Source organism: Onychostruthus taczanowskii, unplaced genomic scaffold (assembly GCF_017590055.1).
Source record: "Onychostruthus taczanowskii isolate IOZ18803 unplaced genomic scaffold, ASM1759005v1 scaffold1, whole genome shotgun sequence".
Lineage (NCBI taxonomy): Eukaryota > Metazoa > Chordata > Aves > Passeriformes > Passeridae > Onychostruthus > Onychostruthus taczanowskii.
In genome coordinates this window covers 30,980,079-31,041,026 of record NW_024496525.1, presented here as the reverse complement: position 1 = coordinate 31,041,026, position 60,948 = coordinate 30,980,079, and the positions used below count along the sequence as shown (strand labels likewise).

General features: G+C 46.2%; 2 protein-coding genes and 1 long non-coding RNA gene across 3 annotated transcripts in view; 2 read left to right on the top strand and 1 right to left on the bottom strand.

Annotated features, from left to right (window-relative positions):
* The first annotated feature begins 659 nt into the window (after positions 1-659).
* On the top strand, positions 660-28,086 carry LOC121334958. Its single transcript, XM_041402629.1, has 8 exons — positions 660-1,097; positions 1,387-2,603; positions 14,673-14,999; positions 16,335-16,929; positions 18,590-18,695; positions 22,245-22,319; positions 26,895-27,027; positions 27,974-28,086. The coding sequence occupies exons 3-7, from the start codon at positions 14,714-14,716 to the stop codon at positions 26,907-26,909; spliced, it is 1,077 nt and encodes a 358-aa protein (XP_041258563.1). The 5' UTR covers positions 660-1,097; positions 1,387-2,603; positions 14,673-14,713; the 3' UTR covers positions 26,910-27,027; positions 27,974-28,086.
* Positions 28,087-29,896: 1,810 nt separating this feature from the next.
* Positions 29,897-38,553, top strand: LOC121333437. The gene is made up of 4 exons (XR_005952289.1): positions 29,897-30,007; positions 32,982-33,103; positions 34,634-34,819; positions 36,598-38,553. It is a non-coding gene; the product is annotated as an uncharacterized LOC121333437 (long non-coding RNA).
* Positions 38,554-60,945: 22,392 nt separating this feature from the next.
* The window catches only part of TNFAIP2 (TNF alpha induced protein 2), a 17,758-nt gene continuing 17,755 nt past the window's right edge, over positions 60,946-60,948 (bottom strand). The window contains exon 12 of the mRNA XM_041402114.1: positions 60,946-60,948. This exon is cut by the window's right edge and continues 1,447 nt beyond it. The gene's annotated coding sequence lies outside the window, so the exon portion shown is untranslated.

The window sequence follows — 60,948 nt, the reverse complement described above, 5'->3', positions numbered from 1 at the left end:
AACTCCAGTTCACTAATTACTCACATGAATCAATCAGACTGATTTTTGCAGTGCCCTGTCACAGATTATCTCCTAGGTGCTAACAGAAAGCCCTGCTTTGAGCACCATATGATCCAAATGGATGCCAAGGAAAAACAGATGGAAAGAGATGGGTAAGAGAGCACAAAGATATAGTGAGATACCATTACTCAGCACATAGGCAACGGTGTCAGCACACCAGCTGCCTAATGCTTGGGACAGCTTTTGCAGGCTACGTGGTGTGTTCTTGTTTTAATGTTGGCTGGTTCATGTAAATGTCATCAGCTTTCAGCCATTGAAGAAAATGTGGGATGGGGTAACCTAAAAAAAACGTATCCTGGCCTGTACAGGCTGTATGGTATTTAGGGGATAAGAACTTATTCAGCTCTTCTACAGGTGAAAGGATTGTAGGAAACCTGGCAGTTTCTGTCCTGAGTGGGGACAGCTTTAACCTGCTGGGGTGAAAGTGGGGCACAGCTCGTGTTCCATGTGTGGTGCTGTAGCTGTGGTTGCTATGGGGAGGGAATGTCTTGTTAATCCTCAGCCCAGCTAATCTTCCATAGCTAATTGACAATTGAATACATTTCATTTATTGTAAAGTCTGGGCTTTCTGCACACTCATTACCAAGTATAACTCCACAGTCATCAACTGAGTTCTGCACTAGAAGCAAAATCATCTACTGCAGAATGAAGGGAAGACATGTCTGATCTGCTGCCTGTCTTGTTTTGCTGGTATATCTATGCCCCCAGCATTACTCTTGCCTGGGTTTGCTTATCTGTGACCTCCAGAGGCCTTGCAGCAGATAGGATGCTGTGCTAGACCTGCCAAACCTCTGCTCACATCTGTGTATTCCAAACAGCCTGCTTGGGGGGCATTTCAGTGGCACACATTGCAGACAGGAGCTGATGCAGCAGATCTGTCTCCTCCAAGGCATGCTTCAGGGCAGGCTGTGTTTCAGGGGTGATCAGCAGGGAGAAGGAATTGGCCTGTGAACAACAGACCCTGTCCCAGGACTCCTGGTGGGATGTACCACATCTTCTGGCTGAAGGATCAGAGTTCTGATGACTAATGAGAAGAAGTTTAAATATGTTGTGGGATGGAGCTTCTGTCATATAAAATTCATGGTGCTGGCAGGCCATTCTTAATAAATAATTACCCTCTCTGAGGAAGACACATCTTCATTTCATGCTTGTAAAAAAAACAGAAGGGAAAAAGGGATATTTAAAGAATAAGTCTGATGTGATTTTGAACTTGCTCTCCCAGCAGCTTTGTACTGGAATGACACATGAACATTCCCATGAGGAAAGGTAGAGTGAGGGGAATATTACTTTGGTGAGAGGAGGAGACAACTGGTGTTTTCTATTTAGCAGGACTAGAGGAGTTGCATTTCTCACCTCTGCAACACCTTCAGCTTCTGGGATGGCTCTGTGATCTTCAGAGACATGATCTGGGATGTGATCTTCAGAGACATCATGCACAGTGCTGGTGGGATACAGAGCAGGACTGCACAGCTCTCCTGTTACAGCACAGCTGACAACCCAGCTCCCACTGCACCTTTCCTTCTGCTTTTTGTTGGCCTGTGACTATTGTCCTGCACACATTAGTACTTCTTCTGTTACTAAGAACAGACTGTTTTCCTTTGGGCTACTCATAACTTCCATGGGTGTTGTGAATACTGAAATTTCTAAGATACTTGTGAAAGTGCTGTGTACCTTGAGCTAGTAAAACATGATTATGTAGCCCTTCCTTTGTAACATGAGTTCTTCCTCTTAAGGGAAGCCAGATAAATGAAGAAGAAGCTATTGTTTGTTGTTGTTACAAAGGGCTCTTGAGCTAAATGGGACTTTGGCACTAACCACCAACTGCGTAATTTCAGGAGTGTGACTGAAATGGCTGGAAATCTGTTTTTGCTGCTAATGAGTACAGTGAATAATTGTTGTTTTCAGTTCTTTTTCAAGGCAAGATAATAAGATAGAGAATGCATGTGTCAGTGACTGATTAAGTATTTGTGGATTAACTGATTCCCCCCAAAATACAGTTACAGAAAATTCAGTGCAACATCACATGTGAGCTATTGCAGGTTATGGGTAGCCGAAGTCATCTCTATGTGAGTATTACATGAGGGATGGAAAAAAAAATTGGAAGATTTGGGGTGTAAGAAGTTGTCTTCATAATGTTTGTCCCAAACCAGTGGTTTCCCTGGGAGCAATATTAGAAACATGTGGCATATCAACGTTAGCTGATGGGGTAGTGAAGCATGGCTAAGCCTCCAGCCAGCTTGTATCAACCAGGCCATTCCAGCTTTCAGAATATGCCCCACATTCTTAAAACACCCCTGAGCATCCCTGAGTGGCATTATTCCTTTCTGTGTCTTAGACTCAGAGTTGACTTCCCATGCTATGCTGTGTGTAACAGGGCCTGTCCTTTCCCTGTTCATTTGTGCTGCTTCTGTTTGCAGGAGAACCTGCTGTTACCTGCCATGCATGGAAGATGTAGTTTGTGTAACTCCATCTGCAGGCTGTACCTGATGCTCTGTGGCAGCATGGTCTTGCTGGAAAAAGAAATGTTATTTAGAGTTTAGAAGGTGAGATGGATTTGTTCCAGTTGTCTTTGCCTGTGTTGATTCTTTTGAAGTTCTTTTTTCCTTTTGTAGGTACCTGGATGGTACCAGCTGTTACCTGAGGGAGGCAGGATGCTTGGGATGGGAGCTTCAGGCTTGAGATCAATTTCGAAGGACAGATGAAAGTAACTTTAATGAATTTTAGTGTCTGCAATATGTTGGTGGATTGCCAAAGAGGCACTTGAGACCCCCTTATTCTGGGGTAGCAGGTCTTGGGGAAGAGACAGAGACAGAAAAGGTGTCAGCAAACACCAGACTCTCACAGCCAGCTCAACCTCTTCCCTTTTTCTGTGGCAGGAGAAGATTGTCCCCATGCTTTCTTCCTCTCAGCAGCACATTCTGGTGTTCCTTGTGCAGCTTTGAAACCAAGAAGCAGAGGTGTTTCCCAGCTGTGCAGAAGCTCTGGGCTGGTGGTGGTGTTCTGGGGAGGTTGGCAATGAGGATGCTATGTGGAACTTCCCTCCTGCTGAGGTGACTCACCCTAGCAAGCAACATTTGCTGGTTCCATTGCACAATCTGCAGCCCATCATGGCCGTGAGCCATCAGCCATACAGCTGACCCCATACCTCACAGATCACATACATCTGTTTTTTTCATGTGAGTGGAAAGTCAGAAAACCCTTGGGCCTGGAGATGGGTTCCTGACATTCTTTGTTGTGGTTAATTTTTGGAAATTCAGGCTGTGGTTCATCTGTTCTGACGTATGCGTGTCAGTGCCTGAGCTACTCATTCTGAATTCCTTCTGCTGCTGATGAAGAGAATGAGGCAGTGCTGGTGTGCTGCTTGACTGGCCTGTTTTAGATTTGAGAGGAAGGACACTGCCTATTCCTGTGTAATTTTTCTGCTTATAGAAGCAATTTGGATTATCCACAGAGATGTACATTTCTTCACACTGGCCATGCAGTTAGTGGAAGGACTCACCTCCTCAGAACTTGAATAGTCTGATGACTTATGCACTGGGCAAAAACTCTGGATTCCCCAGACAAGACAGGTGAAAGCCAGGCAAGTAAAGATCTGGACACAGAAGGTTCTGGCTGTAGGGGCCCTGTCCCCTAGCTTTTGTCTGATGGATATCTGTCAGGGTTGTGACCACTAACCTGCTAAATGAAAAGCTGGTGCAAGATTTTGGATTTGACTTGTTTTGTTTGTGCCCAGGAGGTAAGAAGAGCTCTCAAAAAATAAACTTGAATCTCTGGATTCAAGGTTTTTTTTTTCGCTGAACTGGGCTCACCTGCTGACTTTTATCTGTTTGCTGAGATCCTGGGTATATCCTTTCAAGAGTTATGAAGACATGCATTTCCTATTATCCATCCAACTCTGCCTGATTCCCCAACTCCCATAACCCTCAGCATTTTTTCTGCTTCATATCCTCATGCCTTGTTACCTGTGTCACTATCTTGCTTTTTCATATTCTGTCTGTGCTCTTGTCTGGTTTCATTTGCTCATTGCTGCCTGTGCTTTGTTTCACTGACCGCCAAGGCATGCAGCCTGCAAGGTCTTTCAGAAGTCTGAATTTGCTTTTTAAAAAGAGGCCCAAGATCTCAGCAGCCTACCCAAATTGCTAAAAAAAACAAACCACCCCAAACAAGACAGACAGGAAAATATACAGTGGATCTTTCTGTGTGCTCATAAATAAAAGTCAGACAATCACATGCTTTTCTAAAAATAACACTCTTAGCAAGTGTTTTGGTAGGAATAATACTGACCTAGTTTGCAGGTTGCCCACGTGCAAAAAAAAAAAAAAAAGTTGGTGAGGAAAACCCATTGCCTGACAGAGTATTTGCATTTGCTGAGCCAGATTTGAATTAAGAGGTGGTCAAACAGCTCTTGTAGTCTCTTCTCTGGGCAATACTCTCAGGCACAAGGTGTTACTCTTGAGGATTTCCTGTGCAGGGCCAGAAGCTGGACTCCTTGGAGTAAGATCCTTGTGGGTCCCTTCCAAAATTCCATGATTCTGTGACTCTTGGTGGCCTCTCTGGAGGTTTCAGTGGAGAGGGGCTCAGGAAATGCTCACTGGCAGCATGGCCCACAGCAGTCACTTGCCTTCTCTATGGGCTGGATGTGTAAGTTGCACCCATGTGGTACAGTCAGTGAGGGTCCCCATAAGCAGAAATCCTCTTCTGCAGCCTCAGTCTGCGATGTTCATGTCTGGAGAATGGGCAGGATATCTCTGTGATCTGTGGACCTGAATTTGTGTATGTGAGTTTAGCTTTCTGTCTTTGTCTGTGGCACGGATTGAAACATTTTGGTGTTGAAGGAAATGACCCTTGACTGCCCAACTCCTACCTGCCCCACAGACTCAGTCTGTGCCCCTGTCCTTGTCCCTGTTGCCTGGACTGCAGCATGGTCCTAGGGCAGGAGCTGTACCTTGGGGCATATGAGAGAGTCATCCCTGTCTGCCAGCTCCTTCTTGTCCCTTCTGAGTGGATATTGTTCAAGTCTTGGCTGGGAACTGTTCTCTGTGGGCAGCTCAGCATCAGTGACAGCAGTGACAGCTGCCATTAAGGGCTGGTATTAAGGTAGCATCCCTCACAGTGATGGACACTCTTGGATTTCCTGGAAATAACCCTAGGAGATCACTGGTTTTTTGAGTATTAATGGTTATTATGCAAGATTACTGAGATGGGCATGTGCAGGGGCCTGATAGGATCTCAGGGAGGTGAGGGCAAAGTGGATCAGCAGCAACGGCTGGATGAAAAGGTCCTTTCCTCAGGGCTGCCTGCTTCCTGCCCCCTGAGCCTACCATTATCTTTACATTATTGAATGCCACAGAACATGCTTCCCCTGTGTTGGAGAGCTGGCAGAAGGAGAAGTATCCTGCATGGCTCACCAGCAGGACATGGCATTGCCTTATTGAGACCTCCCTAGGTTCCCAGGGCTGATGGATGTGCTGAGCCTGCAGCTGGATCCCAGCACCTGGCAGTGCAGGCCCAGCAGCCCTCTCTGGCCCGTTGTGAACCAGCAGCCCCTGATGCCGGCAGGAGCTGCTCCGAGCTGCCAGGAGCAGCAAGCTGGCTGCCCTGCTGTGTGCTCCTGTCCTCCACAGCCTTGGCACATCACAGCCTCTCCACAGCCGTGGCTGCCTGGCCTGTCTCATGTTCTGCAAGGAGGGCTGTAGCCCTTTCCAGACTCTGAAATGAGAGCAGAAGTGTGTCAGGGAGTGTTCTGTGGGGATATTAATAAAGTTTTTATAGCAAACGGATGCCATTGCTTTCCCTTAAGATCATATCCTCTTCCTTATTTTTCCCATCTCTCATGATAAGTGGTACATGAATTTCTGACTCTGAGCAGCCCTGATGCTGGGAAATGCTCTCATTCAAGCAGAGAATCTAGGTCAGCTGCTCATAAGAATAGAGCAAGCCTTCATTGAATGCAGTGGACAGACCTTCAGTTGGACGGGTTTTTCCCTGGCTTGTTTTGTTCATAGTGAGCTCCAGAAGTTGACAGTCATTTTGTGGACAGCAGGCTCAATGCAAGCATTACTGAATCAGTGCGTCATAGGGAAAAATTAATACAATGAGGTATTAACTGTGATTTCAAAAATTTTTTTAACCTAAGATAGGGCCCTCAGTAATGAAGATCTGTATATATGGTCAAGAGGATCTGATTTGGAAGAACATATATAATAAAAATGGAGTTTGAACTTTTTCTCTGATTTTGCATCTATAAATAACTGCTCTTACATATGGCATCTAATTATTTAATTGTATATGCAGATTAGAAAGTCATTTACATGCTGTCATCAATGACAGCAACTAATAGCACTGGCAGTTATTTCCAGGAACACATGGTAATGCCAAAGGTTTTAAATATTAGTCGGTATCTGCCATATATCTCAATAACTCTCCCCATCTCCTCCTTTCAAAAATGTTAGAATAAATTAATAATCACAAGGTGCATCTGCTTCTTCTTGAAGCTAGTTGCAGAAGATCTGTTGTATTATATATTTTATTTAAAATTGTAGTCCATCTTGGAGTTCCTGATTTATCTGGCTGTGATGGCTCCTTGAGACTGGGAAGGAAGAGGAAAGAAAATGTTAATATGTCTTTTTCTCCATTTTATTTACATATGCAGAAGGTGAGGGAAGGCAGTTGCAGACATGAAAGACTCAGGTCCCACTAGTATGAAGTGTCATCCATAGACATTTTTATCCAGAAGATATTTAGCAGCTATTTAGCCTTGCTTTTGTATATACTAAATTGTTACCCATGGTAAGGTTAACAGGAACCAGGGACAGGGAGTGCCCAGTTCATCTTCTTGTTCTCATCAACAAAATCAGTGCAGTAATCTTTTTCCTGATGCAAAACAGGTTTTGAGCATGACAGCTTATATTTTTGCTGCCATTTTACATGTTTTGCCCACAGGTGTAAGGTATACTGAGCTATGAAGAGCGGGGTAGCAGCCAAGGAGACCTCAGTGAACATAAACCTTTATTGGCCTTGGATCTCCACATTAAAACCTTATGCAGAAAATACCATTATTGACCCATTTATTCAAACAGACAAACTCCAAGGCAGCTGCCTGAAAATCCAGTGATTTTGTGCTGTGTCAAGATCAGCTGTGTTCACTTAGTTTGCACTTGATGTGATTTTCGGAGGTTTTTGACTCCAAGGTATTTGTTGTCATGTAGTTATGGAGTGTACAAACACCACACTGCACCACTACTTCCTGCTCACTAAACAGATGTGTACAGCTAAGAGGCTGAATTTGAAACAAAAGGAATTTGTCAGTTACTTAAATTCTTTGTTGCAATGTGGCCTTAACGATCTTTTAACATTCATTTTCAAGAATGGCTCTTGGCTTTTGACAACCAGTAAATAACAGTGCAGGAGATCTAAGGTCCTAACAGTGCAGATAACGTGCTTGTCCATGATGGGGAAAAAATAGCCATTCCTCTTTAAATTTGCTCAATAATTCAGAAACGTCCTTCCAAGTCACCTAATTTTGGTTCCTCGAGGACCACATCTTCCTGCTTTGCAGGGAGAATCTTTCTGTGAGCGAAGAAGGCGGCAGAGTGGCTGTGACGGAGGCGGCAGGGGAGCAGTGCCAGAGTGCTGGCAGTTGGTGCTGTGCAGCTCTCGGGAGCTGGGGAGTGTCTCTGGATCTTTATATAGCACTGCCTCTACTCTGCTGAGATGTGGGAGGCATTGGAAAGATGAGATACATCCTGATACTGACAGCAGATGCATGCATTACAAATACTCTTCCCTTTCCTTTACCTTGCCTGTTTCCAGGTTTTGCCCACCTCTTGTTTTCTTGTGATTTCTTTCATTCCTGTAAGACAGGAACGGGTCTGAAAATGTTGAAGACCCTGAGGCAGCTTCCACATCATGAAACAGTGCTGAATTTTCTAGTGGCATTTCTCTTCTAAATGCTTTTCTGGTTTTGGAAGAAAACACAGTGATGTAGTGTAAATGTTTTATCACCATGTATTTGGGAAGCCTGCTTTATTCAGCCTGAACTGATGCTAATAAAAATTTAATGCTTCTCTTTGTGCTCATGAAGAGTTCCTCCCCAGGGTATTTTTCTGAAATAGTTTCAGAGGATGATTGGTTCTCTCCTAGGACCCTTTTGGGTGCCTCTTGCTGCAGCAAATCCCTCACTGTAGCTAGCAAGCTCCCATGCTAAGATTGCAAAAATCTTTCAAAACAGACCTTTTAACAGTGTGATTTGGCATCTTGGATTTGCTGAGCTTTACCAGGGTTAGTGGCTAAACTAGGTTACTGCTCACTGTGGGGTGGGAATGGAGTTTTTGCTCAGGTTGTCCAGAAGTGACAACAGGAGACACTTTGTGATGAACATTTCTGAAGATTAACTGTCTATACAAAAGCTGATCTCTTTTCTTCTAACTCCTCTTCTAAATAACCTGTTCAGCTATAAGGATAAGGGCCCTGAGTAGTGTTGTTAATATACACCACCCCATACTAATACATGTATTAATATATTGATATATTACTACATTACATATTTATATGTCAATGTAGTAATATAAAAATGCATATTTATTTAAATATATTGATATATCAATATGCACCACACAATAGCTCCTGTGTCAGTGCAAGTGCATGGGGCATTCCTGCCTTAGTTTGTAGCCAGACACACTTGCAGTGAATGTTGAGGGGAGAAACAGCTGAGTTTTGATATTTTGTCAACATTGAAATGTGCCTGGCTCCTGTCAGAGGTCTTGGGGTGTCCTGGCAGCTGATCTGTAGATGTGATTTTTAGCTTCCAGATGGTGTCTGGCAGATGTGCCTGTGGAGCCATGTCAGTGCACTGGGGGTGAAACACTGAAGACTGGAATTTACACAATCACTGGCCTCTTGTGGCAGCAGAAGAAGCATGTAAATGATGTAATGTAGATTTTCAGTCCCAAATCTCTGCATATGCTGCTCTGAGTAGGGCCGTGGGTACAGATGTGTGTAGGAAGTTTCCTCTGAAATTGAATGTAAAGTTTTTACTGCTGCAAAGAATTGATGTAAAAATGCACAGAGGAATCTTGTTGATCTAAGGCAAATGAAGAGACTCAGAATTTTAGGCTTCTCTGTCCAAATGTAGATGGAATATTTATAATACAAATTTTCCCAAAAAAAAAAACCGTCTGGAAAAAATCATGGATCATCTTGAAATGAGACATGGTAGTGGTTGAGGTAGTGTGTTCTTCACCCCACTAGCAAATAATATCCATGATTAATTTTTTTAAAAAGCTCTTTCCATTCCTAGGAGACCAAGGAGCATTTAAGTTGTAGATTTCCTCTGGCAAAGATGCCCTTGGAGCTTTCCTTGGATAACTTCAGATAACTCATAAGATTACAAACCAAGCTGTTGGGTGACAGCTCTTCAATGTGACCAGACTGGCAGCCTGCAGTGCTGTAGTGTTTTATGTGGCAGAAAACTGCTGAACACTAAGTTGCTACTCTGAATAGTACTGTTTCAGTCTTCTCTTGCTAAGTGGATCAGGTATTCTCAATGCAAGGAATTTTAGGGCCACATCACACTTCTATTGCCTGACTCTTTACAGCTATTTTTTGCAATTTTGGGGATTTTGTGTTTTATTTATTATTGCTGCTATTGCCATTTTTGTCGAAAGAGGAAGCATCTTCCTCAAAGTAATGCTTGTTTCATTCTGAAAAGTAAAAACATAATTAGGAAAAATCCCCAGGAATTAGCTAAAAATGTTCTAAAGGAACAGCAAAGTAGGCTACTAATTAAGTGAAAATTGAGGTCAGTTCGAAATGGGGTTCTTACAATCAGAGGAAAAACAGAGGCAGTGCAAAATTTTTATATCACATCCAATGAATGTTATGTTTCAGTGTTCAGGGCAGGGGAAGGAGCAGTATCCAATTCTTTGGGGAACTTATTCTTTGGGCTTTAGTGTGGTTGCTGAAAGTGCTGGGACCATGCAGCATCTCTGTCAATCCATCTTCCTGTCCTCTCTTCGTAAACCAAATTCCTCCAGTTTCAGATAAATCCAGAGAAGGACAGAAGTTTCAGATTAACTCTTCCAAAATGGGATAAAAATCAGTGCCAGAGCAGAGAAAGGCTATCAAGCAAACACATTCAGGAAGAGAAAGGAAGAAGCTTTCTTCTTTACCTTTTGCTCCAAAATCAGTGCCATGTTTGGGGTGGCACAGATCTCAGGCGGTGAGAGTTTGCAGCCTGGGGCTGGGAATCATTCTAGGGAAGCAACTCTGTTTCATCTGTTGCTATAGGAGAGGCTGCCTGTATTAAATATTTGTGCTGCTTTATTTGCACATGCACACAGGTTATCTGGAGAGTACAGGGGATTTGGTGAGCACCAGAGGCAAGAAAACCATGTTTGTGTACCTTCCGACTGCGCTGCCGGGTGGAGCCTCTGATATGAAATAAAGGCTGAGTTCATGCTGTGTTCTCTTCCTTAGCCAGGGCACCGAAGGTCTATCCTCTCATCAGATGTGGATGTTTATGAAGTGTGTAAGGATATACTATTTTGTGTGAGCCACCTTCTCTCAGTTTGGTTATAACTGGCTTTAAAACTGGTTAAAACTGACTTAAAATCCACTCTTGTGCATTAGGGCAGGGGATCACATGAATACACAGATACATGCAACCTCTGGCTGCATCGTCTTGTTTCATAAGGAAGTGGAGTTATCTTTAGGAAATAAGAATTAATGTATGCTTCTCACAGGACGATAAACATCTGACTGTGCACAGTAGGCAAAGTCACCTCTTGCATACAACCGTGATGGCAACACCAGCTGCAGTGTCAAATGTGAGGGGAAGGTACTTTTGTTTCTTTGTTGGTTTGCTTGTTTTGTATCTCTCCAAAACCCCCTACCTTGCTTGGAATAGAGACTTGCTCTTTGATTGCTGATAAAATTAAAGGAGCTGTGTGTGAGTGGAGGAACACATTGACTGCAATATAGCTTCACAGAGTGGTTTTACATCCTAGGAGTCCAACATCTTTCTGTGCCATATTCTGCACGTTTTATCATCATAATTAATATTCCTGTCTGCCATGTTTCATGCCTTTGGTTCAAAGTGGTGGAAAGTGCCAGCATGTTCTAGAAATAAAAGAGGGAGGTGAAAAACCTCTCCAGATACTGCAATCCACCTGCCTCTTAGAACCAAGTGTATTTCATATAACAGATGCTGCTGAACACAAAGTTTCCATTGTCTATGCCTGACTGTGTTCATGTGATATCTCTGCAAAGCAAGCAGGGGCATCACTGCTTTGCTGGAATTGGAATATTAATGTAATTGGACTCTTGCAAAGTCATTTAATTTGTTGTGCTAATAGTCTGACTTCATCCAATAACATGAAGACCAAACACCTATTGTTCAAGCCAGGCACACAATCCACTTGTTATGAAGAGATTTTATCTATATAGGCAGAAGAATTAGGAAATAGCAAGATAAAGGGTTAAGTCAACAGGGAAACAATATAAAAATTTCTCCAAGATATTCACTTGTTTAATGGAAAATCCCAAAGACAAAGGAGTTACAGTTTTTCTGAGATAGGAAGACAGAGTCTCAGTGATGTGGGGAGGCTGTGGACTTTTCTAGGAGCTCCAGGAAATGAGGGAAACTCCTGAATGCTGAGGATGTTCCTAGGAGACAAATTGCTTCTCTTTCACAGTAAGCATAGTAAGGGTCATGGCAGGGAAAATGACCCTGCTAGGAAAATCCCACTGTGGATAAATGAAGGCATTGAAACACCAGGAAGAAGGAGCGGGCTGGCTTCCAAGAAATGGCTTTGGAGGAAGAAGAAAGTCATTTTGTACACCTGACAAAGGAGTTTGTTCAGAAGCAGAACTGTCCTTGTTCTTGGTCCTGTGTCCTTCTGGTTTCCTATTGCCCTTCTTTCCTTGGAATGGCTCCCCTTGGGTGAGCAGCTCAGGAGCCCATGGAAGGAGCAGATAAAATGTGGCTGTGCACCAGTTCCTTTGCCCAAACCGATGGTTTTGGACAGCAAACAATCGCCTTTGCATTATGGAAACTCTTTGTGAAAAACCTCTGTTCTAGTTTGATCGTGACACTTTTATGTAAAGGTGTATCTTCCCTGTGAGCTTTGCCTGTCTTGCCATAACAGCACCCATGGGAGCCCTGTGCTGGATGATGTTCCTAGAGACTCAAATCATTCCCATGTTTTAACTGCAGAATCTCAGCATTAGAGACAGAGGGGAGAGGCCTGTAGCCCCTGTGTGTGCTGTTAAGGCACACATGCCCAGAAAAGCAGGCTGCTGCTGGCCTCTGGGCAGCTCCCTGGTGCCACGTCCCTTCCTGCAAGAGTGCATTCCCCCCGGAGAAAACATCCTTCAACCCAAAGCCACTGTGGGCAGGGGTGCAGAGTGGGTGACAAGGGATTGCTGGGGCATCACTCCCTGCTGCTGCTGGGCTCAGCACCTTGGTCAGACTGACCATCCCCGCCCTGCTGTCCCTTCACAGGGGGCTCCTGGCTGCCTGCTGCTGGAGGCATGGCTGCTCTGCCTCTGCTTGCCCTCTCATCTTGGGGAGTGCCTGACATTCCCTTGATCGATGGATCAAGTGGTCCATGGAATAAGAGTTGGTCCTAGCCTCAGGATGTCAGTCCATCTCTGCTGTCACTCCCTGCTTTCCACAGGCTTGTATTGTATTCCCTTGAAAGAGGCTTTCTGGGAAAACACTGCAATTCCCACACATCATGCTGCCACAGTTTAGGGCACGATCTGCAATTGTAAGTGTGTTCAAAATCTGTGTACTGCAGAGAGTCTTGCCTTCAGGACTGGCACTTTGACATCTAATTTCCTTCCAGAGAGAAGTCTAGGGAAATGGTTTTTGTTAGAGACAGGCTTCTTGGAAAAATGCTGATGAAGTGAAACATAAACATATTGTGTTAGAATTTTCATGGGAAAATATTGCTGAAGGGTTTCAGCATGTCTGGAATTTTCTCAGTACTGACCCTCTTACTCCATTTTGTATTCATATACTGTGCAGCTATAACATTCCAAATGAAACATTTTAACTTCAGCCGATTAAAAATTAAGGTCAAAATGGAATGTGTATAAAGCCTCTCCATTTTCAACTTTATTCACAAGCTGGGAAAACACTGTATTTTGCAACCTCAGTATTTCCTACTGGCAGCAGCTCAAATGTGTGACCACTGCTAGAATTTCTGTTTCTCTTTCCAAATGAAATGTATTTACTTCCTCCTCCCTATTGTTACTAATGAATCAAACAGCTTTGTGATAACATGCTGGTGGAATGAAGCACTGATAAAAGAGCCAGAACATAACATTTATGTGGTTTCCAAGAAGGAAACTAGTGGAATTTTACTATCATAAAAATGTAGAAAATCTTGGAAGAAACTGCAGGCACTAAACCCAGAAATATGAATTAACATACTTGAAACAGTCTAGATGATGCGTGGAAAAATCACCCCTTAAATTCATACCTCTAAAATCATTGTTGCATAGTGCATGGTTTTGAATCGATACAGCTTGTGATGATTAATAGAAACTGTCCTCAGCTGATTAAAATCCTCAAGTTTTTTGATTTAATCTTTATAATAACGGAATGGAGAATTAAACCCAGTTTGTAATTGTCTTGCAAGAGGGGCATGGTAAGAACAGCATTTCAACTCCTCTCCAAGTTCTCAAGCAATGTATGGACTTAAAAGAAATCTATTTTAAATGCAAGCCCCTGGATTGAAAGGATACTTTCTGTGGAGGAATTTTTTCTGTGGTTTATGGTCAGAATCTTTAGCAGCCCAATATGGATCTCGTGCTAAGCAGACACACACCTCCTTTTTCTTCACTTGTGGATATTGGCTGGTGAACTGATCCATATGTGTGCATACATGTATGGACACACACACACACATATGGTGGATTGCTGCAATATGATGCTGCTTATATCCATGTGTGTGTGTCTATAAATTTAAAATAATACATAATAGTGTACATAGTTGCTGGAGTATTGCACATTCCAGAAGGCTGAGATTGTTCTTATCTCCTCTGAAGGGTGTTATTAGAACTTGGAAACCAACACCCATTCTCTGGGCCTTTACATCCCTGGTGGCTGGCACTAGGCTTGCAGGGAGGTCAGGGAAAACTTGGCTCCAAACCCAGATGTGATCTCCGTGCCAAAGGAAAGCTCAGGTGCAGCCTGGGCATGCAGGGTGGGTGGAAAAGGATGTGTGCTTCGTAAAAGTTGTTACTAATCAACTCCCTTAAACAGATAGGATTGTCATCAAGATAACTGGCAGTGCAGGGATATTTTAATAGTTTACAAAATGCCAAAAATCCCCCTGGCTTTCCCCCAGTGGTTGTGGTTAGATTATGAGTGAGGTTTTTGACATTATTTACCCAGAAGAGGGAAAGATTACATAATAGGGCTGGCAAGCCTATAAAAGTGTCCTCACTTGGCACAGACAGGAACCAGGTTAGACTTTTTCAAAGGCAGTTGAAGCCTGTAGCTGCTCAGAAAAAAAATAAGTCAGAAGAAGAGAGACCTTCTCTAGGAGATAGACACTACTATTACTTTGCATAGAACTGTTTCTCATGTTTTCTTTTGATAGTATTCCCAGCTGGACAGAAAGCACTTGAATCTGCTTGGATCATGCAGAAGAGAAAGCATTCCTGGGCAGCCTTTGTGGGAGGAGGCAACAAGAAGGGGGAGAAAATGGCTGGGGAAAATGCAAGAATACTGCCCAAGGCCACACAGGAGGAGAGAAAGAAGCAGGAGGCAAAAAGGAAAGGGAAATTGAAAACCTTGGCAGGCAAATTGCTGAAGACTGTGGTTGGTGGGAAGGAAACAGTGGAGAAGGCTGGTGCTGAGGATGTGGCAGGGAATTTGCTGAAGAGGCCAAGCAGTAGGAAAGGAGTGGAGAGAGGGACGCCTGCAGGTAACCTTGAAGTTATCTCTGGGTCCAGGCCTGGATCTTCTTTGCCCCTCCCATCCTGCAGGCTCTTGTTTTTCATCAGCTTCTGGATTAGGTGCTTTCCACTCTCCTCCTCCCCATCCTTCACCTGAATTCTTGTCCCTTCTGAACTCTACACTTGCTACTCTGGGCAGTTTTGTATTTCACTTTTTATTTGTTTCACAAATGTTTCTCTTTACTGTTCTTATTTTTATCTCTGCAAAGACTCCTGATGTGTCTTGTGAGAATGATGATGTATGTGTGGCTGACACCCCAACCATGTGACTGTGCTGTTCCTCCACAGATGGGAGGGGAAGGTGGGTTGCACACAGCCTGGCTGTGCCAATTAAACGTTTCCCATGTGTTGCATGTATCAAGGCAGGATGGGTGCAGCTTGTAGGCCCCTCCTGAATAACTTGCCAATTGTTTTACTGAACATCCTTGCATCAACCCTTCTCCATTTCATGTCATGTTCCTCCCTCCAGTCCTGTTTGATTTAATTCTTACTTCACATATGGGATGCTTTCATAGAGGAAAGATAGGAAGGATATAGGCAAAACATAGTGGAAGCTCATAATCCTTTCATTCTTCACTCTACATCCAAAGTTGTATCCTGAATTATTTAAGTGCCGCTGCTTCTGGCTTTACTTAACTTTCCCTGAATTCTCATCAAGTTCGATTTGTCCTCTGGGCTCTGCTCCAGATACCTTTGGCAAACCTTAACCCTTCATTGCTCAACCTTGTAATCTATAAAACACATGGAAAAAACCCTTCAGCAATGTGCATCTGTTGTGAGAGTACATTTAACTCTTGCTGGTTGACTGCATGTGCTAGGTGAGATACATTGGAAACAAGCAGCACTGAAAATTTTCTTTCCAAGGGAGCTTGCAGCATTTTGGTCCTTCCAGGGTTTCTGTAGAGGAGGCAGAGAATTCCTTCCAGGCTTGGCTTTCTGTTGGCTTGTTCAGAAGATGCCCCTTTTCTTCTGGACAGAAGGTACACTTGTTAAGGAAGAGTGTAATTAATAGACCTTCACTGCTCACATGAGGAGGTCTCTGGCATGATGGCAGAAAGCTGCAGACTAATCTGCAGGCTTGGTTAACCTGGAGGAAAAAGGATGAAAGAAATTTAGAAACAAAAATGTGCTTGCCTTGAGGAAACTGAGAGGTGCTAGTGCTAGACATTAAGTGGGCTGATCTTGAGTAGATCCTGAGGAATTCTGGAATAGATATAAACTAGATACTTCATAACTTGGATATTAAAGTGATGGTCCTATAGACAAGTGAACAAACAGCAGGTTGTGTTCTTATTCTGTTGCAGAGGAAACTATCTGCAGATTTATTGAGCAAGGAAAATTTTTGGAAGCTTGTGAACAAATTCATAATCTGGAGCATTCTGGAAATGATGGTTTGAGAAAGTCTGAATCACTTTATGTGCTGCTGGCTGAACGAATGTGGACTGTAGTGGGAGAAGCACTCAGTGGAAGTGATAGGATGGTCCTGGAGCCATTACAGTCAATGGGGGAATCACTGAAGTGGGAGAAGCAGAAGGAAGCAGAGCGGCTTGGCAACGGCCTAGAGACAGATCCTGTTTCCACCTGGAGCCCAAACTTCTGGAGAAAAGATCTGGAGGAAAAGCTAATTCAGTACATGACAGCCCAGATTCCCCCGTTTGCTTCCTCTAGTGACACAGATGAGACTGCACTAAACCAGCACCTGAGTCAGCTGGAAAGGACGTTTCTCCCCAGCCTGGAGCACAGCAGTGATGCCTTCAGGGACGCAGGGCTGCTCCTCACCTACTCCCGCTGCTGTCACGCCTCTTTGTGTTCTCACCTTGCCACACTTACTGACAGCAACTGTTTCAGCTTCAGCCAAAGCCTTTTAATTTATGGATGGAGCATTAAAATGTACAAAAGGTATGTGTGAAGGGCTTTTTTTCCTACATTTTTCTATCTCTCTATTTTTTTTGTTTCTGAGAGCAGTCCCTGCTTCCTGATAACACAGTGATGATCAGGACTCTTGCTGAGTTTAGATTTGCCCACTGCCTCTTTTATCTTCTGTGCTCTCAGAACCAGAGCCTTTTTTAATTGCAGTATTGCCTCTTTCTAAATCCTTAATACCAGATTCATTGATTTACCTGAGGTGGGCAGATATTTTTCTGCTGGACTGCTGTTGGACATGCACAGTTTTCTGCTTTATTGAACAATTTCTTTCCTTGCATCAAGCCTTTTTTAACAAGGTCCATAATACTCCAATTACCCCAGAGTAATTTTCTCTGGCCTTTATGTCAGCATGGTGCTCTATGGATTTCTCTTGTTTTGCCCTTAGTTCTCCCACTGCTTTATCTGGCTTGTAGTTTTCCCAGCTGTTTCTGTATTTCCTTCATTAGTGTTCAGATCACAGGAAAAACAAGGAACAGATCATTAAATTCCTGCCCAAGTCTGGGGAAACAGATATGGCTTTCTCTCTGAAGGCACATCTGGGGCCCTTTGGCCCAATGTGAATTCAAAGCCTATGGGTATCATCAAAGCCTGAAACTTTCTTGTGATTCCTTTTTTTATGGTGGATGAGGCGTTTGATTCTCTGTGTCCGTGGTTTAATTGCTATTTGGCAGCTCCAATCTACTTATGCCTAATAGTTCTTAGCCTTTTTGGATTATTTGATTGCTTTCATCCAAGCCCGCAGCTTCTCTGTTCCTTGTATTAATTACACTTATAAACCCTTGATTAGCTCATTAGCAGCTCATCAGGTAGTCTCTTCACCCAGCCAGCTCCCGAAGGAGGGAAACAGTGTGGTGGATACACCCTGACCATCATCAGGCACATGGTAGATGTGGTCAGGAGGCATCCCTTTTACTGCTGCTTTTAAAATGGTAAAACTTCGGAGTAATTGATTTATTAAATATTGAAAACTTTAATAAAAGTGGAGGTGAAAAATAATGTAATTTAATTATATAAAGTAAAGTTAATATAGGGGGAAAATGTATTATATAAATGCAGAATCCCTTCAAGAAAAAAACCAAAACCCAAACAAGTAAGAGCAGTGACTGTATTAGTCAGATGGTAATGAAAAAAGTAGAAATGAGAAGAGCAGAGATGCCAAACTTCAGCATTTGATTTTTCCTCTCTAAATACAGTTACAACCTCTATGAAAGCTCATGCACAGATTCAGTTGTCTTGGTATGTAGCTGCTTCTTATTCCATTCAGAAAGAGTATGTGACACTTGCAAAATTGTGCACTCATGCAAGTGTGCTTGGGAGACTCTCCCCGAGCTTAAGAAGGAATTGAGCAGCAGCAGTGAGGGAAGGGGAGAGGGGAACAAGCAAAACCTTAACTTGGGCAGCAAATGTAGGAAGAAGGAGAAGAAACAGCACAAAAGAAAAACTGGCAAAAGGCCATTGTCAAGATCATCTACTGTGCTGTGGCTGCCCAGGCTTGGCAAGCACTGCTGGGTTCTTGCAGGGCGCTCTGTTTGCTTAGTGTGAGGCTGTGGTGCCAAGCAGGGGTGCCAGGCAGGCGATGCTGGGGACCCGCGGGAAGCTGCCCCTCTGGCTGAGCTCTTGTTTCTGCACACAGAGGCAGCCAGGCATGTGTGAGACCCGAGCACAGCCTCTCCCTTGGTGCACAGTGCCTCGTGTGGATTCTTTTGAAGACTGAGGAAAAGTTACTTGCAACTGCACGGGTAAGAACTCAGGAGTTTTACCCCAATCTGCTGATTTTATTCCCGTGGTTTTAAATTAAGGGGTGCCCTTGTTAAATAGCCAGCTCTGCTCAGGTATGTGTGAGTCCCAAGGTCTCCATCATGACCAAGTTTCATTGCAGAGCCCATGCGTGAAGATCTATGATTTGTTGCTGCCAAAGGGAGGCTGCCCTGTCCTTGCTCCTTAGCAAGGAAATGCTGGCACTTTTGCAAATCTCTCTTCATCCCACTGCTGTCTATTCAGAGAACTGCAATCTGCTCTGATCAGAAGCCCCTTTATCTGGAGGAAAGGGAGACTATGGGTGAAACCCACTTCCTTATTGAGGGCCGTTTCAAAATGTTATTCATCTTCTCTCCATCTGTTAATGATCCCATCATTAACAAAGTGTGCAAAGTTAGGTTTTCTTACAGCTCCTTTGCCTCAGTTGTGCAGGATATTGAGGCTGCTAAGTTTGCCTGTGTGTGGACCCCTCACAGCCTGTTGGACTGACACTGCTGATGTTAGAGCAAGATTATTTCCAGAGCTCAGCACAAGAAAATGTACAGCTGGTACTCACCCAGCAGCCCTCCACAGAGAATCCTGTCCTGTGATCCCACGGGTGACCCCAACGCTGTCAGCTGCAGCATCTCTTTCTTTTCTCAGCAAAGATCCCTCTTTGAAGAATTCTGTTGAGACATGTGGAATACAAATGAAGGAGGGAAGATGTGTTGTAGCAATGGGGAGTTCCAGAGGAAACCACATTATTTGGAAAACTCAGCGGGGCCCCTTTTATTCAGCTAAAGCTGAAATGCAACAGCAGGAGTTACCACACTCAGCTCCCTTGCTTTCCATTTCCACCAGCCCCTGGGGAGCAGAGGAGGGGAAATTCCATGGCAAACTGCTGAATCATCCCTGGGAAAGTACTCTAAATTGCAGAGATTTTCCTCAAGAATTATTCCCTGAAGAACATGAAAGTAGTCATAAACATGGGAGTGGAAGTACCAGCTGGTGACAATATGCTTAAAGCCTACTGATTTCAGGGTTTAAGTGTTTTTATGGGCTGTTTTTAATCATTACCCTGGGGAAGACCATGTGTCCTCAAGCTCTTTTTCTAGTATTTATTTCAAAGAAGGAAGTGACTTAACTCAGGGCAGTGCCACTGAGGTTATCCTAGAGCAAGTCACTGAGTCATTGACAAGCCCTCAAAGATGCTGACTAATGGTGATGGGAAATGTAACTTTTTTTTTTGTTGTCTCTAATGTAATAGCTGAAGAATGCTTTTGCTTAACCACGGGCTTTCTGTTTTCCTGATACACCATGTGCTGAGCAGGCTCACCTCAATCTGGTTATGAGCTTTTGTGCCATGCTGCCCTGAGTTTTCATGCCACCTTGGATCCTGAAGCATCACAGCTCTATGTGGTGCTGAGTTGTACAGAAAGAACAGAGCTGGAAGTGCTGGACAGTGTAGCACAGCACTGCCCCAGCTCGCTTCAAACCTGGCCAGCTTGGGAACAGCTCCAGATTCAAGCTAATGAGCTTAAGTGGACATAAGCTGACTCCATATGGAAAAATCATGGATGTCTCTTCAGCTCAGTGGCACAGCTTATAAAACCTGCTTTATCCCTCTATTTCTGCTTCTAGGGTAATTTAGCCCTGCATTAAGCTAATATACAGGAAGTTGTTATTGAGCAAATATCCTGCTGTTATCTCTTAACAATTGTCATATATTATTGTGCCTAAATCACATGGTGTGTTTTTTGCCACTTCAATGGATGACTAAAATTTCAGAATGAAAAGATCCTGACCAGAATAAGCTATGGTCTGCTTTGCTTATGAATACCCGGCTTATCTTTGGGTGTGGCAGCCTGATATCTGTGTAAACTAAAAGCACTTTATACAGAAATGAGTGGCAAGAACTGTGAGCACATCTGAAGGTGCTGCACCCCAGATATCACATGGGGTTCAAAACCACTTTGAAACTCCAGTGTGGAGAACTTGGTCAGCTCTGCGTGCAGGCAGCATTCCCCTCAATCTGGATACACCTGGGGCAGGGGAGCTTTGTGCCTGTGAGGTTACAAAGCTGGTGAACTGAAAATGCTGTTGCCAACAGTTGGGTCGCCAATTTGTCACCTCTGCTCTTGCTGCTCTGGGGAGTTTGACAGCAGTGCAAGGCAGACCTTCCAGCATGATGCCAGGGCTCATTCTCGTACTCATTTACACTGACCTGCAAAGGATCACTTGGCTCTGTGTCTTCTCCCCACCACCCCTCTATTTTTTCAAGTGGAAAGAAGGAGAACTTTGTGTTCTGCAGTCAGCACAGGTGTACTGACCATCCACGGATCTGAAGCCTTACAACATTTTGGTCAGACAGGAAGAAACAAGAAGTGAGCTGGGCTTGTTTATTGCAGAAGTTTTGGTCCTCTCCACATTGGAGCTTTGGTGCTGGTATCACTACAAGAGCTACAGACAAGCAGGCTGTTTCTAATGCAGACACATAATCTGATCCAAAACAACTAAGTGCTGTCCTCAACAAGTTATTAATTGCCTTGCAGTTCCTCACTAAGCCATGCTTTGTCCCATTGTGGGGGGCAGGCTTGAAGTGTTTGTGCAGCTCAGCGGGGATGTGCTATCTCAGCACATAGTGTTCACACATTTGCTCACAGTCAGGTGATGGCACTTGTGAGGAAAGAAATTTTTCTGGGTTGTTTACAACTGCTTATTTGTCTTTGATTAACACTTTTCAGTGAATATGGGAGAGGAGTTGTTTTGAATATACTTTTGATGAAATTCTTCAGCTGACAGCTACAAATTTCCTAATTCATCAGCCAGAAAAGAACAAAGACCAAAATGGGACATCAGACTTTACATTCCTTGGAGGAAGATTCAGAAATGAAAGAATAAATAAGCAAGCCAGACTTTTGAGTTTAAAGCTTCTATAAAGGTCAGATCATGTTTTAAGCAACAAGCCGTTTCTCTGCAGTGCTAGTTTTGTTTCTACAGCCATTCAAACTAGCAAAAACCAGCCAAGTCTTGGGAAATTTCCCATCGTGCAGCCCATGGGGCCCATCTCACCATGACAGTAGCTCTAAACACTAACCCGGCTCCTCTTTGCACTCACAAGTCCCTGGCTCAAGCAAGGAATGGTTTTAATTAATGCTGGCTGGTTTCTGTGGATGCTGGTTGGAGAGAGGAAGGGTGGAAAATCTCAGCTACAGTAGCTGGCAGCATGGAGATGTATCTAAGCATTGTTTTGCTGTGTGGGCGCCTTCACTTGAGCTAAGCTAACTAGGGAAGACTGTAGATAACCCAAGCTGACACTGGGATGAAAGAAAGCTGCAAATCATTTAAACTCAAACAAACAATGTAGAACAAAACAGAGCAATGTTATTGGGTCAGCTGGAAAATAGCCAGGCTTTGGGTTAAATGAGACAGCCAAAAAATGGAGGCAGAAATTCATCTAGCCCAAATGGATAATGAGAGGCTGGGAAATCTAAGTCTTATGAATGCCATTGTATCTTAACTGTACTTTTTAATTTCCTTTTATCATTTAGAAGGAAGTGGGGAAAGCACTGAAAGGAGCCTTTGATCTTGGGAAACCCCCTTGTGCAGACACCACAGTCATTGAGGTAAACTGGGGGGAACTGAAAAGCTCCCAGTCTTTGGGGCAGTCGTGTTTTTGCACACAAGCATGCGGGTGTTTGGCAAGACCCAGTCTAAGCTCAGTGTGTTAAAAGCCTGCAAACTGGCTGCCATGCTTAAGCTGTGTTTGTTTGCTCCCAAACCTGTTTTTCCCCTGGGCATACATAAAGGAAAAAATACCTTCTTACTAAATTAAGGAGAAGCCTGAGCTGATTCAAGCTGAAGCTGCATTTTCATACACGCTCTTGGATCTTTATGTAACCTTTTGGAAAGTCGTGGTGTGTGTTACCCAGGCTGCTCTGTGTGAGCTCTGCAGAGCACTTTTACAGAAGCAGGGAGAGCTGCTGAGCCGTGGCAGGGCCCCTTGGCTGGCAGTGCAGACCGCAGGCAGGCTGCTCCCTGCTTGTCCCTGCTGGGATGCTGCCCCGGGCAGAGCAGAGCACAGCAAAGGCGAGTGCTCCAGGGCACGGCAGGAGCACACCCTGCTGACTCGTGAGCAGCATGTACTGTGGGCAGAGGATGTGTGGATCACGACCTGCAGAAGGATTAAAATAAATCCTGGAGTTTACATGTGGGCTTAAGTGAGGCTGGAGATCAGGGGCATGGCTGTGGGCTGTCATGACTGTGTCTTTCTTCTCCATTTCCAGCACCCCAGTGGCAGTCCCGTTTCAGGCCATGAGAGAGGGAAGTAGCTCCATGGTCCTTTGGGATGGCAGGCAGCCTCAGGCATTGGAAGCATTGCAGATCAGCAGCAGCTGGTTTTCCTTGTGAGGATACAGCTTTAGCTAGCAAGCACAGGCTTTTCTGGCCCATCTCAGACCCAAGCACCAAATGCAGAGCTCACATCAGGGACTGTTTCCTCCTTGCCTTGCCCTGTACCTGCTGGATCAAGGGAGCAGTGATGTGCCCAGTGATGTACCTGTGCTAGGGTGATGTTCAGTTACCAAGATGTTTTTTTCCCTGCTCTTGGCTCAGAGTGGAAAGTTTTCTAACAAGAACTAGGACAAAGCATGGTTTGAGTCCTCATATCTGTAACATCTGGCCATGCTTCAGCATGAGTGGATTCCCTCTGTTGTGTATGCAACTGACGGGTTTGAATGCTTTGGGGTGGGTGATGGAAAAGCCTGGATTAATAGGAAAGCCTTATGAAATTACCACCTCCTCAATTTTCTCAGGCTGACACTTAAACTTCAGATAGAAAATGAACAAGGTGTCATGGAAACTTATCAGCTGTGGTTTTCTGACACTTTGGGATGGTTTATTTCATCCAGCCCCTTTGGGTGAGCTTTTGTATCTGTTATAAGCAGTGGAAAAACCCATTCATGATGTGAGTCACCCTTTGTCTCTGGCTGAGAGCACTGTGAGGGCACAGCATATGGGTCCATCTGTCTCCTTTTATCCATCTGGCTCTCCTTACAAGCTTTTGTTTCCACAGAGCAACTAATGGGCAGCATTAAGTTGCCACCTGCTCAAGCCTGCCTGATATGGGGTGAATTTTGAGCTGTCTGGCACAGCCCACCTCCTGCAGACACCTGGGCCACCCAGCTGGGGTCAGTGGGGCAGGACATGTGCTGTAGGGTTTAACACACAGAGCTGGGGCAGGTGTGAGTGCTGGTGGCTGGGAAGGTGACACCTGCCCTCTTCAGGCATCCCATGTAGAGCCCCTGGCAGAGGTGCAGGGCACACAGTTAGGTCTGCATCACCTTCTTTTTAGTGGCTGCACCCAAATTTATCTGTGAGGATGAGTCAGGTAGAAGCACAGATGCTCCTGCAGATGGCAGGTCCATGTATGAGCTGAGCTGCCAGGCTGGATGTGGCCAGCAGAGAATATCTGCAGGGACAGGCTTTTACCCAAGCACAGGCCTGCTGACCACAACAAAAACAGTGTAGGGTTAGGCATTACAATAAGGCTGATGAAAAATACATTTATTTCCATGAGGACTCTTAAAACTGATGCAGAAGTTGGTACCTAAGGCAGAGGGATTTTCTGCAGGGTGAGCAGTGAGACGGTTTCCTGTTCATTGCATAGGGAACAAATGACTTGGCCAGTTCTCCTCTCACACATTGAAATCCACAGATACTAACAGAGAAAACAGAGGCTGCCAGGCAAGTCAGCGAGAGCCTGAGTGAGAAGGTGGAAGCTGAGTGCCTGGAGGAGTGCCTGAGGTTCCTGGAGAGGTAGGAAGGATGCTCTTTTCCTCCTTGGTAACATTCCTAATGCTCAAAAGAAAGAAACCCCAATGAAGCAGCTGGTGATGCTGTGTTAACCTGGACCTTGACGGCTGTTTCCCATTAAGCTGTTACCTGAGAGACAGCACTTCACTGCTGTTTGTGTGCTCAGTATTTGTAGCTGGACTAAAGCTGAGGGAACAAAGTGCATCTGGAGTAGCTGGGACAGGATAAAGCCTTAGGGGGAGTTCTGGAGAGGCTCAGACCTTAAACACACCTGGGAAGTTGGGCAGCCAAGTGCCCAGGCCTGACCCTTCCTACCCTGGCTGTGCATCCCAGGCACAGTGCTTTCTGCTGCTTCTGTGTCAGGGTGGAGAGATCTGCTCTGTCCTGGGTCTCACAGCAGAATGAATGTCTTCTCATCTGGCCTCTCACCACTTCCTCTGGCTCCCTCCATCTGCTTTTTGTTCTTGGGTATTTCTCTCCCCATGTATCCCCCGCAGCAGAAAATGCCAGGACTGCTGGTTTAGGTAGTATTTCAGATGGAGATTTGATTTAAGATCCTTGGCCCTCCACATGATGAGAGGAAGGAAATTCCTATAAAATGGAGTTGTCCAGAAGCCCTTTGTGAGACTGAGACTGACAAAGCAATTCAGAAACCTTGTGGGTTATTCGTACACAAGAGATTTTATTCTGCAGCTTTATTGGCAAAGCCTGGGTTGCTTCCCAGAAGGAAGTGCTGCAAATGAACCTCCTGCCTCTTGGTCCCTGCAAAGGTACCCAGGCAGCTCCAGGGCTCTCCCTGCTGTTCCTGTGTTTGTCTTCCTCCTTAGCTGGGCAGGACAGAGACTTTGTCATGCTGTAGATCCCACCTGGGGGATTGAAACCATGAGATAAAAAGACAGTCACAGAATATTTCTTTAGTTTGCTATTGCTGTTAAATGTGTTATGGAGCACACCAGATTAAAGTGTTCTTCCTGTTTTAATTTAGCTATGAAGATGAAGTAAGAAGTTTTCTCCAGCTTGATGGCTGCCCGCAGATCTGCAGCAGCTTACGAATCCTGGAGAATTGCTGCCTTCTCAGGTTAGAAAGCAGAGCCTCATGACATGGGGAGCAAAATGAGTTTTCTGCTGGTCTGATCTCCTTCTGACTCTGGTATGAGGCCAATCTTGCCTTCAGCTGGGTATGGTCATCCAACCCTGTGCACACCAGCCTTTAAACACGGAGAAGCCAGCTGCTGTCAGCAGGACTCCAGCAGAGCTGCCCTGGCTGCCCCAGCAAGAGGGAGGCTGAGATGGGGGCTGTGACTGTGGCCAGGGCCACAGGGCTGTACTGCCACTTTTTGCCTGCTCCCAGGCCCTGCAGGTGCAGGGGTTGCAGCCATCTCCCCCTTCCTGCACTGAGCAGGAGGCAGGCAGCAGTGCTGTGTCAGGGGTGGGGACACTATCCTGGCTAACCCCACTGTGGGTTGTGATAGCCTTCCTTTCCCCAGCCTCATGGTCCTCCAGCAGGAAAGCCTCATAAAGGTTATGCTGAGATGTGTGTGCTACTGCACTTGGTAGGTGCAATCTTAAGTGCTTTGCTGAATGAAATCCCACGGAATACGCCAGGCTCTCCTTGGGGTTGCTAGGAAGGAGGGAAGCAGTAAAGCACAGAAGGGTGGAGGAGGATGTTTGCACCTACAAGCTAATGTCAGAAGCACTTGAAGCAATGGAAAAAACAAGGTTGCTTCTCTTCTTCCTGTGTAAAGTTATCCAGGGATCTCTGGAGTCAGCAAAATGCCAAAATCCAACATATGCACAGTGATTACTTGACAACAGAGCCTTGTGTTGAGCCTAGGTAGCTGCTTTGTTTGTTGTATTTGCATGTAGCTGATGCTGGATCCTAGACTGAATACTTATGAGAATCTTTTATGTAATCCTTCACAGCTTTACTTAGAATGAAGTTGCACACTGAGCCTTTCCAGAATGTAGAATGTCTGGTTTCAAGCTGGTGATAATTTTAACCAGGATTTGCTGACTGGAAGACTGTTCTGATGGAAGATAATTGTTTGTCTTGTATTTGTAGATTGTCAAAGGCACAAGGGATGCTCACCCAGATTCTGTTTGTCAAGGCTGCTTCATGCTTGCTCATTTTTGAAAATACTAGAATTTTTATTGGTCTGATCTCACTAGTGATGGGTACAGGTGGCATTTGCATGCACTGAGCTTTTGTGCCCTTGTGGCAGTGTCTTAATGAGAACAGAAATGCAGATCTCTGAGCTGGCTTTGGACCTGAGCATGTGTCCATTCAATGACCCAGGCAGCTGTGTTGGTTACAGTAGAGTTTTGATCTGAGAGAATAGCGTGATTTGATCTGATCAATACTTTCCATATTTATTTTTTTTAAACAGAACTGTCTGGCATAAGCTAACATACATTTGCAGTGTCAGCACTGATCAGAATGTTAAGGTAAATGGATTTCTACACAGGATGGAAGATGATATTATGGAGCATTTTCTGCAGACCATCACTTCTAAAGTCAAGGTATGGAAGACCCATTTTAATTCTGACTATTTGCAGACCATATGGATGGCATGCACTTCCCTCTCATGTCCTGATTTGGAAAAGGTGAAGCCATAGTTTGGCCTTCAAGCCTAGTACTCTCCTCTGCCTTGTCAGAATCGGTATGTGGACAACTTCACATTTTCCAGGTTTTGGACCCCAGTTTCACTGTTTGTAGCATTTGCTGTTGTGCTGCCCAGACCCCAAAAAGTTGAATTTCACCTGGTACCTATTCATTCCCAGCAGCTGGGCATCTTCCCAGGACAGTGATAATTCACAGAGCCCAGGGCTGTGCTGGGTAGTCAGGAGGTAGAGAAGGCTGAGCAGAAATGTGTCCCTCCCCTTAAGATAAAGTCCCCTCCCTTCACACTTTCTAGTATTAGTCTGTTAGCCCAAACACCCTTCACCCTTGTGTCTGGAAAACACAGAATTCCAGGCTCCTAGCAGCGTGTGATCCTGTGCATTTCCCTGGGAAGCTCCCCTGAGCATCTTCAGCCTCATTGCACAGGCTCCCTCGGGCACGCTGGAGGCAGCAAAAGGAAAATGACAAGAGAAACTCTGGCTACACTGTGCAGTTTTGGTCTCCAGAGCTCATTGCCAGCCTGTCCCATGGGTCCACACATCTATGTGGGAACAGGGGGTGATTTTGACAGAGCACCAGCAACACTGGGGGGGAACAGGAGACCCAGGGCCCAGGTTTTCAATCTACCAGCTTTGAGCTTAAGAACTTAGCACATCCTTCCTGAGTTGGAATTGTTTCTTTCTTTCATGTTTTGATTTTCTTTGAAATAAAAACACAGGATGCTGCAATTGGTGGAGAAATCTGTTTCCAAGAGCAGAAAGAGCAAAGACACAATAATCTGTGTCTGTTGTTTGTTTGGTGTCTCTACATGTGCACCCTTTGACTCTGTCTGTTTCTTTTCCTCAGGGAACACTGAAGGACCACTTCAAAAAGTGTGACAGTGGTTTTGACCACATCCTTGAGTCCTTAAAGCAAAACTTTTTGACCTTTGGGAAGAAAAACACAGATACCTATGAGGTAAGAAATAAGTAAGAAAGTGAGAACAATATGTTACTCAGGAAATCATCCTACAAGAAAGATGGGGAGGGATTTTTTCCAAGGGCATGTAGTAAAAGGACAAGGGGGAATGGATTCAAACTAAAAGAGAATAGGTTTAGATTAGATTTTAGGGGAAAGTTCTTTGCTGTGGGAGTGGTGAGGTGCTGGAAGAAGTTGCCCAGAGAAGCTGAGGATGCCCCATCTCTGGAAGCGTTCAAGGCCATGTTGGGCAGGATACTGAGCAACCTATTCTGGTGGAAGGTGACCCTGCCCATGGCAGGGGGGTTTGAGCTAGGTGATCTTTAAGGTATCTTCCAACTCAAACCATTCTGTTCTGTGAAATCACTAAAACTAGTAATTGAACATTTGGATGGCACAATACTAGAAAATTAATCTAAACTGCAGTTTTCTCTGTTGTCAAATGGGCTTTTAGGTATCTAATGGTTTCAGTCCAGTACCTCTATCCACCAGGGTTGGGTAATGACAGCTGGGACCTTTCTGTAGTTTCAGCAAAGAAACCAACAAGTGAAGAAATGTGAAAACTGATGTACCTCAAATATAGAGGGGAATGTTGGGCTCCCTCCTCTCCTACCATTGCCCCAATACCATTATATTGGAAAACTTCTCAGCTTCTAATGTGCTTTAACCTTATTTGTAAGGATTATTGATCCCTTTGATGTAGAGTGGACACAGAGGGGTGAAAAGTCCAAATTCTTAAAGGGCATAGCATTTCATGCAGAGTAATTGGCAAACAACCTCACAAAAGACCCAAGTTTTTTCACCTTTACTGCAGCCTAAATAACTCATCTAGGATCTTACAACACCCTTGAGTCTATCTCTTCAGCAATGAGGTTGGTACCTGGGGAACCCTCTCTTTTGTGCAGGCTGGATTTGCTGCTGCTACATGTGCCACGTGTCCTCCTAAGCACGGGACTCCCAGGTCTGCAGTGCCTTTGTCAGTGATGATTTTAATTAACCTTTTGCAATATGGAAAAAGTAATGGAAGAGAAAAAAAGTAGGATCTATTCTGCTGTTGTTGAAAGCCTGTCACTGGATATTATGTCACATTAGTGCTGGGGCAAGCAGCAGCTCAGTGGTGAAACACTGTGCCAGAGCTCTCTGTCTCTTGCTTTGTCTGTTTTGGACAGAGCTGGGGATTTCCTGTACCTTTGGACTGCAGCCTAACCCTGCTCTGATTTCAGTTGCTAACAAAATGCGGTTTCTGTGCAGCAGCCCACCCCCATCAGAAGCACTCACTGTCCCTGACAAGCACTGCATGGCCTCTGCACTGGGGTTCCTCAGCAGGCAGTGAGAGCTAAGACAGAGTTGCCCAGGTGACTTCTCTGTGCCCAGCCACAACTGTGTGCCCAAGGGCCCTGTGTCAAGTGTAGATGCTCGAGGGAGGCTGCACCTGGCTTTGTCTGCAGCCCAAGCTCTCCCCAGGTGAGGAATTTGTTAGCCAAGCCAAGTGTCGCTGCAGCTCTGGAGTGTGAGTGACCTCTGGCTCAGCTAACTGGTCCCATTGCTTTTGATTTGATATCTCCACACTTACCATCAAGGTTTGTCATCCACATGCAGCTTGGTGATAGTCCAAGTGTCAGATCAAGCATTTTAAATTAATACTTAAACAACGAAATGAGACAGCCATCTGCATGGGCAGAATATCTGCTGTCTGCCCCAGTACAGGTGTTGTCTGAGCCTTGCTTGGTGCAGGAAGTTAATCTGGGTATCTTTGCTCTGGAACAGGTCCTCGTCAAGGCTGTCAATGCCATCATTATTACAGAATACATGCAGGCCATCCTGAGCACTCCCAGGAAAACATCTGCTAAGCAGAGGAGGAGGATTGTCAACAAGATAGAAGAAGATCATAGGATGATGCAAACCATCTTTAAAGAGTGCTTAGTAAGTCTTTGATATGGTTACAGTTTTGCTCTTTGTCGTCAAGAACAATGGCAGCAGAGGAAGAGACTCTGAAAACTACAAAAAAGCTTAAGAGTTTTTACCACAGGGGTATCAAGCTTCACTGAAATGACAGTCAGATGTGCTGACAGCCCTTCTGATCTGTCAGAAGCTGTTAGTTCATGGTTTTGAAATGTGTGACTGGAAGAAGTTTCGTGCTGCTGCCACTGACACAAGAATGGGGCGTGCTCCTCTGAGCTGGTGAGACAGGTCCAAAGCTGCCAGCTGCCCCTATCAGGCCTCTGGTACCTGGCATGGGATGGCAGTGCTTACCTTGAGCCTCTGGAGTGATGAAGCAAACAGGCTGCTCCACACCTCCACCGCTCTGTGGATTGCCCTGTAAGGCTGCTCCTCCCTGGACGTGGGGTGTGCATTGCCACCCCTCTGTCCAGCCTCCTCCCTCCCCACAGGCCCTTCCCAGCCCCTCAGAACAGGGATGATGGCTGCCTGAGCCATTTCCCTGTGCTGTGGCATTTCCTCATGGCAAAAACATGCTGATGCTGTTGTGGTTGCTGATGGTTGTGGGGAGGAACGAGTCTTCCTGCAGGGGTAAACACCTCACACCATTAGGAGGTGAAGGCGTATTGCAGAAGATTGGGTGTAAAAGCAGAGCCACACCTCTGGAGAAAACTTGTGCAGAAGTGCTGGTTCTGATTTGCAGAAACAACTTCAGAGGCTTTAAAAAGTCTCACCTCATAATCTGGTGTAATTGGCAGTGCTGCACACAGCATCTGCGAATGCCACCAGGCTGTCACATGAGTCCCTTGATTACCCAAGGGCCAGCACTGCACTGGCAGCAGCGTTCCCTCCTTCAGCTGGTCCAGTTGGAGAATCACTGCTGTCCAATGTCCCTGGCATGGCTCATTAGCAATGCAGGCTGAGAATGCCCAGGCATGGTGCTTCATAAGGGGCTGGGCTGAGCAGCACAGCAGTGGGTGCAAAGTCATTCTGGTAACAGGACTCCGATGTGACAGCATATAAACTCCCTTGGCTACATTGGTTTTAATGATTTCACAAATGCTGAGTCATTCTCACAACTTGCCTATTTAAGTGCTAGGGACTGAAAAGCTATTTTCTCACAGATGAGTCCCTTGCAAGCCATATGTCAGCAATTCTTACCTTGTCCAAAGAATAAAATGAAATAAAAATGATTGTCTGTAGGCTTCTCTAAAATCCTCTCAGACCCATTATAGTTAATGCATTAGATTCATGGCAGAAAGCTGGAAACTGCCAGTGCTTTTAGCTGAAGACCCACCTCTCTTGGAGTGATCGGTCACAGATGAATTAATGCTTTCAGCAATTGAGACATGGGGAAGAGCAGGAAGGTTCTCTAATCTTAACTCTGATGTTTACCAGAAATGCTGTGCACAGCATCAGCTTTGGGTGTAACATGCATGGAACAGTGCAAAGGAAATGGAAGAAATCTAATATCTCTTAAAACCATACATTAAACTTGGGTGAAAAAGGGCTGCATCTGGTTAGACCACTTTTCCCAGTATCCCCAGTGTGTGCACTTTCCTACTTGGTGTGAGAGCACTGAAAGCCTTGGAGGTGAAATGCACAAGAGATTTGCAGGGGACAGCCTGCTCCTTAGTCACGAGGCTCACGGTTATGCATGTGAAATATGAACTCTGCTGCAGATTGAATTTATCATGCAGTTGTTGCACAGGCTGCACCTGCTCCCTGCCCTGCTCTGCCCTCTCTTTGGGCTCTTCCTTCCCCTCTGCTCTCAAAACACATTAGGAAATACCTTGCTTCTCTCCTAAGAGCAGTACGTGTCAAAGGCACTTAACACTGCTGACAAAACACCTTTTTTTTCCCTTTAGACTGCCGGCTGCTTACCTCTGACCTTGCCTGCCTATGTAGTGCTTAACTAAATCTGACGCCTTCAAATTAATTAGCATTTTGTAATAGTGAGCTTGCCAAGTATGAAGCTGTACAGTCCCAGTGCCTCAGGAGCTGAGTACAGCTTGTGCACTGAGCAGACATGCTGTGTGCCTGCAGTGCAGGGGGAGAGGGGGAAGGCTGTCTTCAAATATTATTATTATTTTTCATTTATGTTCATTGCAGAGGTGCCTCATGGAGAATGTGACCTGCTGTTTTTAATGGCCCCTGCAGATCAGGGGAACCTGGGCTTCTCCTGCCCCAGTTTGGCAGCCCGTTCTCCAGGTTTGCTTTGTCACAGAGTCTCTGTTGACGTGGTGGCATCAATAATTCAGGGAAGCAATTAAATTGCATTACTGCACTGATGAAAAATGTGAGCAAGACCTGAAACTCTCTTCCTGATGGTTCATCTGCATTCTGCTTCTCCAGCTCTGCTAAAAATGCTGTGTGTTTTTGATGAGACTTTTTTCTTCTGTGTGCTCCAGATTAGAGGGAGATCATCATGTGCAATATCTACCAACCATATGTTTTCTACACTGTCCAGCCCTGTTTCCCACTTTTTTTCTGTTAGAGGATCTGTGTTCTCTCATCCTCTCCCTAAGGTCACTTTTCTGTCCCTGGGCTTGCTTTGGGGTGGCAGAAATGCCAGCATGTTTGGCCAACAAGGCTTATTTTCACACAGGTCAAGCACAGGGCTGTGCTTATGTCCAGAAGCAAACCACGTCCCATGAGGTGAAATGGCCCTGGAAGGAAAGGCAGTTTAGGGAAAAATGAGAATTGCCAGATTTGCCAAAGGAAGTGCAGGAGGAGATTCTGTGCTGCTGAAAATTGTTGCCCAACAACCCTGGAAGCAGTCTGTGACTACTCCCCAAGTCCTTTTCTGCTACCCTGGGGTAAAATCAGACTTCTGTACATGCATAGACACTCCTGCAAAGCTCCTAATCCAGAGAGATCCCCAGTCTGACACCAGTCCAGCTCTTAATGTGCTGTACTGTTTCCCCTGCTCTGAACACAACACTGCTTTTCTCCCCAGGGTCCTGCAGCTGGTTCTCTCAAGGATCCCATAAAAGCAATTTTAGAACTTGTTCAAACTTCTGATCCTGAGGGGATGAAAATAGCACTTCTGCCCATACTAAAAGAATTTCCTGACCTCAGGTAATGTCTTTGTTTGGTTTGACTTCTGTACTTTCCTACATGATTACTTGAACCCAGGAGACCTACAGCAATATTGGTGCTGTGATACCTTTGCAGTGTGTTGGGCCAGGCACAGTGACCCTTTGAATGTACTCACTGGTGCCTGGTTTATATCCTTGTCAGACATGAACTGCTGAAGTTGAGATGTCCTGCTGTAAAGTTGGAGGATGGATGAAATTGCTGTCAACAAAGCAGAAATGCTGTGGAAAAGTACCACCTTAATGCAGAATTTACAGGAGTATATGTGTCAAATGTAGGTTTCAAGAACATCCTTAATTTGGGCATTTCATAGATTCCAAGCACTTGGCTTTTGGCTTCAACACTTCATCTAACCTTGTATGACTATTTTCAGAAGTTTCTAGGTGTATTCAGCAAGAATATACACATGTATTTCTTACAGCAAATTTAACAGAATTGAAACACGGGTTTTACTATGAAGGAGAGATCTTGGATAACTGCATTTTTTTCCAAAGCCTGCATTTTATTCCATCTATCTTTAGTTCTGATGTGCTGTGCCTGTGTTTTTCCAACTTAACATTATTGCAGTGTAGAGCTCTCTGTTAGAGCTGTCTGTTATGAAGGCCAAAAGTTTGAATACCTTCAAATGTGGGGCAGACAATTTGTGGCAGATAATGACTTCAGTGCCTATTCAACGTGACAGTCATCATATAAACCTGCAGCAAGGGAAGTCTCTAGACTTCTTAGGAAGGACTGCTGTAGGCAAATAAAAAAAAATAAAAAGAAAGACAAAGAGATTATGTTATGCTTCATCTGGTTTCTTAGTTAGTTTTTATTTTACTACTCAAAGAGATTATGTTATGCTTCATCTGGTTTCTTAGTTCTTTTTTACTTTACTACTTTTACTTTACTACTGAGCTAAAAAGCTGCTTATTTGATCAGTATAGCAATGATATATATATGTATATACATAGTATAGGAAGTAGGCATAGAAAGTTCTCAGAAGACCCAGATCTCAGAGGAGGTCATCCTGGTGTGAGTGGATGCACTGTTCTTGACTACAACAGATTTCTCTGTTTCAAACTGTTTGGCTTGGATACATTTGCCTTATATCCACTACAGTATTTCCCTGCTCAGGGGAACAGTGCTCTGTAGAACACAAATCATGTAACTTTCCAGATGAACAAGAATTAGCTCCATTTGAGGGGAGAAAAGATACCAAAAATGCCTCCAAATGGTCAAATGTAGAGTTATCTGAAACTTATTATGATGGATACAGGTCTTTTTCTAGGAATAACCTAAGCTGAACATTTTCAATACTTCACAGGGATGCTGTGTGCTCTGGGCTTGGGACTTGTGAGCTCAGCCTTGTCCCACACAGCTCTTGGGATATGGTCTCCCCATTAGATAGCCAGAGGGCATCAAAAAGCAGCTTCCAGTCTTTGGTCTGGTCCAACAAAACTGAGGGATGGGAAACAAATGCGGTTTTTTTCCTTGATTCATTCACTTACTGTCCTTTGTCCTTTTGGAAAGGAAGGAACATCTGAGTGCAGTGCTGGATATCAAAGATTCGCTCAGCCGAGAAGACAGAGCTGCTGTCTTGAAGGCATTTCATGATAATTGCAGTGACTCAGAAACAGAAGGAAACTTGCTTTTTGCAGATATAGAAGTAAAACCTAGAAAATATGGACTCTATGGCTGTCTCTGCTGTTAGCAAAGGTGGGTGTGTGTGAGTGTTCTTGTGTGTAACATGTACCTGCCCAGGCACACTTCTTACAGGGAGGTGGAGCTGTAGCCTCACCTCCCCAAGGTCCTCATTGCTCCATACACTGGCTCTACTTCCCTCTCTCTGCCTGCAGACTTCCACACCCTGGAGCATTGTGTTGTAGGCAGTGCAGGGTGCTGAATTCTTAGATGAGTGATTCAGGTTACAGCAGGGACAAAGGAGAAGACAGGACTGGCTCTTCCTCCCCATCTTTCACTCCTGTCTGTGTGTCCCTGCAGCAAGGTCTCTCTGCAGCATCCCCTCCCTCCCAGCTCTTACCCTCTGCCTGGGCATGGTCTCCCAGGCAAGTGCTGCTGCCTCCTAGCAGGACAAGCCAAGGAGGATCCTCTCAGTGATCCTCCTGCTTCTCTGATGAGGGGAAGGATATGTGAGCCCCACCACTGCCCCCTCAATGACAGCTATGTTATTTAAACCAGGCTTGGCCCCATTTAGCTGACTGTGCTGTGAGAACCAGAGGCAAGCGTGCCCACTGCATGCTGGCCCTCACTTGGGGCACTTGCAATCACCTTTCAGTCTCCCAAGGGACTCCTTCATAATCACAAATGGGCATTTTTTGGGGGGCGGGGTGGGGGGAGGAGAGTAGGCTAATTTGCAGCAGATTTCAAAGTTAAGCAGTTCCTCATTGCTGCTTAGTGGAAAACATGCAGCTATTTTCTTCACTTTAAATAATTGACAATTGCTTGTTAGTCCAAAGTTATCCAGCTCCAGCTCAGAGGTAGAGAATTTTGTTTTATGTTGGCCAGGTCAGAGCCCTCAGAAATAGTCCTGCTCAGTTATTAATTACAGATTGTCAGCAGTTACCTTCTGTTGCATAACCTGAAGTAGCCTGAGGTTGAGAAGCACAGTCCCTTTCCTCCTCCACTCTCAGGTGTCACTATTTATTTATAGTTACCCATGTTAACAGATCAGGGATGAGGTATGCAGGACTCTGCCCTCCAGGCACAGGCAGACAGCAGGCTGCACTAGTAGCAGGGAAAGAAAACAATTAAAGAAACAATTAATAAGCACAAAAGCTTCCCCTCCTAATGAAAACTGATTCTGATATAATGAACTGGCTGTCAACCACCCATGTTTATACCCTGCTTTAAAGAAATTACCCATAGTGTCACCTTTGCTTTAGTAAAGATATCAAGGAACAAGTTTTTAAAGCATTTTAAGTCCCTGAATCTCCTGTTTGCTGAAATTCCCTGGGTAAATAGGCTCCCAAATCCCAGCAGAGCCAGCTGAGTTTGCAGTGTGGTGGACACACCCAAGCTCAGGGGTTTCAGTAAAGGTGAAATTACTTATGGGATGTGCTACCTTCCTCCTTCCATCCCAGCCCTGTGATTTTGTTGCAATACTTTGGGGTGTGACCTGTAGGCTCTCTGAGAATCAGCTGCTTCCTCCCAGCCAGAAACACATTTCTCTCTCCTGTATATGGAGGTGGCAGGACTTTGGAAGAACACTGGTTTTGGTTGTTTCATGTTAGCACGAAATGTCCTTCCAGAAGAGGAGTGAGAAGGTTTGGCTGGGGAGGGCAGGCAGCAGTGGGGGTGCTGCCCAAGGATTGCTTAGCCCAGGAGGGATTGAGGAGTGGAGGATTTCAGCAGGTAAATGTGGATACAGCTTCGTGCAAGAGTGTGCACAGGAGGGATGTTTCTGCTGTTTGATTCTTGCACATGTTCTGACGAGTGCTATTTAATTACCCAGCTTTTTTCTTGCCTTCCCTCAGGCCTGCTGGGAGAAACATGAGGCCTTGCTCTGCTGTGCCAGTGTCTGCAACCACAGCTCCTTGAAAGCTTCATATGCAGCTGGATGCATGGAGAAGTCTGTCAGCCATGGAAGACAAAATTTCTGCACTTTTTAAGGAAAACCATGAGGCTCAAGTCATAATCTTATATGTAAAGTCAGGAGGAAGATGAATGGGATATGGTCAAAAGACATTTCTTCAAAATTTGCTAGAGATTGCCATTCAGCTGAGTCCTGGTGGTTATTCCCAGGTTGTGGCAAGTGTGGAGGAGGGTTTCCCCTCACTGAATTCCTCTCTGTTTCTGCCCCTTGTTCCATGAAATCTCCAATGAAACCAGGGACTGCTGTACCACAGTGTACCAGCATTGTAACCTCCCGAGGGATCCAAGACCTCTGTTAGGGAATATTGCCTGGCTGATTGTGCTGGCAATGCCTGCAGGTCTGGGCACCTCAGTTTACTCCCCAAAGCCTGACCTGCACCAGGAGGGTGCAGACTGAGCTGCCTCTTCCCTCTCTCAGGAAGGCTGTGACATGCTTTGGGGGCAGCCTGCCATGGTGAGGTGTGGGATAGGGAGCTCTTCCTGTATGAGTTTTACAGCTGCCTCTGGAGCATAGACTTGCATTAATTTTTATATCACAGTTACTGGAAATTTCCTCTTGGAGAGGGAGGGGGAAACCTCATGACAAGCAGGCAGTAAAAGGAGGCATTTGTCTCAGCCTCTGGGCAAGGTCTTTGCTAGTTTTCAGATGTAAATAGGAAGTTCTAAAGGAAAAACATTGATTTTTCTTCCTGGTTATCTATGGACTGGTCACAGGCCCTAAGCAGGAAGTGCTTCAAAGCCCTCTTTTGCTATTGTGTGAATAGAGGCCATTACTGCTCCTCTTTGACACCATCACAAAAAACTCTACCTCAGATGTGCCATTGCTTTTCTGAGCAACCATTCCCCCTCAAGTCTGCTACCCTAACAAGAAGAGGGAAAATTTGTGCATACCTGTCAATGTGTGTAGCAGCAGACATGCCATACCCTGGTATCCTGAGAAGTGCAGGCCCATCTGGGTGCTGCCACATTCTGCAGTGCTGTGCCATCACCCCAGGGACACAGGTGCCCCATCCCAGAGCCCTCAGTGCAGATAGGCTCCTGTGAGGTGGAAAGGAGCAGGTTTGTAATTGTCATTAGCTTTGTTCCTATGCAGTGCTGAGCGTGAGGTGAGTGTCAGAGGAGAAGGAAGAAACACCACCTCCAGGGAGTCCTCTGTGTGTTTTCAGGCCACCAGGAGACCGTGGCACTGTTACACTTCTTCCCTCTTGTCACTGAAGTGCAGTGAGAGCATCCCATGGCCTGCCTGCCCTTCCTGACTGCCTGGCTGCTCAAAAGGCCAGTGCTGGTGTCCCTAACATTTCATAGCTGTCCATTGTGGCTTCAGTGAGACCTTCCCTGGGATGTTGGAAGGCTGGGGAACCTGGGGGAGCTGCAGCCTGTCTGGGTGGGCTTGGGTTGGGCTGTGGGGCTGGTGAGCACCTGCCTTCTGAAGGCTGTCAGCCCTTCCAGGCACTCTGGGCCAGTCACTCTCCCCTCCTGCTGAATTGCACATTTTTTCAAGGATGGGAAGGAATATCAGACCTGGCTGACAGACCCTATTGTAATGGCAGGGTCAAGGTCAGCCTCTGCCAATGGGGATTTCAAGAAACAACCCTTCCAGAGGAAAGAAATAAAACCCTCTCTGACATTTCCATCACTGTTGGGCTAAAAATAATCCTTCAGCATGTGGACAGCTCTGGCCATGCACATGTCGATGTCGATGTGTATCTGTGCTGTTTGACATCTGCAGCCAGACAAGGGTGTGTTCTGCTTGGAATCAGCAGCTGGGAGCCCCCAGGCTTGCCATTGCTGTGTGCAGATCAATGAGGTTTTGTAGCAGCAAGTTTTTGCACCATGTGTGGAACATCCACTCATGGAGAGACCAAATAAAGACTTGAGTTTGTCCATGATGTTTAATGAAGTTTTCCAGAGCCAGAGGGCCCAGATGTGTTGCCTGGGGGTGATGGGGGGAGGCAGGCTGGTGTGGAGGAAGATGGTGTGGGAGGGATGTCCTTGGGTACCCACAAGTCTCCTGCAGAGAGCAGATGGTGTGTGGGGAGGCTCCCTGGGGGGGAGGCAGTGGCAAGGGAATGCTGGGTCACTCCCTAGGACTGTCTGAGGTGAACAGGGAGGGGAAGAGAGGCTGCAGGGAAGGAGGATGAGGGATTTGCCTTGTTTGATGGAATGGATGAGGGATTTTAACCCACTCGATTGTGTGACCTGAACTTCCCAAGTGATCCAGCCTCCTCCTTTCTAGCTTTCACCCTAACCTGGGGTTAAAGCGCTTGTGTGGGATTTGTGCCACTCTCTGAAGAGGGTTGGGAAGCAGGGTCACACTCAGGATCCTCCTGTAGGATTATCTTGTGGCCTTGGGATGCGGGCAGGGACAGCCCTGCCATTGCCACCAGCCTGCCAGCGCCACCATGGAGCTGTGCTATGCATCTCCCATTTGGCCTTCCTTCCAGTGACTCCACCTCCGTGAGCAGGACAGGATCACTCAGAGGCTCCCTGCACAAAGTCCCTCTCCCACTCCCTTTTCACTTAGGCTTCCACTGGGATCCCCTTGGCACATGGGTTGTGCCACTGCCATGCTCACCCATCACCCAGACACACCAAGCTTGGGATGTGGGCAGGAAGGAGTGACAAGCTGCCCTGGCTCTTTTGGAAGCTGTGCTCCATCACCTCTCCAGCTCTGCTTTGGGCTGTGTGATGAGCAATGATTTGTCACCTGAGTGCCCCACACTGCTGGGGGCCAGGGTTTGGCTGGCTGCTTTGAAGTGCTGCTAAAGGGCCTCGGCAGCATTCCCCTCATTTGAGCTGCCATTTCTGAGGGTCACTTTCAGGGCTTGATGCTGAGGGCAGTGGAAAGCAGATGATCCTTAATTATGCTGCAAGGTCTGAGGAAAGACCTGACATCTCCTGAGGTGCTGCCTGTGCTTCCCTGGCTTATTTAGTGGCTTTGCCAAGGATGTGACAGGCTTGATAGTGAAAACCACAGGTAATACTCTGGGACATGCTGAGCTCTGTTGGATATCAAATGTGCATGAGGAGAATCAATCCCTAAAACTGTGAAACCTCAGAGAAGGCAAACCTTCTGACTGCAAAATCATATAGTAAATTGTGTTTTATTCCCGTCCCTCCCAAGAGGAGCCTGTCAGTGATGGGAAACTCATACGTTAATCCCAATATTAATCAGAATAACTTGCACCCACCTTTGAGGCTTTCCTCTCCAGTGCTCCAGTGGATGTGGTGCCTGGTCCACAGGTGGGGAAAGGGGTGTGCCAGGCAACATGGCAAAAGCCACCACAGGCTATTCCCCCCAGCACATCACTAAAGGTTGGATTTTAAGGCAGAAATGCCTGCCTTTACTGCAGCACCCCACGGACCATGAAGACAAGACGAGGAGGAGGCACTGGTGTGTGCTGAGGTCTCTGTAGCAAGGAAGGGCTGGGCTGGATTCGCCAGTTTCCCCCAGTGGCCCTGGGAACACCCGGGCTGGGAAGGGTACGCTCCTGGTGCCATCTAGTGGCACTGGGACATGGAAAGGGCCGTGGATCTTTTATGTTTATTATTTGCGTTATTATTATGGGGCATTACAGGGAAATATTCCTACATGATTTATCAATTGTGTGGGCTGTGAGTGGCCCCTTACCAGAGTGAGACTTGTAGGACAACAAAAGCTTGGGAATTCAACTCTGCTGTAAAGTAGGATGCACAGAGCACTCAGATGTGTCTGCCTGCCAAATAACCAGCAGGTTTATGGGAAGATTTTGAAAGACAGTGATGAGCAGGATAGGTGGGATGTGTCCTGTGCTTTACAGAAAGCTGGAGCTTGTGAGTGTGGAGAGGAGAGGTTGAGAGGCAGTGTTGCAGAGCCAGGAACCAAGAACCTGATTTTTTTTCCCACTCCACAGCAGCTGGGCTTCCTGCTGCAGGAAAGAGCTTTAGGATAAGGTTTTAGTTGGCTTAATCTGACCTAAGGCCATATGGGCACCTGAAGATGGGTTTCTGCCCTCACCCCTGGGTGCCTCCCCACCACCTCATCATATGGCTCCACTGACAGCAAATCAGCAGCCAAAATAAATAATCCTGTATGAGTTTGCCTTCCCTATTTCCTTTTCAGGAGCCCTGGTTCCATCTTTCTGAGCTCCAGCTGCCAGCTTCATACCTTCTAGCTCTCCTGTTTCCTATTGCTATCCTGGTTTTCAGCCTGGACCCAGCTGCCATCCCCGAGCTGCCCCTTGCTCTAGGGGCTGTGGTTGCCTGTGCTGTCCAGCTTGGCTCACACAGCCTGTGTGGGCCCATTGCCTATTGCCTCAATGGGCTGTTCTAAAAGGGGTGCCAGTCTGCCAGCAGTTTAAAAAAATGGACTGAGTTTAAAGCAGCTGTTGGGAAAACCCCTGTGTTTCAGGGCTGGGACAAAGTACTTGCAAGAGCAGACTGTCTGGAGCTGTTTGTAATATCATATACCCTTGCAGGGTTTTGGAAAAATTATAAAGCTGATCTTGGTTCACAGATGAGTATTAGATTTTTCTCTTCAGTGGATTCTACCCTCTGAACTTCTCCACACTGGTCTTTTGTGCCTAACAAAATGGGCTCGTGCTATGACGAATGATGTCATTTTATTCCCTTCCAGGCTGCCCAGCGCTGAGAAAGATCCAAATTTTCATTCCCAGACACTTGCTGCAGCTCCTGCTGATGGTGCCACATGATCCATTGTGCCCATGTCTGCTGGGGTCTCATCCAGCATGGTCCAAACTTTGGAGGGAGATGAGGGTCCGAGAAGGTGGAGGATAAGCCCAAACTGAGGTGTTGCAGCTCGGGCAGAACCTGGGGTAGATGTTAAACATGAGTTTTTCACTGAGAGCTCTGTGGGAGAGGGGGAAGAACCCTTCAGAGCGCAGGCTGAAGAACGACCCCTTAGCCGGCCGGCGCTCAGGGCAGCCCCCAGCCCCTGCCCTGCTGTGCCACCTCGTCCCCTCGGCAGCGAGGGGCTCTGACCGCCGCGGCCCGAGCCAAGCCGCGGACCCCCGGGGTGCCTTCTCCTGGCTGCCGAGCGCCGTGTGGAGCCTGGATCCGCCGCTAGATGGGAGTAAAACCTGCGGGAACGGCCGAGCCCACGCGTGGGACCGCGGAGCGGGACATGGCGCTCAGGGCTGGCACGGGAGCGTCTCTCCTTCTGATACGGCCCAGCGCCAGTGCCCACTGTCGCCTATTGACAACTGGTATCTGATGTTCCTGAGTCCTGTCCCACCGACTTTCAGCTAAAAAACTCAGGACAGTGGAGCTGGACTCACTTGTGGAGAGAAATTTTCCTCCTCTTCGGACCATCGTGAGTCCTGTCCTAGCACCTAGCTGGGCCCTGGGGTGGCTCCCTGGTCCCTCAGCCTGGGGGGGCTTCCTTCTCCTGTTGTGTTTACACTTAGTTTCCCACAAATTCCCACCAATTTACTTGTCTTTCCTCCCTGAGATGTCAGGCCTGGCAAAAGTGCTTTGCCTCCGTCCTTGCCATGGGGAAAGCCCTGAGGCAGGGTCCCCTGCCTCGATGGGCTTTGGTCACACCGGGCGGCTGCAGCTGCCCTGGCTGTCCCTGGCTCAGGCCTGTGCCCAGAGCACAGCAGGTGTCCCGGGGAGTCCTGGGGCTGGAGTTTGTGCTGCAAGGAGAGAATGCCATGAGGAACAGGGTGCACTGTGTCACAGCTCAAACCTGTGGTGGTTTCTTTATAGAGATTGTCCCGGGCTAGTGGGGATGAGCCTTTTGCTGTTTCATGTCTTGCATGGTCATTGGTAACTGCCCTGTCAGCAGCACTTTCGTGGCTCCTTCTTAAACCAAACAAGCCCAGGCTGGCAGAGCTCAGGCCACAAGATCATAATCAAAAATAGTCGTGCCTGAAATGTTTTTCCCAAGAGTGCCTGATAGCCACATGGACAGGGATTACTGTGGGCATGGTGGGAAATGTCTCTGCATACCCAACACTTGTTGCAGGGAGGGAGGAGAAGTGGCAGTGACTGCCAAGTGCCCATGTCCTGTGAGGCAGACTGAGGCTAAAGAAGCAGAGCTCTGGCATCATCTTCCCTACAGCTTTCCTAAAAAACAGGGCCCTGGAGGAATGTGGAGTTGCCAGCAAACCTTGGGCATTCCCAACATGTAAGGAAGAGTTGAATGAGTGGTTGCTGAGACTGATCAGGGAAGAAGTGCAATCACAGGACAGGGCCTGGTATCAAAGCCATTGTGGAGCTGAATTTCCTTGAAGACTGCTTTGCCATCCCTGCTTTGCCTTCCCTTCTTTGCCTGCCCTGCTTTACCTGCCCTGCTTTGCTTTGCCTTCCCTTCCTACTACTGAATTTCCTTCTAGAAGCAATGATTTTAGTTCTTTGAGAGCCAACATCTTGTCTAGGCCTACTTTCTTTTCTAAATTAAGCCGTGTTGGTTTCTTCAGTGCTTTCTCAGACATCATGTTTTGTTCTGTCAGTCATTCTCCCTTTTGCCTTTTGCACTCTGGAATGCCAAGAATGGACATTGCACAGTTGCCAAGCTGTGGCAGTAACAGCTGGAGTAGGGGAGTTTCTTTCTGTGTTGTCCTGATGTCCCTCCTTTTTGCATTTCTCAGTTGGAGGCTTCCTTTTTCACAGCAGTGTGCTGACACAGCCCGTTCATGACCTGTCATTACTCTGGAGTGTTTGAATTTTTGCAGAGTTATTACTGAATAGGCAATTTCCTCCATGTGTTTGTACAGTTGTTTACTTCGCTTGCATTGCCATATGCTGTTCTTGTGTTTGAACTGCATCCTATTGGTTTGTTAATTTTCCTGGATAATTCTGAGATCAGATTCTGTCTCTTGCTGGTCACCATGCTTGCAGTTCCTGGATCTCTCCTAAGCTTTCTGTGCATTTCAGCATTCAAATCATTAACGAGTCCGGCTCTGACAAGGCTTCTGTGGACTTGCACTCAATACCCCCTGCAGTTTTGCTCTGATCATGGATCTCTATCCAGTTTTGTGTCTGCTTCCCAGAAGCTTTGCAAGAGCAGATCCCCAGCCCAAGGTCTCTATGTCCAGACATGTGGTGCTTTCCAGACCTGTGCCAAGCCACGGTCAGCCCTCACTTATTTACATGAATGGTACTTGTGATAGTGTTAAAAACCTTGTTAAAGTCAACAGTCCCAACCATCCCACCTGACCATGAACAAGAACTTCCTTACTGTGAGGGTGACTAAGCACTGATTTTCAAAAGGAGATTGGACAAAATGCTGAGTAATGTGGTCCAGGTCCTGCCTGAGCAGGCAGATGGGACTGGATGACCTTCATGGTGCCTTCCAACATTACCCATTCCATGATTCTGCAATCCACAGCTGCTCTGCTTTCCGGGAAGTGAAACTCCTGCCCTGGAGGGAAAGCAAATAGATTTAGGCAGAACAAATTTAAGTGAAAACAGTCTTGGTGTATTGTCTTGGTATCATTCTCATGCTGAAAACTCTTTAATTCTACTGATATTTTTCTAGGAAATGGAGATCAGCACTGCTTGCTCTTGCCTAGGGAGCTGCCTCCCTCTTGGCCATTGAGGTGGATGGCTGCAGGAGAGCTTTTCCAAATACACTGTGCTGGGACAAGTTGGGTAAATGAAATCCACCTCTGGAAGCCTCTGGTTTATTTAGGCTGCAATGGGGGCACAACTTGTTTGTGTTATCCTATTTAATTTACTTTTTGGCAGCATCATTGGCATAAGCACCCCCCTCTGAATGTGTGACCTCCCCTGGGCTAGTGCAGCTCTTGGGGGCTGGGCAAGTGGTGAGGGGGAGGACAGAGGTTGCTGAAGCCAACGTTGCTGCTGGAGCAGATGCAGCTCTGAGCACTTAAAATTGTGTTCCCTTGGTGTTTCTCATGCCTCAGTACCAGCATCTGTGCTTCAGCTTTCCAGTTGCTCCCCAGATGCCTGTACCATGGTTTTACATTCATCTTCTGGAATTTGAATAGCTTGTTTTCTTCGTGTAATTCCTTCTTGAACTTCAAGGGATTAAGGAATTTATGATTCAGCTGAATTCCCAACATGCTGCACATCCTCCTACCGCACTGGGAGGTTTCTTTGTGCCTTTAATATTATGTTCTGAGGAGCTGCCTGCTCATCTAAATTCCTCTTTCCTTTTAGACCAACATGCCCCAGGGTCTTCCCTGTTTTATCTGTGTCTGTAATCTGCCCTCACTTCCTTCATTTTTCCTGTTCCTTGTGTTCTGAGAATTGACATTTCTCTAGTCTCTTTTCCTCTGCCCAGATCTGGATCTTTTCTTCCACCCATGAAGAGGGGGATCAGGAAAGCAGTCCTGAGCCCTGTACTCAGTGCAAGGGTGAGGAGCACTTCCCAGGCCATCTGTGGAGGCTCAGGCTCACAAGGGGCATCCTTAGAGTTGAAGCAAGGCAGCACCCAGGTACAGATAAATTGAGTTTCTTTGGAAGGAGTGAGTGGGACAACAGCAGAGCAGGGGACCCTGGAAGGAAAGTGTGGTCTCTCCAAAATGTCAGACTGGAGGATATAAGAAGTCTGAGGAGGAGGATGGCACAGAGGCTGAGGGCAGCCATGCCTCACCCACATGGGTGTCTCCAATGCTGACAGGCTCTGCCCAGCACAGGGCTGTTTTGGGAACGGGAGCTATCCTGAATGGGTGAACTCCGGATAAACCACTTCTGCAGCTGAGCTTCAGGCTGAAAATCTGCAGGATCCCTGGGGACATTAAGGCACATGGCCCTGGGCATAGCTGTCACACACCAATGCTGTGCCTCAGTTTCCATTCTAAAGCTGCAGTGCTGGTGCTGCATGTCCTGCCATGTTTTGTCAGGTGTGTCCCCACTGTGGGAAGGTGCAGGGGTTTGTCTGTCCTGTCTCACTGCAAGGCCCTGCAGGCAAACCTAAGCTGGTGTCTGGCTCATTTGTGTCCTGGTCTTCAGCAGACTCTGAGCTGCCAAACCCCTGGGGTTAAGCTGCTTGTTTAGGGCTGTCCCTCTCCAATACCAGCAGAATGCTGGGGCTTATTGAAGGGCTCTAAGGATGCAGGAAAAGAAGCGATTCTGGTAAATCACGTGTCTCAAGGATTTTGAAACTGCCCAGGCTGCCAGACATGACACAAGCTCAGATTTCAGCGTGCTTTAAGCACCGTGTCAAAAGCAAGGCTGTAGCTACCAACAAAGGCAGAGCGTGGCCTGAGTCATTTGCTTGGAAAATCCAGATCCCAGTTCTTCCATTTGTGGACAAATGACAGAACACTGCTCTGGAGGAACAGCACCAGTGTTTATGACACTGCACTGGAGAAACAGCACCCTGGGTTCATTTAGATGCCATCTGATTTCTAGTTTCATAAAAGCAGAAATGTTTATGTTAGGCTCAAATGTTTTGCACAATGCTGGGCTGCTATGATTTCAGCACTGGTGAAATTTCCCTTTCACCTCAGACTGGGTAAAGATGGGTGCCTCTCTCTCCTGGCCATAAGTAAGAGCTGGGGACGATTCCTGTGCTGACCAAGTTCTCCTGGGACTGCCAAGCTCTGCCAGCACAGTCAGGGCACTGATGTGCCGAGACTTTGATACCAAGAGCAAAGGCTGTTCCCGAGCCTGGGCTGACACCTCCAGCACCTCCCCCAGGGCTGTGCTCACAGCTGATGCCAGGGGACACAAGGCCAGCCTGTCCTGTAACAGCCACTGGCTTGGGGAAGGCACTGTTGTTGGCCAGAAGCATCTCCACTGAAGTCTCCACTCCATGTCTGTGTTCAGGAGAGACATGTCCCAGTAATGAATGTGTGGTCAGCAAAGGGTGCAGCGGGCAGGTCTAGACCATGAACAGAGGTTGCAGAAGCTGGGCTTACTTAACCTGGTGAAAAGGAAGGTAAAGGACAATTTGACAGCAACCCACATGAAAGGTGGTTATGATGGTTACTGAGTCAAAATTTTCTCAGTATCAGCAGGTGATACACCAAGGGAAAATGGGCACAGGCTGTAGTTCAGAAAGTTCAGGTTCAACATCAAGGAAAAACTTCTTCCCTAGGATAGGATTCAGCCCAGAGAGGTGGCAGACTTTCTGCCTAAAGGTTGCTCAAGACTTCTCTAGGCAAAGACACAGGATGACCTGAGCTAGTGTTGGCAGTAGTCCTGTTTTGAATGGGAAGGTGGAGTGGAGCCTCCAGAGCCCCCTTACAGCAGTGGTGAGCCCCAGGGCCAGGCCAAAATGACTTACAGCTTGTGTGAGTATTTGTAATGTAATGTAATGGAGCATCACTTCTCACCTGACTGAAAATAAGCAGGAGGTGAGGGCTCTGTGGGCTTTTTGGCAAGTTTCTTCCCAAGCATGGTGCAACAGGGAGGTGGATGAAGCAGAGGGCTGGGCTGAAGGACACATCTGTAATTTTGTAACGTTGACCCGTTGTACTAAGAGAAAGGGCAAACAAAGAGAGGGAAAACATGACAGACTAGAGGGGTTTGCATCTCCTCAAAGGCAGGAATCTTTTTCTTTACCCCACACCATGTGGGACAGACAAAGTCCCTACCAGGGACCAGATAAGAGCAGAATAGAAGGATAGGAATTTCCTTGTGTCACTGAGTGGTCCTTCCCAGTCTGAGGCATGCTGGCATCAAGGACCTACATTTTTGTATTGCTTCCTGGGAAGCAAGGCCTCCCAAGAGGCTGTGGCAAGGCTGGAATTTCCCACAAGGCCCTGCTTTCTCAAGTAATTGAACCAAGAAGTGGTGCTTGCTTGGAATGTTTGTTCTTGTTGACATGACTGAAGAATAAACACATGTCCCAGCTGCACACAAGGACATGAGGCAGAGCTCCAGGCTCCCATTAAGTCCAGAGCAAAAGATATGGGAGTTTTTTAGGAGGTAAAGTTGACTGGAATTAATAAATGCAATTTATGGAATTTATAAAGGGTCTCTTGTAAAGACATTTTCTATATTTAACATAGCACCAGCTTTGTTTTGTTTTTCTACTGGGTGACAAGAAGAAAGAGAACAGAAGACAATTTTTGTGAAGAAATATGGGAAGACTGTTTTACCAATGTGACTTCTTACACTGCTTTTGGAATTGAAAATGAGGTTTGGCAATATCTGAGGGTGACCTTTCACAATGTCACTCACTGCTTCTCTTGGATCTCTGGGCACTACACCAAAATTATTTAAATAAACACAAATTTCAAATAGTATGGAGCCAAATGACCCAATCTGCAAATCTCAAACATTTTGGGCATCTGGGAGAGGGTTCAGGATGGCAGCATGGCTCAAGCCAACCAGCCCAGCATCCTCTCCATGCCAGTGTCAAGAATAGGTGCCCAGAGATAGCTGGAGTGGTGGGAGAGGCATAATCCACCCTCTTGTACTCTCCCATACTCCAACACTTTTCAGCTTACACATTTCCTGAGCCAGAGCAGTGTCTGTATTTGAGAGCTCTCAATGTTGTTTTGTTCCTTCTGTCCCTTCTCCATCCCTGACTGTTTCCTGCTTTTGGCTGAGCTTTTGGTAACCACAGCATCCTGCAGCAGGAGATGCTGCAGCCTAATTATACCTTGTGTAAAAAAAGCTTCAGTTTTCTGTTTTTGGGTTAAGCACCTACTGTCTTCATCTGAAACCTCTTGTATGGGAAGAGAGTTTTCCTCTTTTCATCTTATTTAGTCTTCCACTGTTCCGCAGCCTCCCATCCTCAGCTGGCCCATTTCCAGCCTGAGGAGTCCTGTCCTGCTCATGCAGAAGCTCTGCCATGTCTCTGGACTTTCTCCTCTGCTATCACATCTTCAAGGTGAAGGGACCCAAATGGCACAATTTCTGGGCTGGGGCTGCCATGGGTTTTTGTTATGACATGATTTTCTGCTCCAGATTTGTTTGCTTCCCTCCCTCTTTTAGAAACTCCTCACATTTAATTTGAGGTTTCTTCTCTTTTCCTTGCATTAGGTAACATTTCTACAAAGCTAGAAATGTTACCTAATGCCCAGGGTCTCATTTGGCTCCCCTGTTTTGTATGTAAAACAAGAATTTGTTTCCCTTTACATAATCTCCTGTGCCACTTGAACACCTGTTTGCTAAGCATCATAAGGTCACCTTTACTGCCGTGAGCAATTTGGTATCATCTGCAGCAGCTGTCACCTGCCTGTCCACCTTGCCCAGGTTTCTGCAGAAATCCCAGCACAACCCAGCAGAGAAGAGAAGCCCTCCAATATGAAAACTGCACCATATTTCCCATCTTTGGCTGGGCTGATTCTTCCCTGGTGAATCACCATGAGACAGTCCAGAAAGGTGCCTCCCAGGAGCTGGTGACACCTGACACAGGGGCCCGGACTCTGTGGGTGTCTTCCAGGTTATTTGAAGGCATCTAAGAGCTGCCCTTGCTGCAGGGTCTGTGCCTGCCACCCTGCACACCCTGCTCTGGAGGGAGCTGGCTGGTCCCTGCTCTAGCAAAGGACATTTCTTGGGCATGGAGCCACACTGCAATGGGGATACTGATGCTTTGTGCCCCTCCAAGGCTCACCAACAGATTTAGGCCCTTCCCACTTGAATCTGCTCCAAAAGGAGACAGATCTGCCAGGTTTCCTAAGTCTTTGACACGTGTCTGTCCAAGTGGATCACAGACCTCCTCTTTCTCCTTCCACTAATTACATTTGAGCTTTTCATCTCAGGGCAGGTTCCCGCCTTGCAGTGCCCAGTGTTTTGAATTTTGTTTCACGAGAATCACAGAGCAGCAGATGGTGAGGCTGCTGCCTTACACCAGGGATGTCCCAGTCCCAGATGTGGTCTGGAGGACAGCCCACAGCACGCATGACAATGGCATTTCTCCTTCCTTATGATGATCCTGGAGGTTGTTCACTCAGTTTGAAGCAGATAGGCTCTGAAGCTAAAGCTGTGAGTACAGAGAGGGTCCTCAGCTTTAGATCCTGTAGATGCCTTTTTTCAAATTCAGAAATCAATATGAGGGGAACATTGTGGCAGAGAGTAAGCATGTCTGTGGAAATGACACACAGATGATAGCTGAGGAAAACAGATTATTTTCTGGGGTTACTTAATGGTAAAACCAGTATTTTTTGTTGTGGTGGGGAAATGACCCATTTGTGAGTGGGAGGGTGTGCACATGTTTGGGGCTGCTGTTCATGTGACAGTCACCCTCTCTTGGTGTGTCCCGTGTGGGGCTGGCCCCTGCTGTTGCCTTACAGCAGTGCAAAGCCCATGGATTCCAGGGAGGCCTTCCAGAGTGAGATGCAGAAAACTTTGAATACAGGAAAGTGATTTAAATTGCCAGATTTCCAGGAGCCGCCAGAAACAAAATTGTTCCAAAGCAGCAGAGTGTTTCTTATGTGGTTCCTGAGGGCCTGAGCAGGAGTGGAGGTGAACAGCTGTCCTGGGGCATGGGTGGGAATTTGGGTTATTTCCTCCAGCCCAGCTTGGCTGCGATGTTCTCCTTGGCCAAGGACACGACCTTCCTACATCCCTTCCTTTCTGTAAGGTAGTTAAAAACTTGCTTGTTCCAGCCTGCAAAAGCTAATTTACAAATGAAGTAAAAACCTCTAGGGCTGTGATATCCAGCCTTCAGCAAGACCAACACTTTTCTGGAATACACCAAGGAGTTCCAGGAAAAAAATTCTGCCTCAAAGCATTGACTTCCTGGAGCTAATCTTCTGTAGGAAAATACAGTGTTTCAAGACATAATAGCCTTCCATATCCTAGTCTTTTCCCAGCACAAATAGTTGCTCTGTATTTTCTGCCAATTAACCTGTGTTGACTGAGTTGCAGTTTCAGCTTGGCAGCATAAACAGACATGGTCAGAGAGAATGGAAAATTTTATGTAAAATGCTATGGTAAGAATTCACTGACTTTATTCGAGGCTGGAAACTTTCAGATAGAAATGTGAAACTGAAACACATGAAACAAGAGAAAAATTGGAGTTATCCACGGAGTAACAGGGAAAGTATGGGGGAAGTGACCTGTGGTGGCAGAGCTGTGGTCTTGCTCCACTAACAAGATATTGCAGGATCTTTGTCTTCTCTGATTCCTGTGTCCATAATTTCTGTTATTTCCTGAATATGACTGTTTTTAAAGGTGAAGACTGGCACCAGAGCCATGTGGGTCAGCAAGAGCAGAAGGCAAATATTATCTCTAGGTCCTTCTGCAAGGGCAGTGAGGTGTGTTTTGTGTCCACATTTCTCTTCACAGAGAAAAGCAAGGCACAGCTTCCCAAGAATATGTTCTGGGAATCACAGTGAGGAACCTCAGAGAAAGAAGAAACAATTCTTATCTCAACTGCTGCTCCTCTTGTTGTGCTCATGTGGAATGTGTTCTGGAGATTGTTTACCCGAGGTGACCAATTGCATCCACGTGTGTGTGTCTGGACTGTCAGATGACAGTCACGAGATTTTGTTCAGTTCAGTTCAGTTGAGCGCTTGTGCAGTGTCAGTTTAGATGTAGTGTAATATAGTATAGAATAATACAGTATAACAGAGTAATTAATTAGCCTTCTGATATCAATGGAGTCAAATGCATCATTCTTCCTGCTTTGGGGCCCTGCTTTGCTATAGTGTTTCATCATGCTGGAGCAAGAATGGCTCTTCCAGTCTGACTCTTCATTTTTCACACAGATCCCATTGTGTGTCTGGTCAAGGATGATGACAGAGGTGCTGGGAGGAGAGGAGATGAACAGGAGTGGTGGCAGTGTATGGTCACAGCATCGTCTGATCAGAGTCCTGGAATGGCTGTGGTCCAGAACAACTGAAACCATCCATGAAGTGTGATTAGAGTAGTTGGCACTGTTCATGTGCTGTCTGTTCCTCATTTGCACTGCTGTCCCTGCCACATCAGTTTTGCAACAGTTGAAGAAAAAAGCAAACAAAACCCAGCCATTCATGGTGGTCAGGGAAGGAATGTGAGACCCAGAATTCCCGCAGGGATGCTCTCTGCCATGTCTATGCCCCAGCAACATGCAATACTGGGACTTTCCAAGTCGCATCTTGCATCTCCTTGCTGGCACCTTTTGCATCACAATGCCCCAGGTGTTGCATAGTGGATATCAGAAGGGAGGGTTGTGGGAGAGTTTGCTCCATTTCCAAACTCGTTGCTTTAGCCTGATTGAAAGTCTAAGCTGGTCTGTTGGCCAAAGAGTGCCCATGGACCTTTGGGCCAGGGCTCAAAAACCAGCTGTGAGACCATGACCAGTCCTAAGGCCAGCCACATCTGTGTTTCATGTCCTGCTCTGAAAAATGTAGAACAGCCCCTTTTCCAGTGCACAGAGAGAATAAGCACTCATCACTGAGCTCTGATCCTGGGCGCAAGGGACCATCCAAATAGGTGGTTGGTCCAAGGAAGGATGAGGGCAAGAACCTCTTCTCCCACTGGAACAGCAGTGGGGTTAGAGTTGGTGGGAGCAAAGTGTGATTTCTACAGGGCTATTGCTGTGCATCTGGTCTGAAAAAAAGTGTAGTCCACTTCTTGAAGAATTTTTTGGCTTGGCTTGATTCCATTTATATTGGCAGTTGAAGCATGCTTCAGTGATACCAGGCAAATGCTTTGCACTGGAAATATAAAGCAGGCAGCACGTTGTAGCAAAGATTTTTAAGGCCAGTCCTGTCCAGATGTGCTAAATCTATACAGAAAATAATAACTCAAAATCACTTGTGTGGCTAAAACCAAGTATAGATATAGAACTATGGATTGTATTATATTGAGCCAAGTTGCAGGTTTTAGATTGAACTATACAGGCTGTTTTCCTCTGGTTTCTCCCAGCCATTGTTAAGGAGACTGCTCGAAGTTCTCTTGCCAATGTTTTCTTGTAATGAGGGATAAGTTAAAGCAAACAAACTCAAAGTGAAGCAAACACAATTCAACTGTGTGGAGAAAAGCCAATAAAAATAATGCTTATGTCCTTATTTTTGGCTTGATGTGGGCTGACCTATTGGACACACATTGTGATGTCAGCTGGACCGGGACATGGTGATATATGTGTGTACTGCTCGGAGACACTGGACAGCTCTGCTTGTGCTAAGAGAGGTGGCTTGGCTGGGGACCAAAATGGCCTCTTCCCCCACAGATATGGCCTCTTCCCCACAGAGACACAAACGAGAGAGTGTGTTGGGCAGGAAAGGAAAGTGAGAGAGCAGAGGAAACATGAGACCAAGGGCTGAGAGGGCATGTGCATTCCTGGGCTGATGAAATTGCCATCTGTCTTGGTTCTCTGCAGGGTAAACACAGCGCCCACAATGCCAAGGAGGCTGAGGACAGCAATTGTGCAGCTGCTGGTCTGAGGGATGTTCAGCTGCCATGGGCTCCCTGTTCACCTCTGAGCTTTGTTTGTCCATCGTGATCTCTCTAAGGGGCTCTTAGGAGGAGACTTTTTTGCCAAATGTGCAGTTGCTACCTGAGCTCTGACTGCAGAGGTTTCCTCCTCTTCACAGCTGACCAGCCACATTGGGGATTTCAGAAGGTCACACCGCTGATGAATTATCTGTTTCCTCCATGTGATAAATGAGAAAGTTCAGTCTGCTTTCCAGAGCTACCAGGTCCCCTCTGGGACCAACACTGTGTGTCCCTGACACTGGCTTCAAGAGGCAGCTTGGTGCTCACTCTTCTTCTTGCAGTGAGCCCCAGACCAAAACAGGACACTCTCCAAGCTCCCCATGGCCAACCCTCCACACTGCACAAACACAGTTCATTCCTCTGTTTCATTTTCTTCTTGATTTAGGTGGTTGTTGTCAGAAGTAAGCGAGGTATCCGTCAGGACTGCATGGGGATGGAGGCTGCTGATCCCTATGATCTCCAGTCCATCAGCTGATCCTGTGCCAGCAGGATCAATGCCCACTGGGAGGGGCTCCTGGGGACCCCAGCAGACACAGCTCAGCATATTTCTGGCTTGGTGCAAGTCAGGGACATTTCTGCCCCAGCATTGTGCAGTGTGTGTGAACACTCTTCTGGTTCTGTGGTCATCTCCTTCCTGTTGCCCCCTCAACTGATCTTCATAATGTGCAGCATTTAGACAGTTCAGTCTGACTATAGGAGGTGATAAATGATGCTTGATGACTTTCATTAGTGACATTATTTTAATTAAACTGCATGAAGGACAGATAGGAGAGCAGTCCTATGCTGAGAAACACATGCCTCTGCTTTAAAGAAAATGCTCTGATCTGGGTAGATGGCAGCTAAAATCAGGGCTAGGAAAGAGCCCTGGCTAAGCAGCTCAAGAAGGGCCTTTGTTTTCTGGATGCTGTGACTGAAGGCAGGGCTGAGTTTAGGACAAGATGCTGTTTGTGGGACTGATCACTTACAGATTGGTGAAGGTGTATCTGCAGGGCTGTGGTTCCTGTGGCAGAGGGGCAGTGGAGGGCTGGGTAAGGCACTCCTTGCTCCATGCTCTCCTGCTGCGTAGCTCAGTTTTGGCTTGTCACACACTGTTACCTGAATCTTCATCCTCAATAGAATTCTGGCCTCAGACTGGCTTCTGTGTGCAGCACAGCTGTGACTGACAACACTGAAGCTTTGCAGGATGATGAAGAAATCCTTTTTGGAAAAAGAAACCTCTGCCTCACATTGTGGATACACCACACCATTTCTTGCCATGCTTGGTACTGTATATGGGGAGGGAAATAACCCATTCTCCACTTGTGTTTTTCCAAGAGAAACGAAAATGCATTAAAGAACAGAAACACAGGAGAGTCAGATGGTCTGAGCATTGACAACATATCATCTGTCACTGACAGTGCTCATGTGAGCTCTGGCAGCCGTTGCCTTGCCTACGGTTCAAGGGAAAATGAGTATATGCTTCCAGCTGATTGCATCACTGCCAAATATAGACCCACACATCCTAGCTGGTCATCATCTGACCTTGAAGACTGTGTCTCCCTGGCTTTCATTCACAGTTCTGATGTCCCTCCTGTGGCTCTGCCTGTGTGCAGACACATTCCCCAGCTTGTGCTGTATACTGGAGACCCACACCCAGGCCCCCAGGAGATACCTTTGCTGACCTCATGTGTCATGCCCTTGGCTAGGAGTATCTAGGGGAGCTGGGTGACTGTGTTACAGTGCTTCAGCCCCTGATGTGGTTTTGTTGTGTCTTTGGAGATGGAATGCCATGGTCTGTTTGGATAGCCCATTGCTCCCAGTCACCTCATGCTGCAGTCACCCAAGCCAGGTGAAAGTCAGCACAAGCACAGCCAGGTGTTCATAATCTGTTCTTGCACCTGAGAGCTCCATGACTTGTACTCATGAAAGATGGAAATGAAGGTACAAAAGGCTTGCCTGAGTCACAACCTGCACGAATGTTCCACCAGAGAGGCTTCCTGCCTCTTCCTGCTCCTGTGCTGTGGTTTGTACCCATCAGGAACCTCTGACAGAGGCAGTATTTAAAGACCTTTGCTCAGAGACCAGCTCTGGTCTCTTCCTGCTGCTGGTGCTAGGTCACCCTTCCCTTCCACAGCACAGCCATCCTCCTCTGACATCCTCCCAGGATGTCCAGACGTGTATCACCTTTCTCCTGGGAACTCTTCCAGTTGCCTCCTTAGTAAGAAGATGGACAACCACTTGATTGCAGTGCTGGTTGTTTCTCATCTTACACACACAGGCAGAGACTTCCCTCCTGCAGCAGCTGTCTTCCAAACAGCTCTGCTGCTAGGAGAGGTGACATTGCACCTGGCCCTGGTGACTTCTCAGCCTGTCCTAAAGAAGAACACCTCTTGCATCAGACCTCACAGGCTACCCCCATGACACACAGGTGAAACACCTAAAAAACCAACCACATAGCTCATCACTGGCTCAAGAGAGCAGCAACCTCAGCTTGTGACTGACATCTACCTTGTCCTTTTGGGCATACCCTGCATGGATTTGTACAGCAAAAGCTTCAGAATGCAGAAAATTCAGAATTTCAGGACTGCCCATTTGACAGTCCTGAATACTGCAAGTAGTGATAGTAGAAATTGGAAGATGGTAGCATGTTTTCTGGTTTTTGAGTAATTTTTTTACATTAGGCAGGAGCTGCACAGCAGGACAACTGAGGTTCTTGATATCTCATGGACCTGGACAGGACAGAAAAGTCTTCTGCATGTTGTTTGCATTTCTGTCATAATATGTTAAAGCTCCTACAACACTGTGATCTGTGAGCTGTTATGGCCTGAATTTTCTGATATTTTCCTTTCAGAGAATGTTAGCAGGAGGAACACTACCAAAATCCATGCTGGGACTCAGGTATCTAAGGCCAAGCTGTGGCAGAGCATGGGAACAGAAAGGGGATTTCACACATCAGCACAACCAGTTCTTGGGTCCCAGACTTCATGGTTTGTGTTGCCAAACAAAATATCCCGATTAGCCCACTTTCTGTGGAGGAAAAGTGTTGAATTTCCACAAAACTGTTATTTGAAGGGCTGAAACTGGGCAAAAGGCTGGATACAGAGTGTCTGTAAGAAAAACAGTTGTTATGGCAGTGGTATGCGTGGGGGCGCTGTGTGCATGTGTGATGCACGAGCCTTTGACTAAGAAAGTATCTATATATTCATCACAACTCCAGTTTTCTGCTCCCAAAAACCTATAGATTGTATTGCCTCCATTTCTGCCAGGAAAGCACCCCTACAGAGGATATTTCTGTGTATAGAGAGGTAAACAGATTGCAGAAATCTGCTGTGTGTTGATTCTCTTCATGATATTTTGCACATTAACATGGAAGTGTTGCTTATGTACTACTGAAAGCAGGAATTTGCTTTTCAATTCAAGTTATATTGAAATGTATGAAAATGGGCTATTCATAATTTTGAATAATAAGCTGAAGTTTGCAGTATAGAGTTGTTCATATGAGATAGTAGAAAATTACAGTGGAAAGAATAACATCACATCTGGATAGACACAGTATTATTTTGTACTGAAATAGGCTTTTATGCAAAGATAATGTTACATGAAGAGATGGGGTTCTGCCAGTGGTCTACAGGGAATATTGAGGGGAGGGTTTTGAGGTAGGTGGAAGGTAGAACTTGTCCTTTTCTTAAGTGTGGTTTCCACCCAAGAAAAGTTGGCTGAAGAGGTTGTTCTGGACAATGCATGAATTTGATCTTTCTTCAAAAGCTGCTATTGATTTCATGCTGTACGTGCTGATCTGACAAAATGTTCCCCGAATAAACGCAATCTGAGCCCTTTGAGAGAAGCTTCACAGAGAAATCAAATCAAACAAAAATGGGAGCTTGGGCAGTTCATGCATTCCACAGTAATACTTTAGTCTTAGTGATATTTTTAATGGATCTGAATGGGATGCTGAGCTGGACAGTTAAACAAAGACTTACAGAAGATTTCTGAACATGGCCAGAGGCATGCAGACACTTGAAGGCTGCACTCCCATCTCAGTCTCTGCTTCTGCAGCCTCCTGTGTTTCCCTTACTGACATACAGCTAAGGTTATCTGGATTACTCCTCATGCTGGGTTTTTTTGCCAGCTCCAGGACTAACCTGAGGATCTCACCTGCAATATCTTTGCAAGCTGCCAAGGCTGCTCCAGCAGCAGGTCTATCTCATGCAGCATGTGCAAGAGTTTCCTCCCCTTTTTCAGTAGCTCTTTTCCAGTAAATCTTAGGAGGGCTCTTTTTGCATCCTGGAGGAGGGACACAATGCTGGTGAGAGCTGCTTTCTGCAAACCACCCGCGTCCAGGCAGGACAGCAATGACACCTCTGAATGCAGTGTGACCTCTTCAGGTGGCATTCCCTTCACACCCACTTGCCTCAAAGCCGGTGTGGTCCACAGTTGTGGTCTAGCACAAACTTGTCACAAGCAGGTGGCTGCCAGGAGCCTGCTGGGCTGAATGCCTCTCTTGGGGCATTGGAAATACCTGTGGCAGGGGGAGTGGGTAGCTTCAGCCAAGGTTTTTGATTCTGTGTAACCCCATGCAGATTGTGAAGGGGCTGTGTCAAAATGAGTGAAGTTGGGGATGTGACGGGGGCTGAGGCCAGGGATCTACTGTGCAGCACCATGAAGATGACAGTCCCTGATCCACAGGTCAGATGGTTTTCACCACTTCTTACAGCCTTGGCGTAGAGTAAAAGGGGCTGCAATGAAACCAAAGAGCAGAAACAGCCTTCTGTTAACTAGGACATAGCACTGTTAATTTTATCCTAAACGGTGCACTTGGTTGAGCTCTCAGCTACACTGCTCTTGCCAGTGGGACTTGGGGGTTGGCCTCACGCCTTTGGGATAGGGCTCAAAATCTCTTGAAGACTCCAGGACCAATATTTTTCTACCTAAGGACTTGTTATAACCTCCTCCCATTTGAGAGGAGTACTTTTGAGAGCTCAGCTTTTCTGCTAAATAATAAGTTTTCCTCTTTTATTAGTCCATTATGAGAGTCATTACAGCTCAAGTGGTCTGTCCTATTTGGATAAAAACTACTTGGATAAATAGCACTGAATTCCTCGACCTCAAATGATGGTTTTTCTGGGCGCTGGTACATAATTTGCCCTGGTGTGTCCCATCTGCTGGAAGGTTGAGAGAACTGGGAGAATGTGGTCCCAGGGCCTCACTGGGTAGTGCTGGGAGACATCAGAAGACATGTGGAGAGGTGAAAGGAGGACCTGAATACCTGAGGAGAAGACCCAGAGAAGAGATGAAAAATGTCACCGTAGGGAAACCTCCAAACTGGTCAGTCCAAAAGGGGTTTTTAAACCTGATTTCTGCAGAAAAAAAAGCCCCTGGTAGCAAGGAGAAACGGTGCCCAGCAGGTGTGAGCATTCACTTCACAGTAACCTTAAAAGCTTCATACTGCTTTAAAAAAATGTGGTTAACTTTTCCTCTGTAACACGCCCCTGAACAGCCTAATGGGTGTGTCTGCTCCATTGCATTTCCTCTCTTTCCCCCTGGGAAGTGGGATTCACCTCTCTTCTCATTACTATGGATTTATTTCTTTGCTAGGGTGGAAATCCATGTTTCCTGCATTGATGAGTAATTCCTGAAATCCCCTGACATTAGCTGTCATGTCTATTATTGTGGCTACAGGAAAGCTATTTTGTGTTTCAGGGATATCAGCGGGGTGGTGTGGCCACATCCTCTTCCAAGTCATACAGGAAGGCAGCAATTACTCTTGTGGGTTTCAATCTACAGCACAGAAAAGCATGATTTTGCTAGACCCACACTCAAGCCCACTTACTTCTAGCCCATTCCCAAAACATCCTTCCTTCCTGGTGCTCCTGCCTGTTAGTCCCCAGTTTTGGCTTTTGATCCAAGCAGGAGGCGGGTGATGGAGCAGCACGTGAAACCTTCCTGGGAGATGCTGGACTTGCTGCCTATGTGCCCTAATTCCTGTTGGGAAGGAGGCTCTGCCATCCCACTCACTGCAGATGTGCTTTTCCTCTGAAGTGCTCCATGCATTGCCAGGCTTCAGGTCTCTTCCCATTGGATTGGTCTTTCCAGGTTTTCTTCTATTAAAATTCGTAGTAGCTATGCCAAAGGCAGGATTTGAAAATGGATGTTGGTAAATTGTTGCCACATCCTTGGTGAAGATGTAATTGCACATACATTTCCTGCTTTACAGCAATTAGCAGGTGAGGAATGTGTCACCCAGGCATGTCACTGTCCACCTGGAAAAGCCCACCTACCAAACCACTTTGCTCTGGTACGTCTCTCTCTTAAAATCAGCACATCAGTAAAACCTATGGCCTTTAGTGCAGTGCTGTCATTTTTAGTGGATTTTAGAAAGAGGATCCAGGATGAAAGGGAAGGAATTGCTGGTATTCTGGCTTCTTAACCCTTCATTTCCAGGTCAGCAGTTCCCAAAGTTTCTCATCAGGCCCTAACAAAACATTCCTGCTGTTTTTTATTTCCCATCACACTCACACTTGAGTCTGTGAGCTCTCTGGAGGTTTTGCTTCCGCTGCAGAAAGGGCAGGGGTTCCCCAGGTGTCCCTGGGGACTCAGCACACCACAGGTGGCTCCTGCAGGAGCAGTGGAGGGAGTAATGCCTCAGACCACCCCCTGCTGTGCTGGGTTTGTGTCTTTTCATCTTTTGCACTGCAAATTGCAAGTCTTCTGTCAAATGACGGAAGTGCCAGGTGGGATGGATGCGTAGAGAGCCAGGAGTGTGTGTGTGTCTGAGCTCAGCCTGTGCCCAGTGTGGTGGCTGTTGGGCACTCATGTGCTGGGGATACTGATGACAGCAAACAGGGAAATCTGCTTATGCCACAGCAGCTGTACTCAGGAACCAGCTTTCCTAACTGTTCTGTAAAACTGATCTTATTTTTTTAATCTTGGCTATCTGCTCTATATCCAAGGAGGGGCAGGCATCAGCATCAGCAGAGGTTGCATGATAAAGAAAGTCGAGCCACACTGACCTCAGCAAATTTTATTTACTTAGGTTTTAGAAGTGCTATTCATCATATTGAACTAACACTGTTATCAGAAGACATTTGTGCAACCTCCTGAAACTACCTGGCTATGTGTAATATGCCACTATAAATAAATGCCATTTTAAATGTCGAGTCATGCGGGAAGATAAATAAATTAGTTTCCTGGGCTCATTAGAGATGAAAGCTGGGGTTTTATAGCAGGATGAAGAGAATTGCACAATGCACTTCCATATGGCTTATGAAATGTGTATGAAAACCATTTTCTCCTACCCATGCTAATTATGATATATAAATAGATACTGTTTCCCTTTGGGCACTTAGTTAGCGGGATTTTTTTTTTAAAGAGCAGTGCAATCACTTGTATGATGCATTTCTGTAGGCCTTTAACATATCTCTAAATCAAAATACATATTTTTATAGCAATAAAATGACCTTTCACTAATTGGGAAAGAAAATGTTACCCAATAGGTGACAGTTGTCATGAGTGCTCAGCACAGTCAGAAGTCATTTTGGCATTTGCCTTTAAACTGTAGCTGAGACAAGTGTTTAAATAATAATTTTTTAACCCATGTGTCTATATGAGTTTTGTGTGAGTGTGCTTAAGGAAGGAGAGGGTGATTTGTTGCTGACTGTGGCCAGGCTGCAGACTAAAATCAAAGCACTGTTTTTCACTCAGGGCACAATTTTGCTACAGGACCTGTTGGCAGAAGACTCCTCTGAGTGTGTGCCACTGGCCACTGCTAGTGAGCAGCCCACCCTGCTCAGTGAATGTCCTACAGGGGCAGCAGCAATGCTTTTCCAGCCTGTCTATAGTCCAGCAGGACCCCCTGCTTGGAACCAGTGGGTGATATTCACCAGAGCAGGCTGGGAGAAATGGCCCTTTGAAGGACGACATAGCTGTGGCAACACAGTAAACTGTCACTTTTCTAGCATATTTGAATA

What these genes read in the sequence shown, in the direction of transcription:
- LOC121334958 (XM_041402629.1), top strand. Translation starts at nt 14,714, where the DNA reads ATGCAGAAGAGAAAGCATTCCTGGGCAGCCTTTGTGGGAGGAGGCAAC. An exon ending in GGAGAGAGGGACGCCTGCAG is followed by an intron (nt 15,000 to 16,334) that starts GTAACCTTGAAG and finishes ATTCTGTTGCAG; the next exon opens with AGGAAACTATCTGCAGATTT. An exon ending in AGTTACTTGCAACTGCACGG is followed by an intron (nt 18,696 to 22,244) that starts GTAAGAACTCAG and finishes TTTATCATTTAG; the next exon opens with AAGGAAGTGGGGAAAGCACT.